Raw genomic sequence first — 72,089 nt, 5'->3', positions numbered from 1 at the left:
AGTGTGGCGGTGCTCTGGCATGAGGGTGGCGGTGCTCTGACATGAGGGTGGCCAACTGAAAATGTTCGTGGTCGAACTCTCTTGATTTTTTGCAAGGTGGTTGTCAACGGAGAGCACTCCGTAAAACTAGTAGTCTTGTGATCCTTTAGATATTGTTGTATTCTGTCTTGAACTGTATGGAGTAATTAAAGGTTGTGTGCAACCAAAAGTTTTAATAGTTAACCTTAAGACATGCAGCTAACTCAGCAGCAGATTGAAGGTTGTCCTAAAGGGAATGTTCAGTTGTTTTGAAGGGTGCATCCAATGGTCTTGAAGGCGGGCCCACACTCAGAAGCAACTCATTAGTGAAGCAACCTGATACCCATTGTCTGTGCCAGTATGTCGTTAAAATGATTTGTTTACATAAAATATTTTTATTGATTCTTGAAGACTTGTCCTCCACCCAATCCCATATAAAAATAAATTAAATATGTTTTTGTATCTGAAGTTGTACCTTGAACTGACCAACATGAGGCCTTTTTTTTCCTTTTCTTTTTTTGTCTGCCATGGTTGACTGGTCTACTATAACAGATAACCTTGTAGATGTTTAGTTTAATTACTAACGTATTTATTATGCTCTCTTGTCATCAATTCACGTTTTTCAAGCAGACGACATTCTTATGGCGTTATTTTAATTTTTTAAATCAAGTCTATCTTAGTGGGTCATCACTATGGAAATATCTCACTTTTTATTATAATATCACGTCATCCAAAGACGTACGTACATGCTGTTTATGACGTCATTAGCTCTCACATAAAGATGTATTTCATTTATTTACTACTGCGGTTGTCTCAACAGGTCTTCAGTTCGGTTTCCTATAACGATATCACTTCGTCTTAAACGTTGTAATACCTCAGACGTCTTTAGGGGGGATGGGGGAGAGACCACGTCAGCCGGTCATCAGTTGAAATATATCTTTACTTCGCAGACGAGTCTGTAGATGGATCCGGTGATTTTTACGCGCGCAGTTCATGAGCCGCAGACGACTCGTCTGATTTAGGAGTTGATCATATTTGCACACGTTTTCCCACACAGTCCATAATCGATGAGAAGATTTAGCGTGGACATTTATTACATATCAGCAGGAATGCCTCGTTCAATATGCGACCAAGAGTTCAGATAGTATCTCTATCAAACGAAATACACCATATCCCCCGTCTTTCAATACTCCCGTGTAATTGTTTACACAGACCATCCTGGGTAAACAAGATGATATTTATTAGAAAGACGCGGCTTGCTGACCAACAATACTTCAGGCTCCCCCGGACCAATGCTGGGCCAATGCATCTCCTACAGTCTGGGGTCAAGCGGGGGAAAAACAAAGATGACAGAGTGACAGCAGCTATGGCAAATTTAATCACTTTCTAAACTCCGATTAAGTCCAGGAGATCCACAATTGAATATTGTACGACTGGTCAGTACCTGGTTCTCTCTTTTGACTTATCTAAACAGACAGCTGGTCCGTTTGCTTGATCGTCATTGGGTCCACCATGATGGTCAAAAGAAGCAGACGTTGGTCCGGAGATGCAGCGTGACAAAAGGCATTATTACGGGTCTTTCTTTTGACCAAGATAATGGAGCACCTAGATTGATGCCCCCTTGTACACTATGCTTTTTCCCCCTCCCGCTCGCTGTTTGCCACAGCCTCCGGTCCTGATGTATTCAGAGACATGTTTATTTACCACTGAAAACCGTTCAATGTTTATCTTGATCCTTCAACCTAATGATTGTTTCATTCATTTTTGTGGCGTTCCAGAATCGTTTAGTTTGCTTCCTATAACCTTTGCACGGTCTGGGTTATGAATCAAACTCGGTCCCGACAGGTAATGACCGATGGGTTGTAGCCACCGTGGTCGGTTGCAAAAGAGCGACCCATTTAGTATTTATGGTTGAAAATAAACACCTTGTGACTTAAATCTGTTCAAACATGTAAATCGAGGGACACAAATATTGGCGTAGATTCAGCATTGTCGTGAAAACTACTTTAGGCATGTCAAACACCAATTGGCCAAAACTGTTATCTGGACTAGTTTCGAGCGCATGAGCGTAATTAAAATGGGGGAAGATGAGGCCATTGGCAAACACCGCAAACCCCACCTCGACCAATAAGTAAATCTATTTTTTTAATTTACACCTGTGTTTAGTTTACAGGTATACTTTGTGTCCAGCTGAACAAAACTTCATATTATTCTGCTCTTTTTCTTCTTCTTCTTCTTCTTCGTTTTCTTTTGCTACCCCCCCCCCCCCCCGTCTTCTTAATTATGTTATACTAAGTACGTCTTTGGAGCTAAAAGTAACTGGAGATAAGCGACATGTATCATATATATCAGAATGAATGAATGAATGTATGCAATGAATTTAACGACACCCCAGCACAAAAATTCACATCTGTACTGATTATGAGTTGAACTGGTATAACTGCACCTGGTTTTCAATACAGTAATGTCTTCCTGTATTGAAACATTAATCTGGGTACTGTTTTTAATTAATCCTTCGCTATTCCCGTGCAAGGGTTCATGCTTATAAAGCTTTAAAGTCAGGGCGTAATGCTTCAACGTAAGACTGAACACACGCACTGCACGCATTATGTATGCCATATTAATCTCAAATCTTAAAGTGTCAAGTCCAGACTGTATGTACTCGTTTTATAAACACGGGTCAAAAATAACACCACGGAAATATGTTTGTAAAATTCTAAAATTAGTTCAACTTTTATAACAGAATAAAAAAAAATTCTTAACACTGCAATCGTTACACCCTATAACATGTTTACTAATACAACACGAAAATGTCTATAGGTTTAATAAATCCGTGTTATCGCCGTCAACCAATATCTCCAACTGCCTTCATGCGATATAAAGTCGCCATTTGCAGTACATTGTACAATTAAACAGCCCGGAATCGACCGTTCTCTATACTTAGAAATTTGGCTGAGAGCGTGCTTTCATGTGACCCAGACTGAACACAGGAGGCAACGCAAAACGAAGAATGGCGCATCAAGCGGTAGGGGTCAAGACCTGGATGGTGTATTCTAAGGTTTTAAATATTAAAAATGTGCTCTATATTGTAGCTTCAATGAGACGATTTTAAAGAATACACGCTCTTGTTTATCCTCTTCACCCCCCCCCCCCCCTCTCTCCCTCTCTCTCTCTCTCTCTCTCTCTCTCTCTCTCTCTCTCTCTGATCTTACATATATACTGAACAACAGCACAAACGCGTATTTTAATTTAATGTTCTACAATTTATTTAAAAGTATTCAGTTTGAATCTTATTTGTTTTTGTCTGTATAAAGTATACATGTTTGTGAACATTGTAGGTCCATTTTAACAGTATTTACTGAATTAATTTTTATCACGAAAATAAATGACATATTACGATATTCGCGTTTCTTTTATATTTCAGTATACATGTATGTACCAAATGATTGGGTTCAAGTTTTTCAATTTACCAGGCCTTCCCTTGTGTACTGGTATTACAAGAAGCCAAAGAAAACATTTTAGCAAATAAAATAAATAATAATCAACAAAGTTCCGAATTAAATTACAGTTGTTGCGTCGATTTCAGAACTACGTGTGATAACGGTACATTCAGTTCGATATTTCACACTCTGTGATTAGTGGCGAATCGGAATCACGCTTCTTCCCCGCATGTAGGACTGGAGAGAAATGCAATAATGTATGCAAATGAGCGACATGGAACATTCATTGTGAATGGGCGATGTTTAGTGTTTGTTTGATTGGAATCGACAATAACGTTACGCGGCTGAATAGAAGAAAAAAATCCCGAGTTGTCGGAAGTTTTTCTGCACGATTACATTTAATACTTTCATGCGCCCTGCTCGTGTAATAAATGTATTTATTATTGTAAAACGAATTAGGTTTTCTAATAATGTTATAATTGACTTCCCTTCTATAGGTCTGTGGCCCCTAGAACAGGTACGCGTATTCACAGAGCGTGTAAAAGCAGTTTTAAAAGCGATTAGAAATGAAAGACATTTTATCATTGCGTTCTGTGTTTAGCATACAATAAAACAAAATTTATTTCATTTGAATTTTTATAACAATGATCATAAATGTAGAATCAAAAATGTGCAAATCCACTGTTCTATGTGAAAATAATTTAACGTTTCTTCCATATATACAACAAAAGAAAGGAAAATATTAATTTAGGGTGGGGTTTTTTTTAATTTAGTTAAAACTATTCAGTTTGATTCTCATTAGAATTTGTGTGTGTGTTAAATTTGTCAATCTCATGTGAACATTTTAGGCCCATCTTGACAGTCTATTTTCCGAATTAATTAAATCATAAAAATATGTATTAAAATATTCGCGTTTTTATTGTTGGTCAGTATATATATATATATATATATTATTGGTGGAAGCAGTAGTAATAATAATAGTAGTAGTACTTTTGTTAAACAGTTGAACGATTTTGTGTCTAAACTTTAGTATTTTAGGAAGATAATTCTCTGGTATATTGTTATATTATTTTGATGCTTATTTTAAAATATCATATTAATTTCCATACACTAACTCATTTTGAATTAGAGGGGCAAAATAATAATTGTAGTAGTAGTAGTAGTAGTAGTAGTAGTAGTAGTAGTAGTAGTAGTAGTAGTAGTAGTAGTAGTAGTAGTAGTAGTAGTGGTAGTAGCAGTAGTAGTAGTAGTAGAAGTGGTAGTAGAAGTACTAGTAGTATAAGTGGTAGTAGTAGTAGTAGTAGTAGTAGTAGTAGACGTGGTAGTAGTAGTAGTAGTAGTAGCAGTAGTAGAAGTGGTAGTAGTAGTAGTAGTAGTAGTAGTAGTAGTAGTAGTAGTAGTAGTAGTAGTAGTAGTAGTAGTAGTAGTAGTAGTAGTAGTAGTAGTAGTAGTAGTAGTAGTAGAAGTGGTAGTAGTAGTAGTAGTAGTAGTAGTAGTAGTAGTAGTAGTAGTAGTAGTAGTAGTAGTAGTAGTAGTAGTAGTAGTAGTAGTAGTAGTAGTAGTAGTAGTAGAAGTAGAAGTGGTAATAGTAGTAGTAATAGTAGAAGTGGCAGTAGTAGTAGCAGCAGTAATATTTCCTTTTGTTTTGGCTGTCTCAAGTATTATAAAGAAATCATTTTAATATCACATTAGATTTTATTTGGGAGTGGGGATTTTTCATTTGTTTTATTTGTTGTTGATGATGTCTTTGAGAGGGAGAGGTTTGCTTGTTGTTGTTTTTAATGGGGTGGGGGTTGGCTCCTTTGAGTTATTGTTTGTTTTGTTTTTTTAATTTAAAAGAATAGTAAACTTTTCAGCAAATATCTTCTAAACGTATTTCCAGTATAATACACGTAACTGGTCCATTTTTACATAATTGTAATAAATAAAAGAAAGAAAATAGAATAAGAAAGAAAACAAAACAAAACAAAAAGAAAAAAGATTTAAAAAAAAATTGTGATGACTGCGGTCTACTTTTATCAATATGAAATTCATTCATCAATACATTGATGTACTTATTTATTCAATGGATTTAGTTTAATGTCATTTCTGTCATTAGGGTTGCCAATGGAAACTGGAGCTAGTGTGTTTTCGGTAACTGTTCTATAGTGTACACACATTATAAATGATTATTGTGAAAGAAACGCCGTGTTTGCGCATGTCACACAGCTCACTCTGTGTACAGTATTTGTATTTGTTCATTATATTGTAAAGTCAGGGATCGAAATATTCAAAGACTATCAAAAATGACATTGTTTCCCCATATCCTTTAATGGATAATCTAGACAGTTTTGGAGTCTTTTATGACTTGGGTATATAATTTACAATATTTACAATTACAGAGTAGCAAAGAAAGAAAGAAATTCAGTTACTTGTTTTTGATTGTAAACATATTTTATTGTACAAAGAACAAAACAATTGGGCACAAGTTTAAAAACTTACGAGGCCCTCTTCTATATACATACCATATACATGGCGACTATAACATAGCTGTATATTTAAAATACATTTAAACAGTCAAAGATAATGTCTTGTTAAAATGCATTAAAGTGTTATTGGTATGGTGAAACCAGAGTTTGTCTTAGATGTATACACAATAAGGAACTTTAAAATACATAAGAGGAAACATCAGAGATAAAATATTGGTAAATATATGATTGTAGAAAGAATAAGAAAGGGCAGATATCGAAAGTGACTTCTAATTTGGGAAATGTCATCAGTGAAAAAAGAAAAGAAAGAACGAACAAGGAATAAATGAGATTTTTATGCAATCTTAATATAGATGGGCGCTAAAATTAAAACAAAAATTAAAAAGTAGTAAACAAAAAATGTTTTGAAATTTCTTAATATAGATGGGCGCTAAAATTTAAAAAAAAATTAAAAAGGGGTAAAAAAAAAAATGTTTTGAAATCTGTAACATCTCGCTAGAAGAAACCTGCATACGCACGTGTATTACATGTGTTTTTCCCTGCTTCCACTTCCTTTTCGAACGTGCGACCTTCGAGGTACAAAGTTAGTTTGTTCTTAGCGTCATCACCATGGCAACGGCGCTCGCGGTAAATAACCAGCGACCTCCCATTGTCGGAGCTCGTGTCACGTTACTATAGAGCAGAAAACTCGAGCTCGTCACGAGATTCGATTAGTTCTATGTTCTTGATAAATTACAACATGAGGTGGGCTTAAAAAAAAAAACACCTCTAGTTTCGAGTGGTTCATGGTCTGAATGCTCGAACTGACCAACTGTTTCAAAACGAATAGCTTGTCCATATAAACTTGTCTTTTAAAACAAAATATATATATAAAAAATTCATAAAAACTAAACAAGAAACACATTGTTCAAAACATTACATTTATTAAAACGAACAACGTAGACCATTACATATAGTGAACTGTTTTATATCACACACATGACATATATATACACACACAGTATAGTCAGTGCTCAATACAACAGACGTTTTGTTAATAATAATTTGAAATTTAGTCAAACACACCAGCAGAAAAGAAAGAAAATATCACAAGTATTATACTGTAAAGACACACCAAGTTTAGAACGTTCACTTCCGTTTTTAAGTTAATATGGTCCAGGGATATTTGGCGAATCTTTCCAGATTGAAAACCAGGTCAAAATATACAAAAGATGATTAAAAACTGTCATGAGATACATCAGATGATTAATAGCTAGGTCTTTGTATGTATCAGATGATTAAAAACTAAGTCAGGATATACACAGGATGATTAAAAACTATGTCAGGATATACGTCAGATGATTACAAACTATGTCAGGATATACATCAGATAAGGGCCTAATTAAAAACTGTCAGGAATTACATAGGCTGATTAAAACCTATTTTAGGATATACATCAGATGATTGAAAACTATTTAAGGATATACATCAAATGATTAGAAACTATTTAAGGATATACACCAGATGATTGGAAACTGTTTAAGAAGTCTCCCATTTGATCATTTCTGGAAACGTTCATAGTCGATTTGCTTTAGCTATTATTTATTTTTAATCTTATTTATTAAACAAATTTGCTAAAATGATACACATTTGCTTTTGACCAGATACCTTTGATAACATTATTATTATATTGACATTCGTGTCTGATGATTTATTTTAAGTGTATTGGGGTTAATCCCACAGACATGCCTACACTTCATGTCTGAGTAAAGATACGGATCTCGTCAATCGTTCAACTTCACAAGCAAACATCATTTTTATTATTAATTTTGTTTATGTTTGATGGCTGGCTTCACACGGCATGTCTTGTGCGATCACTCTCAAAATAACGACCGACAAACTAATGTTAAAACAAACATTAAAGCCACAGCCATCTAGGCCGTATTGACAACAAAAAAACCCACACAAGATTTTTATAGTTCGCGCCTCAGTACGCACAAGTCCCTTTACTCGACGCGAACCTGGTGTTAATTAAAATGGGCCACAATTTCCGTTGCCAGGCAAAAAGCTCCGACGAAGTTGTGTCCTGTCGTACGAAGTAGCTGTGTGTCACCTGTCGTTTTGTATCGATCTGTATCGATTAGAAAACAAATAAAAAGAGTTCGTTTCGTCCTGTGTGCAACCGTAAGAAGTGGCCGTAATTACATTCACAACCTGTGGATAGTGGTTTATTTTATTCATTTGGGTTTTTTGCTGTTTCTTCTTTATATTGGTTATTGTTTTGTTTTAATGTTAAAGTCATATGAGAAATTTTGTAAATGTGTTTTGAGGGTGTGTGTGTTTGTGTAGGCTTCGGGGGGGGGGGGGGTGTTAAAGGCTATAGCTAGTATGTGTTCATGTTAAATTATTAAAAGATTAAATAAGATGTAGAATATTTTAGTATAGTTTTCATGTGCAAAACTTTCTAAGATTGGTTTGTATATTTTAGATGTTAATTTTACATTTCTAAAAGTTTAAATATAAACATATTAACATTCAATCTCCTTTTGTGTTTTAATTTAGCAAATATACGTTTAGAAGATTTGTTTTCTCGTTTAAACTATAAAAAAAAATAATAATAAAGGTGTAAAGTTTAATCTGTCTAAGTATGAATTTCTTGCAAAATATTTTTTTTAACAATTTGATTCGGAAGTGATTTATTACTTCAGTTTAATGCTTCCAGGCTTTTGAAAAAAAGAGTATTCTCCCTTGGTTCATTTCTTCAAACAACAACGTGTTATTAGCTGTTTGTTCTACAATTTAAAAAAATGTCAACAACATAATCAACACAGGAACGTGTATTTTATTTGAATCCATATAATATAAATGTTTTGGTATATACTATATGGTATCTAGTATACTTGTAACTATGAAAGTGTTAGTGGAACTATATTTATAATTTTAATACACCGATACTCATCATATATAGTATTCTGATTTAAGTACATAACGTGTTGTATTTCAGTTATATTTATTTACCTATACTATTTGGATATTCATTATAAAAACAATATTGTCTAAAATTATAACGATCGTCTATAAAGGTTTTACTTCTTTATCTTTAAAGGAACAAAAATGTTAATGTCTTTAAAATGTATATCACTTTATAATGTCTAGTGTAGTAATAAAAATCAAATATATATTTTATTTTATTTTATTTTCGTGTGTGTAAAGAAAATAAAGGAATAAGCAGTGTTAAATATCGTTTATGTTGTCTGTAGTCTATACTGAACGAACCTTAGAATACCTATATATCAAATGAAATGGCAGAACTTCATATATTTTTTGAAAATGCACATTCATGTATATTCAGAATTTATATTTAAATTCCATAATATTCATATGCATTTTTATGTGTTAAATTTCGACAAACTTGCAATGTGTACATCGCAGTCCTAGTCACAATAATAATATTTATATTTGAATAGTAAAACCACGACAAATATTATCAAGCAATAATCGAGCTTACATGGGCGTATTATTTGGATTTTGATATCCAGTGTTTGACAAAGACCCTTGGACAGATTTCGTCTGTGACCTTTGTGTACAAGATAAATATTGATACAGAGATCATCCTGATCGGGTTACTAATCTCGGCGACAAATCTCGCCCGACTCACGGTAAACCGCCTTCATTCTGACTACGTAACTCATGAATATTAATTTTATATTCGTGTCATTTTGTATGTGATACCCAAGTTGGAATTTTTTTTCAGATGATAACGTATAACTATATAATGCGTAGGTGTGTGTGTGTGCGCGCGCGCGTGAGCGTGTGTATATATATATGTGTGTGTGTGTGTGTGTGTGTGTGTGTGTGTGTGTACACGTGTGTATGCGTGAGTGTAACAGCGTGAATACTAACAGGACAATGTTGCCACAATATTAAAATGTACTAAATGATAGTGTCAGTATAATACTATTAATAGTAACTACACTGTTTGTATTTTATAACAGGCTTTTGAGGTTTGGTTCGGCTATCTAATATGTAATCATTTATGATCAGCAATGTGAATATTAGTTCTTCCTTTAAAAAATATTTAAAATATAGAAATGCCTAAAAGTAGTTTTAAGAATCCTTTTTTAATTAAGTTTTACATCATTTTTAACTTTGTTGTGTTTTTTTATTTTTAAAATGGATAGTTTTAAGTCAAAGTCTTGTTTGGATTTCATCTTTCATAATGATATGTAGGTTGCTGCATGTGGTATGCTATTACTTGAAAATAGGTATATAAAAGCAACAATCTGTTAGCCTGCGTTGATTTTCATGCATGGCATATTCAGAAATTTTGTACAAAGACGGATATAATAAATGCATTAAAATGCATGCAAAGGTGAATGGTAGTATGTTTTCTCAACGCATTGTAAGCTATTTATTGTAATATCATATTTAAACCGAAATTTTCGGATATCAAAACCTTAAATGTCATTTAAATAATTGCACTATTTTTGTTAATATATCTGAACGACAAAATCGCTATCCGTGATCAAGACCCTATCTCGGAACTGTTTTTGTTATTCATATTTTTGGTGTCTTAGCTAAAACTCAGCCAGGAAGTGACTGATGATATAAAGCAACCCGTATCTATGGGCCTCAGCCAGGAAGTGACTGATGATATAAAGCAACCCGTATCTATGGGCCTCTTGCTAATGTCTATTTATCAAATTAAATCTCAAACTATCAGCGAGGTTTTTTAATCTTCGAGATAGCGTAGAATAATGGGACGACCGTGACCTTGGAGTGTTTGATAAAACTGGGGGTTCACTGGCCAGTCTTTGCGTGGGATTACACAACGTCTTATCCGAAATGGGTGTTTGAAGTCTTGACTCTGCACCTCCAACCTTCAGCGAGATAAATTCACAAACAACGCCCCCTGGGACACCAAGTGCTGTTGACATTTTACCCACTGACAACTGTAGGCTATTTTAAAAAAAATTGTGAGTCTGGATTCTCAAATGCGAAGTCTCGGTGCATTTTTAGATCTTCCTAGAAAACTGTATGGGTTACTCACCAGTCGGTTTTTTACCGACCAAACGGTTGTGGAAATGTCACGTTTTTGATGTTGATTTCAGTTGTGGTTGCGTTTTTTCTTCTTTCTTTGTCGTGTGGGCGTGGCCTAAATATGGCACTGACGTGTCATGGCATCTGTCTTATGACCGAGAAACTAAAAAAAAACCCGGATGTTCAGTATGTTTAGGTTCATGTTTTCCACCAATTAGCTCGTGACTAATTTGTAAACAGAATTTCGTTGTTCATCTCCCATTTCTTACATATATAATTGTTTTAATAATATTCATCATCTGCGACATCACAGCCATCATCATTGTTATCATCACCAGCATCATCATCATCATCATCATCATCATCATCATCATCATCATTATTATTAAAATAATAATAAGAATAACAATAATCATTTTGGGTTATAATACTTCCTAATGATGATGATGATGATGATGATGATGATAGCATATAATAGTAATAATAGTTATTATTATTATTATCATCATCATCATCATCATCATCATTATAATTTTTTTAATTATTATTATTATTATTATTATTATTTGGGGTTAACAGTGGAAAATATAATACTTCATAATAATGATGATAATAATAATGCATAATAATAATAATAATAATAATAGGCCTATTAGTAGTAATAATATTCAAAATATAAATAAACTATTATTACACTGATTGTGCATAGTAGTAGCAACAATAACAACAATAACTACAATAACAACAATAATTACAATAACAACAATAACTACAATAACAACAATAACAACAATAACAACAATAACTACAGCACTAGTAATAACAGTACATGTTGTAGTGATAATGATCAACATTAAATGTTTTCAACTGTAGCTCAGTATTTCTGTATTTTACAAATACAGTATAAACAGGAGTTGACTATATATCGTATCTTCTCATACAGTTTACCTTAAACAATAGAGGGTTTTTTCCTACTTTATTGCATGCAATACATTCGCAGTATAATAGATACGTGTGTTTCGTGTGTTACGAGCACGTGTTCATAAAATACTACACAGACTTTCTAGTGTTATTTAACTTGTGTAAATTGTTGGTAAAGTCCATAGACACTAATCATGTGCATAATAGCATTGACCACATAATGTGCAAACACGGGTTTGTTTGCAGGGGTATTTACAACACGTTTTCTTCTAATTACTGCAAAATGTCCTCATGTATGGCTACGTCATGTGCGTTCGTTTGTAAATATTTCCCACATGTAAACAAGTAATGGAAGCTTTGTGTGTATATGTTGACATGCTTCACGTTCGGTAATTGCTCAATGGTTGCGAAGTAAATATGATTATATCATGGGGTTTTTTTTTATATAGAGCATAAATGAACTGTTTCTTTTATTTTCTTTCATGTTATTAAGAAAGAGTCAATATTATAGTGTAACTGGGTTATTTTATTATTAAGGTTTATTGACATAACAAATCATTTTAAAAAACCTAAAAAGGATTAGATTTTTAAAAACTATTTATTTTATTTTATTTTATTTTATTTTATTTTATTTTATTTTATTTTATTTTTGTTTTTGTTTTATTTTGTTTTATTTATTTATTACTTTTTTTGTTTGTTTGTTTATTTATTTAATATTTATTTATTTATTTTATTTATTTTATTTATTTATTTATTTATTTATTTATTTATTTATTTATTTATTTATTTATTTTCAAAATGTATCTGTGTGAGAGTAATTTGTTTCTTAACATAGTTTATTTTAGTAATATTTTTGGCAATAAAATATATTGTTGTGTTAATTTACTAAATAAAAGGAGACTTTTTAATAATTTAAGTCATTAAGAAACGAATGTATTAATTAAAGTAAAATCGTAAGCCTTTATATTTGCTGTACGAATATTCTTATATGACGAACTCTAGTTTAAATAGTATTGAAGCAGAATTATTGTAATAATAGTAATAATTTGTTTATGAACAACAAAACAAAGAAACACACACACACAAAATTGCTAAATAAAAAATATATTCATTAATTTGTTTAGAATGTGCAAATAAAACATTTAACTTTATTTTTAACATAACCGTGTGGTAATTCCCAGCAGCCTATAATTATTCCTTCAGAACAGAGGAAAAACATCAAGCTTAAAACCGATTTTAACGATATAATTTAAACTTAGCACATCAAAAATAGATAGTTTTAAAAGTTAACTCTCAGTATAAAGTGCATGTATTTAGCTATATTGTAACTTTATATTATAACCACCAGCTAAATCCCAACAAACTGACCTAAAACAAAACTCTTCTCAACAGAGGCAAACTCAAAGACTAAATTTGAAGTAAACGCAACTTCTAATCCTCAAAATATACACATGTATACTTGTAGATACTTTTAATATTTAACTTCAGATATAAAATATTTAAACTTCATTGCAGCGCAATCACCTAAAATATACAAGCAGTATAAAATATAAATTTTCAGTGATTATGAGTTATGTTTTCATTAGATTAAGCCGTCAAAATCTCAACGCTCGACTCATTCAGGTGGCGGAGTTTTGTTCAAATATGTTTTAACCGACTTGTTTATATTATAGTGGTTTACATCTTAAGATAACCTTTCAGACGATTGTGAGATAACAACCTCGATGAACTGACTGAAAACAATGTCTACGATCTCTCTGTGTTTTATTACGCTGCTATGTCACTAGTTTTCTACATTTCAACAGTCGTAGTGCGCGGAGGGATTTTTCGTGGCACACTTATCGTTGTGTGTTTTGTTATTTCCTAAATGCTGCTTGTTTCATTTGCTTAGCACTTTTTACCCCTGTGGAGGCACGCTTCGATGGGTCGTTATTAAGTGTCGCGATATAGCCTTGTAAATATTTATTTTTGATAATACTGTTTAATGAACTAACAAATACCATCTCTCTATTGACAGACTACCGCCACTTCGCTAGTTTTTGGCAGCCGCCATCAGCACACTGGCTCTACTCAACCTGAGTCGGCCTGGTTCAGGGTGAGACGACTCTGCAACACTCTACCTGGAGACAAGGGCACTCGTCATCAAAGGATGCCCTTTCCTCGCCCCGGATTCATCTGCGCACTCTCAAAGGAAGCTCAGCCAAGGTAACGTCTAAACCGCGGACGGAAGCTCTCGACAACGCCCAGTCGCTCATCTCTTTCGATTTCTAATGTACTTTTAACAATGATATTAAAATTATAATTTAAAATATGTCTTTATTATTATTATTATTATTATTATTATTATTATTATTATTATTATTATTTAATCCGATTATATTTGATGTGTATAGCACATTGCATACCTGTCACCTGTCTAAGGTCTAAAGGTCTAAAATTAATGAGCTACTCTCGATTCACTAATATCAAAACCTATATTAGCTCGGCCATTTACCTTTCGACCGACCGTTCAAAATTGCGCCAAATTCCCTCAATCAAAATTGCGCACCCTTTTCTCTTTGGCATTTAACTGCTCCATTCAAATTCCATAGCACCACCACCACCCCAACCCGCCTGCTACCGATTTGATCGGGCTGCTGGTGCTCCCTTGCACCTGCCAGTGCAGGCGGTCCCTCCTCTCCCCTCCCCCAACCTTTCCTGTCATGGACGGAGGAGCCGGCCAAGGCCGGCTCTTGTGCCCACGACAGGCGTGCGCTACAACAGCTTGTTCTGAATGTGCACGTAAAAACCCTATGACATGACATGACATGTCACCTGTCTGCCAGATAAGGGTATATTTATTTACACCCATATACGTAGATGCAGCATTTTAAATTTAAAAAATGTTTAGTTTGTAGCCATTTTAAAAAGCATTCAGCGAATAAATTATTTTTTACAATTTACTTGCTTAGACCATCTTTATAATCAATGTAATATCTCAGTATCGATTTTTATCTAAAATAATTTCATATGTTCGAATTTAAACGACATTTGAAATAATTCGGTCAAAGATTATTCCAAATGTATCTGTGCAATGCTTTATATTTAAAGAATGTTCAGGTATGGTATATATTTTTTCAAAAACAACAGAAAAAGGCAGAACGTGTTAATTTTGTTGGGGTTTGTGTGAACAAACAGGACGTCTTGCTTGGGCTGAAAACTCAGGATTGTCTTTTTTAATTGATGAACTTTCAATTTATGTTTGGCTTTACCTTTCAAAACTGTTTTAGAAATGATGCTTTTACTATCAATTTACAGTAAACATTAACTGAAATAATACGGTAGAATTATGTTAATGTGATTTATTAATTTAACATCAGAATCGTACGGTTGTTGACCGATCGGTTTATTGCTTGAAAAACCCCCACCGTAGGACAAAAGAGATGCGAATACTAATTTCGTTCTATTTAATTTATTTAAAATTATTCAGTTAGATAAAATCCCATTATTTTATTTTTCCTTCTATTAAAATTATCAATATCTTATAATTAAATTTCCGTTACATTCATTACAATATAACGCCATCCCATTGGTCCAGACGTAGCAACGTGAGTTTGTTCAATTCTCGATGAACGTAACAATTATGTCGTCAGTGAACGACATATCTGATGACGTCATTTTATATGGGCAAGTTGTCTTATTGAGCGTTATTGTTTATGGACCAAAAATAATTCAAAATAAAGTATGAAGTTTTAGTGTTATTATTGGCAAGTATGTTTCAAATTTAATTATAAGTATTGTCTGTTATTTTTTTAACGTTAATCTGGATATGAACAAAACAAAATCATCCGCAAACTTATGTGAGAACGGCTTCGCCGATTCACACAGTTTGCGGATGATTTTTTTTTATATTAATACCCCGATGAACATAAAAGAAATAACAGACAATCTTTAATTTAACATTTTACAGTGTATATAGCAAAAGAAATGTATAGTAAAATAATCGCTTTTCTTTTGTTCAGTATAGTATATAGTTTTGACGGTGATAATGAAATATTTCTGTACTTTATGCTCAAAATGTTGACTATTTACTTCACCACTGAATGTATTTACTAAAATAAGCCTCTGTCATTTGCATAAAAAAAAAGCAATATTATGTATATTCAGACTGAATATGAAGAACACGTGGTGTTTTATGTGCATGTCATATTTACATGTACTATATTAACGTCATAAATAAATGCAAAAGACCATCCTACGGCAAGTTCAGTATTGGCATCTGTGATGTAAGACCACAAATCTATATGTGTAGGTAGTCCTATAATTGGATGTTTTTACCAGATGGTCAAGGTGAATGCTAAGGTGAACGTTTCATGGGACATGCATCACGTTTACCGGTGAGGCACAATCAGTGTCATGGGAACCGGCGGGCCGAAGAAGCTTGATCCCCCAAAAATATAGTTTTTCGTTCTATATAGACCGCCCCACATCACACATTGTTCATATGGGCCTGATAATGATTCAAAGACAGTTACTGTACAAAAAAACCCACATATTTAAATATGCCTTCGTTTTCTAAGAGGGGTGAGACGTAGCCCAGTGGTAAAGCGCTCACTTGATGCGCGGTCGGTTTGGGATCGATCCCCGTCGATGGGCCCATTGAGCTATTTTTCGTTCCAGCCAGTGCACCACGACTGGTATATTAAAGGCCGTGGTATGTACTACCCTGTCTGTGGGATGGTGCATATAAAAGATCCCTTGCTGCTAATCGAAAAGAGTAGCCCATGAAGAGGCGACAGCGGATTTCCTCTCTCAATATCTGTGTGGTCCTTAACCATATGTCTGAGACGCCATATAACCACAAATAAAATGCGTTGAGTGCGTCGTTAAATAAAATATTTCCTTCCTTCCTTCGTTTCCTAAGAAGATTTTTTTTTAATAATAAAACAAAACTAAAACACAGTCTTTATTATTATATTATATTATTGTTAAATATTTGAAGTTATTTGGGGAAAATATTTTTTTAAGAATGAGAATGAGAAACCATCTTTATTCAGTAATTTTCCAGTTCATTTTATATAGCGCACAACAAGCATCTCTTAATAATGGTAGCAAGACTGCGAAATACAGTTTTCAATATTCTATAGTGTATGTTATAACTATACACTTTAGACGCCTATCAACTATGTGCTGATACTTTTGTAAACTAATGGGGGGGGGGGGGAGACAGGTATGCACACAGACAGACAGGCAGTCAGGTGGGTGAGAAGACGGGTGGGCGGCTGGGTGGATGGTGCGTGTTAGTTTACTTGGCGCTGACAGGTGAATTGGGATTGGATGGTGGAATGCTAAGCTGGCGTGGTGGCGGGCTGGGCGACAGGTACCTCTAGCCTATACAACAACCTCGTAGGCAGTGCAGTGGTTACACAGGCGCGTGTGCAGGAATTTCAGCAGAGTGGGGTATAAACTGGCGACCGAACTTTATAGGGGAAGGGGGGGTCCAGTCATGTTCTCCCGAAAAGTATATTGAAAAAAAGACAATCTGCTAGAAAAGACTGGGATTTCGACCGCCAAAATCATCTGCCTGCACACGTGCATGTTACATATAAAACAAAAAGATTAGTCTTATATATACTGAACAACAAAAGAAGAGCGAAACATCTAATATACAGTTGAATCCCGTTGGTTCGAACCCCGTCCGTGCTCCAGAAAGTGGTCGACCCATCGAATAGTTCGACCTAACCATTTCCGTCAATATCGTGTAAGTGTAACTCAGGACTTCGTTTTGGTTCGAGCGTTGCGATGTATTCGACCCTTCTGAGTTTGACTCAACGAGATTCTACTCGTACAAATGTATATATATTTTATTTTTCATAATGAAATGTTTTCGGTAAACAGATATCCAAAATGGGTATAAACTGTTCACAAGATAGTGATCATATTAATAGACATAAAACTAAAGGGATTGAAAATGAATATATATATAAGGAAACCGTATTAATATTTGCGTTTATTTTGTTGTTCAGTATATAAATATGGCATTGCCCACGATGTTGTTGTTGGTTGGGGTACCTGCGGACAGAACTTGAGGGTGGGCAAACGGGCAGGTAGACAGACAGGATGGCAGCCAGACACACAGACAGACAGACATAGACTAAAAGAAACGGGCCGAGTTGGCGAGGATGGAGAAAATAAAGAGGGGGACATTGAAGTTGGAGAGATGTTACAGTGAGAGATAGAAAGACAGACGAACTCCAAGAAAAACAGCAAGAAGAAGAAGAAGAGAAAAAGGAAACGACAACGAAAATAAATACCCAATGTTTCTAGTACCCTATTTCAGCCAAAACACCCGGCAGTACTAGTATCAGATGCCAGGAGTAGAGAGATGAATCAAATTTTCTATTTGATATATTATTATCATTTTTATTTATTTCTGAACAAGTTTCTTATACCCTAAAATACTACAAATTGGTCTATTTCAACCACACAACGTGACTGTAGCATAAAATAGGCGTAGTCCTATGCGAGTAGTACCTACTAACATATGTAAATATACGTGTAATTATGTACGTAGTGTGAGGGGGGCGGAATAAGCGAATGCACGTCGCCCGTTCGCTTCGTCCCTCGCCAGTAGTGTGGGTAATCAGATGATGTGGCGCGGGATTAAATGAGAAACGTGACTTTTTTCCTGCTCTCGTGTTTACATACACTGGTGGCTAAAGGTGATATTCGGTACCGGACAGTATTAGACGAGAAATGTCTTCTAGCCGGAAGGTGTGTGCTACATACAAAAATGTCACATGGACCCTGTTAATTGTTCGTCGGGTACATGTATACGGGTAGAATTGTTCTTAGATTGTTGGTAATTGTAACAGACCCCCAGAAACGAAATCTTGCGTTCGTGGGGGGCGGGGGCGGTGGTGCACAATCTCTAGTGCGTGGACCTCAGTCTCCAGTGGGGGAGGCTGAAGCCAGATGTTTATCTTTATATATATATATATCTTTGACCTGGGGCGGGTCTGTATAATCAAAATATAGAGTGATAAATTATAATGACAAAAGAAAGATTTGCGAAATTTGTAAGTAAATGTGTGAGTAACTGAATAAATAAATATATATAAATAACGAACGAACGAACGAACGAACGAACGAACGAACGAACGAATTAATTAATTAATTAATTAATTAATTAATTATATAATTTAAAAATAGTAACTAAATCAATAATTGATTAAAGGTAATTAACATTATGAACTATTTTGTAAAACAGACAACTCTTGTAAAGACAGACAACGCTTGTATAAAAGACAACTCTTATAAAAAGATTTGTTTTACAAAACAAACCTTTAAAACCCCACTTGTATATTAAAAACAATTACAACAACAACAAAACATATTGTAGGGTGGGAGAGGAGGCTCAATGGGTAGGTGTAAGGCCACTACACCCTCTTCTCTCCCACTAACCAACTAACAACTAATCCACTGTGCTGGACAACCACCCAAGATAGCTGATGTGTGTGCCCAGTACAGCGTGCTTGAACCTTAATTGGATATTAGCACGAAAATAAGTCGGACTGAAAGTATAAGCAGATTACAAGCACGAAAATAAGTCGAAATGAAAGTATAAGCATATAACTCTTTGAATAAAGAGACAACTCTTGTAAAGACATCTTGGAGAAAATGTGTGTGTGCCTGTGTCTCTGTGTGTGCGTGCGTGTGCGCGCGCGCGCGTGTGTGTGTGTGTGTGTGTATATTAAGCTACCAGGAGTATTTTTTGCCTGCAGAGTTTCAGCACCATCTCTTTTCTTTTTCATCTCATTTCCTTTTTTATCAATATTAAACTATTCTGATGTCATGTAGAATGTTTTACTTATTTTCTCTCAGTAAAATGACAGCAAGCCTTTTGAACTTATGTAAATAAACCAGTTAAATCAAAAATCACCAGAATGATTAGTTTTTCTGTTAAAAGAGGAAAGAGTCTCACAAGCTACTCCATTTCATTAAGATTACTCCGCCCAATTACCGCCAGTATGTGTCTGAAGAATATCTACCGCATGGTAATCAAAGATGGTGAGCCAGTAAATGGAGGGATTTGCGAGCGCAGCACCAACACGTCATTGTTGTAAGGCACATTTTAATCATAAAATCATTATGGGGGAAAAACCCTCTTCTTTTGTCTTCGTAATGTCAGTTTGTTTTGCTGCTGAGCTAAATCGGGATTTACGACAATCGCATTGAGAAGAGGAACGAGCCCCGATTAGTTCATATTAAAACGCGGACGAGTATCGAATCCTCGGAATGATTTCCTCGGATTAGGTATGACTATGTCGGACTATGTCGGCTCCTAAAATCCAGTCATTTCTAATTGGCTTTGATTTTAGCTCAATGTCGGATACGCGAGGTCGCCATCTTGCAAGCGATCGTCTGCCCGAGCCGTGGGAGTTCGATCTCCCACTCAATTACCCGCGCTCTTTTCTCCTCGCTAGGCGCAAATTATTTCAATGAGACTATTTCATTTTCGGTCCATTCCATAAGTTGGTTTCTGCGAGGATAATGGATAGTGATTTTATTGCCAGGACAATGTGTTTTTCAAACGTTCGCATTGTCGGCGCTGCACGTTCCGCGCGTGTCGAGCCGGGACGCAGTGAAAGCTAGCAGCTCGTGACACGTGCGTGGTTTTGTACTGGGCGGAAGTCCAGACTCGCTCAGTGACATGTTCCGGAGTGTCCAGCTCGATCCATGCAGAACGGCCGTGTAGCTCTCTGTATACAGACGGAGACGTCACCAGGAATCGTGCATTTGTCTCTCTTTTTTCATCTTTTTATAAAAAAATTGTATTTGTTGAAAAAAAAAAAATTAGCATTATTGTAGAAAGAAAAAGCTTGTTAATCCAGTATTCATTGAATCTGAACAACAAAACTGTAAATACATGGTCAGGGCCGTATCTCTGCACAGTGCAGCGTCGAATGGGTATTTGGCACAATAGTGGTTGATTCTATGAATCTCAATCTAGTGCCTCGTCTCATCTATAGGAATAAAGCCACACCCGATGAGATCCTTTACTGGAGATTTCATCCCGCTTGCACCGCGAAAATGGGATTGCCACTACCAGACTAGTTTACTAAATCAAAACTACCACAGCGGTTTTGAAGGTGTCAGTATATGTTGTTTTGCTGGTATCTTTCCACAACAATGTCATTAAATATGATTGGATAACTATTATGCCAGAATATTTAAAAAGCAACAAGTAACAGTTCTAACTACAAACGTTATTTATTTTATAACTGAGGTTTGGACTTGGGTCTAAATTTAGTCATGTTCCAGATTTGATCCCATGGGGAGGGGATGGCACTATAATTATTAATCAATGTCTGGACCTGTTCATTCTTTTTTTGGATAAAATTTCATTTTATATATTTAAAAAGCAACAAGTAACAGTTCTAACTAGTACTGTTCCAGATTTGTTCTTATGGAGATGGGAGGCACTATAATGATTAATTAATGTCTGGATCTATTCGGGGTATTTCTTTGGATAAAATTTCATTTTGATTAGTACCCCCCACCACCACCACCACCCCGGACTCCCCCACCAATTTCATCAATTTTGGAAATCGTTTGAAGTAAAAAAAGAAACTTCAAAGATTACTGTATTTCGCTTCGTATAGGTGTTTTTGTGCGTTTTACACATGTCATTTCATGCAGTACGGATTTCAAGAATTCTTAAGATGCAAATGATCGCCTTAAAACAATCTTTTGATCAAATAAGCTGATATCAAGATCATAAAGACTTGAGTTATGATTGAGATATTTTAGATACACGCCACTGAATGTATGTATTAACTGGTCTATTGAATTGCAACTTGGACGCCAGCAGTCTAGTTTTTCAAATGAATATTGGGTTCTTTATTCACCTGAAGTTAAGCATTTCAGACATCAGTTCGCATTCCAGAATTGGTTAAGATTACAACGGTGTGTGTCTTTGCCATGGTAAAAAGGTGAAAACCTTTCACTTTACAAACCCCGATTTGCGCACATTTTAGCATTCCGTATATCTGTATCAGACATCTGGTTTGAAAGCGTGAATTGGATTTTGACTTGACCTTACTGACCTGCAATAGGCTATTGGTGAAACAGTAATACTGGTATGTCATCGAAATGGAATGCTAAGACGAGAAAGTGTTTCAGTTATACAAGTAACAGAGGTGGGTCACACTCGTCCTCGGGTTTCAGTCATACAAGAAATGGAATGCTAAGACGAGAAAGTGTTTCAGTTATACAAGTAACAGAGGTGGGTCACACTCGTCCTCGGGTTTCAGTCATACAAGTAACAGAGGTGGGTCACACTCGTCCTCGGGTTTCAGTCATACAAGTAACTGAGGTGGGTCACACTCGTCCTCGGGTTTCAGTCATACAAGTAACAGAGGTGGGTCACACTCGTCCTCGGGTTTCAGTCATACAAGTAACAGAGGTGGGTCACACTCGTCCTCGGGTTTCAGTCATACAAGTAACAGAGGTGGGTCACACTCGTCCTCGGGTTTCAGTCATACAAGTAACAGAGGTGGGTCACACTCGTCCTCGGGTTTCAGTCATACAAGTAACAGAGGTGGGTCACACTCGTCCTCGGGTTTCAGTCATACAAGTAACAGAGGTGGGTCACACTCGTCCTCGGGTTTCAGTCATACAAGTAACAGAGGTGGGTCACACTCGTCCTCGGGTTTCAGTCATACAAGTAACAGAGGTGGGTCACACTCGTCCTCGGGTTTCAGTCATACAAGTAACAGAGGTGGGTCACACTCGTCCTCGGGTTTCAGTCATACAAGTAACAGAGGTGGGTCACACTCGTCCTCGGGTTTCAGTCATACAAGTAACAGTCAGGTGGGTCACACTCGTCCTCGGGTTTCAGTCATACAAGTAACTGAGGTGGGTCACACTCGTCCTCGGGTTTCAGTCATACAAGTAACAGAGGTGGGTCACACTCGTCCTCGGGTTTCAGTCATACAAGTAACAGAGGTGGGTCACACTCGTCCTCGGGTTTCAGTCATACAAGTAACAGAGGTGGGTCACACTCGTCCTCGGGTTTCAGTCATACAAGTAACAGAGGTGGGTCACACTCGTCCTCGGGTTTCAGTCATACAAGTAACAGAGGTGGGTCACACTCGTCCTCGGGTTTCAGTCATACAAGTAACAGAGGTGGGTCACACTCGTCCTCGGGTTTCAGTCATACAAGTAACAGAGGTGGGTCACACTCGTCCTCGGGTTTCAGTCATACAAGTAACAGAGGTGGGTCACACTCGTCCTCGGGTTTCAGTCATACAAGTAACAGAGGTGGGTCACACTCGTCCTCGGGTTTCAGTCATACAAGTAACAGAGGTGGGTCACACTCGTCCTCGGGTTTCAGTCATACAAGTAACAGAGGTGGGTCACACTCGTCCTCGGGTTTCAGTCATACAAGTAACAGAGGTGGGTCACACTCGAGGTGGGTCACACTCGTCCTCGGGTTTCAGTCATACAAGTAACAGAGGTGGGTCACACTCGTCCTCGGGTTTCAGTCATACAAGTAACAGAGGTGGGTCACACTCGTCCTCGGGTTTCAGTCATACAAGTAACAGAGGTGGGTCACACTCGTCCTCGGGTTTCAGTCATACAAGTAACAGAGGTGGGTCACACTCGTCCTCGGGTTTCAGTCATACAAGTAACAGAGGTGGGTCACACTCGTCCTCGGGTTTCAGTCATACAAGTAACAGAGGTGGGTCACACTCGTCCTCGGGTTTCAGTCATACAAGTAACAGAGGTGGGTCACACTCGTCCTCGGGTTTCAGTCATACAAGTAACAGAGGTGGGTCACACTCGTCCTCGGGTTTCAGTCATACAAGTAACAGAGGTGGGTCACACTCGTCCTCGGGTTTCAGTCATACAAGTAACAGAGGTGGGTCACACTCGTCCTCGGGTTTCAGTCATACAAGTAACAGAGGTGGGTCACACTCGTCCTCGGGTTTCAGTCATACAAGTAACAGAGGTGGGTCACACTCGTCCTCGGGTTTCAGTCATACAAGTAACAGAGGTGGGTCACACTCGTCCTCGGGTTTCAGTCATACAAGTAACAGAGGTGGGTCACACTCGTCCTCGGGTTTCAGTCATACAAGTAACAGAGGTGGGTCACACTCGTCCTCGGGTTTCAGTCATACAAGTAACAGAGGTGGGTCACACTCGTCCTCGGGTTTCAGTCATACAAGTAACAGAGGTGGGTCACACTCGTCCTCGGGTTTCAGTCATACAAGTAACATAGGTGGGTCACACTCGTCCTCGGGTTTCAGTCATACAAGTAACATAGGTGGGTCACACTCGTCCTCGGGTTTCAGTCATACAAGTAACAGAGGTGGGTCACACTCGTCCTCGGGTTTCAGTCATACAAGTAACAGAGGTGGGTCACACTCGTCCTCGGGTTTCAGTCATACAAGTAACAGAGGTGGGTCACACTCGTCCTCGGGTTTCAGTCATACAAGTAACAGAGGTGGGTCACACTCGTCCTCGGGTTTCAGTCATACAAGTAACAGAGGTGGGTCACACTCGTCCTCGGGTTTCAGTCATACAAGTAACAGAGGTGGGTCACACTCGTCCTCGGGTTTCAGTCATACAAGTAACAGAGGTGGGTCACACTCGTCCTCGGGTTTCAGTCATACAAGTAACAGAGGTGGGTCACACTCGTCCTCGGGTTTCAGTCATACAAGTAACAGAGGTGGGTCACACTCGGCCTCGGGTTTCAGTCATACAAGTAACAGAGGTGGGTCACACTCGGCCTCGGGTTTCAGTGATACAAGTAACAGAGGTGGGTCACACTCGGCCTCGGGTTTCAGTGATACAAGTAACTGAGGTGGGTCACACTCGTCCTCGGGTTTCAGTCATACAAGTAACTGAGGTGGGTCACACTCGTCCTCGGGTTTCAGTCATACAAGTAACAGAGGTGGGTCACACTCGTCCTCGGGTTTCAGTCATACAAGTAACATAGGTGGGTCACACTCGTCCTCGGGTTTCAGTCATACAAGTAATAGAGGTGGGTCACACTCGTCCTCGGGTTTCAGTCATACAAGTAATAGAGGTGGGTCACACTCGTCCTCGGGTTTCAGTCATACAAGTAACTGAGGTGGGTCACACTCGTCCTCGGGTTTCAGTCATACAAGTAACTGAGGTGGGTCACACTCGTCCTCGGGTTTCAGTTATACAAGTAACAGAGGTGGGTCACACTCGTCCTCGGGTTTCAGTCATACAAGTAACAGAGGTGGGTCACACTCGTCCTCGGGTTTCAGTCATACAAGTAACAGAGGTGGGTCACACTCGTCCTCGGGTTTCAGTCATACAAGTAACAGAGGTGGGTCACACTCGTCCTCGGGTTTCAGTCATACAAGTAACAGAGGTGGGTCACACTCGTCCTCGGGTTTCAGTCATACAAGTAACTGAGGTGGGTCACACTCGTCCTCGGGTTTCAGTCATACAAGTAACAGAGGTGGGTCACACTCGTCCTCGGGTTTCAGTCATACAAGTAACAGAGGTGGGTCACACTCGTCCTCGGGTTTCAGTCATACAAGTAACTGAGGTGGGTCACACTCGTCCTCGGGTTTCAGTCATACAAGTAACAGAGGTGGGTCACACTCGTCCTCGGGTTTCAGTTATACAAGTAACAGAGGTGGGTCACACTCGTCCTCGGGTTTCAGTTATACAAGTAACTGAGGTGGGTCACACTCGTCCTCGGGTTTCAGTCATACAAGTAACAGAGGTGGGTCACACTCGTCCTCGGGTTTCAGTTATACAAGTAACAGAGGTGGGTCACACTCGTCCTCGGGTTTCAGTCATACAAGTAACTGAGGTGGGTCACACTCGTCCTCGGGTTTCAGTCATACAAGTAACAGAGGTGGGTCACACTCGTCCTCGGGTTTCAGTTATACAAGTAACTGAGGTGGGTCACACTCGTCCTCGGGTTTCAGTTATACAAGTAACAGAGGTGGGTCACACTCGTCCTCGGGTTTCAGTTATACAAGTAACTGAGGTGGGTCACACTCGTCCTCGGGTTTCAGTCATACAAGTAACAGAGGTGGGTCACACTCGTCCTCGGGTTTCAGTTATACAAGTAACAGAGGTGGGTCACACTCGTCCTCGGGTTTCAGTCATACAAGTAACTGAGGTGGGTCACACTCGTCCTCGGGTTTCAGTCATACAAGTAACAGAGGTGGGTCACACTCGTCCTCGGGTTTCAGTTATACAAGTAACTGAGGTGGGTCACACTCGTCCTCGGGTGTAGGGAAATGCCAATATTCTCAGATACTGTTAATGTGTTTTTCTTGTCCTCGCCTTTAATGAGAAATATAAAATGACATATTCCGATTAGAAATGACAGAATGGCAAGCGAGTTTCATAACATAACTTGAATGTCTAATGTGCAAATCCTGTAGAGAAAATGCGTCAAACACTTAAAACACGTTTCTTTAAGAGGTCGTGACTCCATCGGCGATGCTGACATATGCTTTTGTTTTGGTGTGACCGTCAGTACGAAAAGGTGCTGCATGTCAATGATACGAATGTATGTAATTAAAAAATACACCTGTGTAATAACTAAACAAGGTATGATTTAACCAGATTCACACTTACCGTGGTATGTGCTGTTCTTTCTGTGGGAAAGTTAATTTAAAAGATATCTTGCTGCTATTGAAAAAAGATACATCGGCTATTGGGGTGTCAAACTATGGTAAATGCAAAACATTAAATGAAAAATAAATGTATTACGTTTCCTCTTAAGACAGTATCACAATTTTAAAATGCCTGACATTCAGTGATCGATGATTAACGAAGCTACATTCGGGAATGAAAGGTACCGAGTTCGATTCAAACTCGGAGTGAAAATGGAAGTGTTCCATGTCTGGTAATGGCACTGTGTTGTCCAATTTGCCTGAGAGTTCATATACAATCTCCATTGATAAAAACAAATCGTTAGACGTATCCCATGCACATCATTTAAATGTGGTACAGTCATTGGCTACTGTGAAGAGAGTCATCATGGATCTTAAAGTTCCGTTGAGCATTAAAATGCATATTAAAGTCAACACAAAATAATGCCTTGAGCCCAATTCACTAAACATCGTAAAATTTACTTTAACTGTTAGCGGTAGTACGTTTACAAGTATGTGGTATCTATTTCAAGCAGAAAATTACGAAAAGGGGGGAATAAAGTAATTTATTTGTAAATTTCGAACTGTATTATTTGTAATTAAAGTTTTTAGCCATAAAATTACGTGCATGTCCAAACCTAGGCTACTAAATCCACGATTATAACCAACTGTTATAATTATTATTATAGTGTTTTTCCTTTGTCATTACCTTGATACATATTCCGTTATTACGTAAATTTTCTGCGTACATATGTACGTACGACTGTTATTAACCGCAAACGTAAAGTTATGTTCTTTTGTGACGTTTGGCCCATGGCCTTTTAAGTGTAGAGTCCCGGACACCTGTGATATGTCTCTGACGTAAGACCATCACTGTTGGGGGAAAAACATTACGTTTAATGCCATTCAAATATAAAGCTTTTTTACGTTTTAAGGAGTAATAGCATATAATAAATCTAAAACTACATGGTGGTAGGTGAAAAGTAAAAATGACCACACTTAGATTGTAAAACAGTTTTCAACTTTCAAAACAACCAGAAGATTTAGAAAATACAATATAAACCTACTAACATATCCCAAATATTTTATCCCCATAAAACACCGCTACATCCTGCAAAAATAAAACAATTTCTGAATGATTTAGTGTACAGAAGTATAAAGAACAATATGACTTGGATACAATCTCAAATAGTGGAATGGTTTCTAGAACTGCTCTGATGTCTCTTGGATTAAATGCATATTTCGTGACACCGGCCACGTGTTCCGCTCTATGCTCATGTCTGAAAAAGTAAATGCAAAATATACTTTGCAATCACTCTATCCAGAGAACCTACCAATTAAAATATACTTTGCAATCACTCTATCCAGAGAACCTACCAGTTAAAATATACTTTGCAATCACTCTATCCAGAGAACCTACCAGTTAAAATATACTTTGCAATCACTCTATCCAGAGAACCTACCAGTTAAAATATACTTTGCAATCACTCTATCCAGAGAACCTACCAGTTAAAATATAGCTCATTCCTCTATTACTAGAAGTGATTATGTGAACTACAACACGTGTCACAATTAGGAACTATTGTTGACCGCGATGACTGAACTTTGACCCGGAAGTGAACAATTTAGTGAGACCTCGGACAAACTTCCGCTTTTGCTGATTCTCTTAACAAATGCTTATTCGTGCCAAACCAATAAAGTAAGAAACAAAATGCTTCATCTTGCGGCTTTTACATCTTTAACACACAAAGTAATTGCTGCCTCTTAATATTTTAGGGGGTCTTCTAAATGTGTTATTGGATAAAACATTAATATGGGTTTTAACTACTGTAAAAACGACTTCATCTTGTCATCAGATTGAAATCTCTATTTCAAAGAGCCACAAGAATCCGAACACCACACCATGCAGAATGAAGACATTTAATTACTAATAAATGTGCTTGGAACTTATATTTTAGTGAAGCAAATATTTAAGACATCTGTTAGAATTTTCCTTTCTGGATAATAAATGGATTTTCAGGTGGTACGCAGACTTTTTCAGCGATGGAATAAAACATAGAGCATACACGCATTTACATCATATATTTTAATATAAAAAATATTTGTAATCTCGGGTGGTACGCAGTTGCGAACTTGCGTATATGGAATGAATGAATGCATGTTTAACGACACCCCAGCACGAAAAATACATCGGCTACTGGGTGTCAAACTATGGCAATGCAAACAAATAAGGTGATGATCAACATCAATATAAAAATTCAAGATTCAAACAAAATCAGTGTACAGAACTGTGCAAACATACAAATATCACAGATAGACACTGACTTTTACTCAAAATTTCAATTTGTGCTGTATTGGCCATTCTCAAAGAGAATGTTACACCCCTGCACCACGGTGAGGTTACAGCACGCGCATATGGAAGCTGGCCCCTGGACGTGTAAAAATGTATCATTTATAATCAAAGGCAGTAGTATGAATTATGTTTTCTAAATTGGATTTTAAGTATACCTCGCTGTTTGAAAATGTCACAGGTGGTGTATGGCTTTTAGTAGTCTTTGTTGTCCTTAAATATTGATTATGTTCTTTTCATTTTCCTACTAGCATGAATTGTAATACAAAACCGTGGGTCAAGTGTGATTTATTACCACACAGACTAAGAAGGGTAAATCCGTTCACGGATATAAACTATACTAATGGGAGATCAACAATAAATAAGTTAAGATAGACTCAGTAATTTAATGTGTCTGGGGTTTTTGGAATTCCAAACAGTGCTGTAGAAGTCCAACATTACTAGATTTGTATAGTCTTATGAATTTGTGACGATGTCATATGAAAACGAGTAACAGTTGGCCTAAACGTTGATCAAACAATTTTATACTTATTGACAGCATAAATTATTCACTTGTTTATAGGAATTATTTTACTTCATAAACGATTCAAGATTCTGGATAAAATATTTTCAATATCTAATATTTTCTTGAAAAAACGTTTGGATCCGATTTTTCTTGAAAGAAAGAAAGAAAAAAAATGTTTTATTTAACGACGCACTCAACACATTTTATTTACGATTATATGGCGTCAGATATATGGTTAAGGACCACACATATTTTGAGAGGAAACCCGCTGTCGCCATTACATGGGCTACTCTTCCGATTAGCAGCAAGGGATCTTTTATTTGCGCTTCCCACAGGCAGGATAGCACAAACCATGGCCTTTGTTGAACCAGTTATGGATCACTGATCGGTGCAAGTGGTTTACACCTACCCACTGAGCCTTGCGGAGCACTCACTCAGGGTTTGGAGTCGGTATCTGGATTAAAAATCCCATGCCTCGACTGGGATCCGAACCCAGTACCTACCAGCCTGTAGACCGATGGCCTGCCACGACGCCACCGAGGCTGGTAAATTTTTCTTGAAATACAATGGAAATAAAGTTACGGATTTTTTATTTTATTACATTCATTAAAAAAACTATAGCATTTTGGTCTGTCAGTTCCATTAGGTTATAATCTTTGGTTTTTACTAGACAAGAAAAAAACACGTAATTTGTATTATTTTAATTTTCGTGGACGTTCTGTTTTGGCATCGTATCATTTTAACTTAATCAATTGGTAGTCAACGATGTGATGCAAATGTATCATCAGATTGGTGTAGCTGACAACCAGCATGTGACAGACATTCTGCAAAATATTTCACAGGTGGTACTGGCAACAACAGCTGGCTCAGGAGCAAGAACAGTAGCAGTAGCAGCAGCAAGAGACGCAGCAAGCGCAATCGTAGCTGTAGAAACAGTAATAGAAATAGCAATTGTGGCAGTGCCAACAGTAACAGGAACTGCAGCAGCAAACGTAGCATTAGCAACAGTAGCAGTACCATCAGTAACAGGAACTGCAGCAGCAGCAATAGTAGCAGTAGCAACAGTAATAGAAACAGCTGCAATAGTAGTAGTAGCAACTGTAATGGCAAGCAACAGCAATAGCACCAATACTAGTAGAAACATTAATAGCAGTAGAAATATCAACAGCACTAGCAGCGGTAGCAACAACTGCAGTAGAAGTAGCTGTAGTAGCATTAGCAAAGGCAGTTGTTGAACAAGTAGTTGTAGTAGTAGTTGTTGTTGTTGGTGGTGGTGGTGTAGCTGCTGCTGTTCTTATCGAAGTATTGTTATCTACAAATGCAGTAGCAGTGGTTGTAGTAACCTGACATCAAACTTCACTGTATTCCAATAAGGCCATTTTTGGAGACGCGCTGGGTTCTGTAATAGAAAACAAAATTAAAATATATCAATATCCAAATATTTACGACATGCGGTTTCTCTCCAAATTGCTTTTCGTTCTGCAAAAAAAATCTCACATCAGAAGTGAACCCGTCTGACTACTTTCTAACAACTCATGGGTGTGAAGTGCATGCCGGTCGTATATCTGCTCCACCCGTCATCGTCATTGGTTGTATATCACGTGTGGGTTGACGTCAGACTCTCGGGAAATCTGGCATCAAAGGATATACACTCCTCATAAAGAGGGTAATACAATTCAACTCCACTGATTTATTGATGGGGATATTCTGGGTGTTTCCTATTGTCGAGAAATTGAACCAAATTAATTTGATGTATTATACTGAAAATATTTTAAATACCTCGAGGTCATTCTATTGCATATTATGTAGGTTTGGTCGATGTGTGTATATTTTGTGTCGATATGAATAATTGTGATTGACATTTGTAATTTGTATTATTAAAATTAAAATATATATATATAATTATATAAAAATTGATGATTTTTATAATTTTGGTTGACGTGTTTTGTTGCTGTTGTTGTTGTTGATGATGATGATGATGATGATGATGATGATGATGATGATGATGCGAAAATTATGGTGAAGTATATAAACAATTGTTTTCTTTTATAAACTGTTGAGAACAGAACAGAACAGAAAAGGAACTTTAATTCACTATCTTGTTATTAGTTTCGAGAAAATGTCGTGGGCTTGGCGATGCATATGTACAGTGATAATAACATTTTAAAGTGATTGATAACACTTATTTCAATTACAAGCTCTGATATTTTATCAAAATGAAATACCCTAGTTTTAAAACACTACGACGAATATCGCACATACCTTTGAGAAGTAACTATTACCGAGCCAAATTGTATTTCTCGTTTAAACATCATATATTTTTAGTTTCACTCTATTATAATGTTATCCCGATGTGTTACAGGTTTGTATAGTAACCAAATTTTAATTCCCATTTTTCACGGTCTAAAACTAGGGTCTGCACCTTTAAACGTTATACATAGAGAATACGAGACGAGTGGCTGTTAGATACCATTTATCTTACAACGAGTTGTTTTAAAATGTATCTAACGAGCGAAAACCAGTTTGATACGTTTTTAAGCAACAAGATGTAAGATAAATCTTTTTCAATTGAAAGTTATTTATAGCCCTTGTACTTGTAGCTAACTTACGCGTCAATAACAAATGATTGTCAGGTTAACTATATGTCAACTATAAAAATAAAAATAAAATAATAATAATAATAATAATAATAATAATAATAATAATAAAACAATATGTCACAGTGTAATCTAATTCGTTCGAGCTGGTTTTTCATTGGATGTATGACACTGGAGATCTGGCCATCACATAGGAGCAGCCAGTCGTATGTCTTGAAATTGTTAACACACGTACATGTGTTAACAAGTATGTGTTATCAAAAATAGCGCATGATGTTCTCACCAACGGGTAAGTAAGAAAGAGGAATAATGGCACAGTAGTACATTAACTTTTTCAGGTTCATTATTGGACGCTGATTAATGGTAAAATAGTACATTTCGGGTTCAATAATAGTAAAATAGTAATACATTATATGTTCTTTTAATGGTAAAATGGTAAAATTTCACAATTTTACTTATATGTACTCTTTTGTTCACTCGTTGGGTTTTAACCCTCCCAGTAATCGAAAACTCCATTTCACAATTGATTTGCGCTTTCATCTTCGACATCAGAGAGGCGAATGAAACTAAATCAATATGTTTGAGTTCCAACCGGTAAGACGCGTCGTATTTGTAGATGTGCGCCGTCAAGCTTTGATCACTGGAATCGGAAGCGTTTCTCCTGCCATTCCAATATCCACAAAAGTGCACACAAGAGACGCATGCTGGGAGATAAAAGAAAAAGACAGCACGCGCGCACGCGCGAAGGCACCACATACACACACACACACACACACACACACACACACACACACACATACAGACATATGTACATATGGACATATTTCAAAAGTGGTCAACACCAGGCCCAAAAATTCAAATTAGCAGCTCAAAGTGGATTTGCCTTCAATACGTTTGTACATGTAAAAACAAATCCTGTTTAAGCTATTACAAACATTAGAAATCCCCAAAACACATGGTGTACAAACATTAATATTATAAGCAAGAAAATATAATTAATATCCAGTTTTATTCATTAAAAGCCTTGCTAGCATGGAACATGTTTAATTGTCTGTAAAGTCAGGGATGCCCCTTTAAGAGCCATGACTGTCATTTCTTAATGAGCTATGATGATGAAGAAAGCATTTTAAAATATATATCTATGTGTGGTATAACGTGTTCATTAAAATTATACTGATGAAAAGTATTAAATTTTATTTCCATCCGACACCAAAACTAAAGTGCCTATAGAAGACAAAAGGTTAATCAGAGAAGTAAGTCTGTTAATCTAGCTTTTAGACATATTTCTTGGTTATGAAAAAAACATTAGTTAATCAAAGTTCCCTCATACAGTTTTGAATGATGCATTAATTTTGTTAAGTTGGCATCTTTGATTTCTATCAATGTCTGATACCAAAACTATCACTCAAAATGGGTTAATTAAGGAATTTGTTATGCCTGGTATTCATGCCTCCTACAAAACTATATTATTTTACTTCCTAATGTGGATGACTTAAAAGGAATACACGGGTATTTTGAATATGCACATATACACACACGCAAACATACGTGCGTGCGTATGTGCATACATATGTTCATACATTTGTGCTTGCTTGTGTGCGTGCGTGCGTGCGTGCGTGCCTGCCTGCCTGCCTGCCTGCCTGCCTGTCTGCATACATACATACATACATACTGAAGTAGTATTTAATTTAGACGTGTGTACTACTTAACTTTATACCATTAAATAAAATATTTTAAATAAATAAATAAAACAAGAATAGAAGAAAAAAGCCACAAGGTTTTTTTTAAATGGAATTGTCTCCCTGGGTAATCATCTGCCGTCTTTACAATTTAGCTTCTAACCCGACGTTTCGTGTTTTTAATAACATAAGTTAATGCACATATTGTCATACTGCATGCGTCATTGACGTTTTCTAATGACGGAAAGGCTTTGGTCTGGAAAATGTGTTTTTACTTGCATCGGCGCTGTCGTATTAGATAAATAAATTATTTCTTCATTTGCATTGACAGTCTATTTTAGTTTACAATCATGCTCCAAAACAATGCACCACGTTACACCAAAAAAAATAATAATAAAAAATAAAAATAAAAACATTTGTTGGGGAAAAGAAAGTTCACTTTTGAAACAACAAAGACAAAAATCATTTAAAATCTTGCCTTATGACTAGTAGTAGTTATAATGAGTGGAGGTGAATATTATGCTGTAGATTATTTATGACCCTGTTAATAGGGCTTTTAGTGGAGGATTCAGATATGTCAGGGTTGGGGACACTACTACTATAATGGTATCAGTATGTTGCTCAAATGTGTTCATTTAAAGCGATTATCCCGAGTTTGCAGCCATTGAAAGATGTTTCCCATTAACCAAGAGCTGTTTTCGCGACTAAAATTAAATATTAAAAACATTTGGGGTTTTTCAAATACCAATATTTGTATATCCAATGTGTTTGCCGTCGTGTGCTAATGTCTGGAGCAATCAGTGCTTATTTCACTTCGTAATTGTACTTCTTTTTTTTTGGTACGTACAAAATTATTGGAAGGTGAAATCTGGTTTAAGCTACTACAAATATTAAGACGACAACAAGCACCTTGTTTATTAAGATATTGATATTCTAAATAAGAAAATATCGTTAATATGTCATTTTAGTCATCAAAAAGGATCTGTTAATCGTAAATATATTACAATAGCAGCAAACTCAGGATAGTCCCTTTCAGAATTTCAGAAATGACATATGTACATTTTATTTGTACATTTTCTCACAGAACATTATACTGTGTGGGTTGTTTTTTCCTTTTTTAACATAATGATATAAGTTATATTTTTGATTTAATTATATTCATGTTCTTACCTTTGTTAATATGGGGTTTTTTGCTGGGGTTTCGTTACGCATTCATTCGTTTATTCGTTCATCGATTCTTTCATTTATTCATTCATTCATTCATTTCTTTGTACACGGGATTAAGTCATCCATTTTGAAAACAAAAAATGACTAAACGAGGGAATAGTGGTTTTTGGGCCCTCGTTTAGTTCTGCCAAAATGCTATCTATGGTCCGTCAAAGTGATTGTCCTGAAAATAAGCCTCTCGGTGAGGTGCATTTATGTATGACAAAGCTAGGTTTGCGCTAGGTACGGGTTGTTTTGGAGCCGACATTTCAATCGCTATTCAAATTTCTTTCTAACTTTCATTTACTGCCTCTCAGTGATCCTTCCCCAGTGTCCGTTATTCCACATCACCCGGAACTGTGTCACTGAACAAGGAAGATAAGAGTCCTAAAAAATTGAGCCGTTGTTTGGGTTTAATGATTCGAGGCGTTAATCAAATATATTGTGTCCACAACAAAAAAACACAGAAATATCATTTCGCAGTATTTTTATAGCAGCATGAAATAAGAATTCCGCCTTTTGTGTACATTTAATTGCTTTGCCAGCGCAGGTAGTCAAAGCACATTTGCTAACTGAAGCTTTATATAGTCGTGCTGACGTTAATTCAGTTTCATTTCCCCGGGGGCAAGGAACGACACCGAACCTCACCGTTATAAAATAAAAAAATAAAAAACAAAATATAACACAATAAGAGTTTGCTGCTGGATACGCTGTCAGAATAATGTCATGCATTATATTTATTATGTTTCTTCTCTCTCTCTCTCTCTCTCTCTCTCTCTCTCTCTCTCTCTCTCTCTCTCTCTCTCTCTCTCTCTCTCTCTCTCTCTCTCTCTCTCTCTCTCTCTCTCTCTCTCTCTCTCTCTCTCTCTATTAGTGAATAATAATAAAGCATAAATTATTTTGTGTAACTTAAAATTATAATAGTATGATATTTGTGTTATAGAAAACCGAGTGGTCAAAGTACAAAATACACAATGTTTTTATCTTTAACGCAAATGTGTTTGTAGATAGGAATAGGAAATGTTTTATTTACCACGGCCTTTGATACACCAGTTGTGGTGCACTGGCTGGAGGGATAAATAGCCTAATGGGCCCACTAACGGTGATCGATCTTAGACCGACCGCGCATCGAGCGAGCGCTGTACAACTCGATATTTGCTTTCTTTGGATCTTTGAATTATATGTTTTCATATAAAAATTAATATAAAAGAATTACAATAATTCATATCTTTTTCATTATATATTAGAGTTACTGTAATAACTAAAAATGACTAAAAAATAACTTCAGCAATAACCATCGACAAAAAGACTTTAAGACAATTACTCTGGGGCTATCAAAATCCGTCCTGAGTTGATGAACAAATGATCAAAAACATAATTTTCTAAATATAACAGACATTACGCAATTTAGTCTGTGGTAAAAAGGCGTCTGTCCACTTGAAAAACAAAATCTCGTGTCTTGAACTAAATTGGTAATCTTGCGTGCGTAATAATTTCCCGGTCTAAACGGCGTGGTGGCTATCAATAGCTTGCCAAAATTAACAGCTTTGAAATATTTGAAAACTTGCTAAAAGGGAAATTACCTCCCTTGACCCCAATGAACCGCGTCAAGACATATTGTTCTTCATTTCATTTTCAACTAATTCATTATCCCCCGTAGCCCCGGGGAGAGGTCTTTATTAAACGTGTTACTCCGTGTAGCAAAGTAGCTCATAAAGGGTTTAATTTCAGAGAACAATTAGATATCTTAACGGAATGAAAATATACAGCATTAACGGGACGCGTCCACTTTGACTGCTAGGAGAGGTTTTTGTTCCAGTGTCGTCATTCCCCACCCTCTTACCCTTTCACCTTTGCGTTTGTGCTGGACACTACAAAACAAAATGAGCCTTTCAATAAATCCAATATGATCACACTTTAAAAAATTATTTTTATTGTGCACCAGTCGACGGCAAGAAAATTATTCGTCTTCCTGATTCGCTTGTAGTGTTGAAGTAGCGAGTCTTTAAAAAGTGAAGAGGAAAACGGCACGCTCTCTTCTTATGGGAGATTACTAAAGCCAAAAGTTCGGCGATGCGATTTAATCATCTCCGACTGAAATGAAACAAAGGGAACATGAAGCACCACTCTGTAGGCCGCTGTGTGCAATAGACCTTATCCTACCTGGCATCAAATTGGACCGCTCGGCCCATATAGGTTCTGGGTTCGCAGCCCGGTACCGGCTCCCATCCAGGGTATGTTTTAACGACTCAGTGGGTAGGTGTAAGGCCACTACACAGACTTCTCTCTCACTAACCACTAGCCACTGACCCTCGGTCCTGAACAGGCAGCCCAGGACAGCATGTTTGAACCTTAATTGGATATAAGTACGAAAATAAGTATAAATGAAATTAAATCATGTATGCACACTAAAGTTAACGTTTTTTTGTTTTTTTTAAAGGGACATTCCTGAGTTTGCTGCAATTTGTAAGATGTTATCGACTAACAGATATTTTTTAACGATTGTAATTACATATCAAATATATTTTCTTGCATAATGTATTAGTGGCTGTATATTAAACGTGTTTCTGATTGTTCTAATATTTGTACTAGGTTAAATTTCATAGTAGAAATATTTTATTAGTCGGGAACGTCTTACAATGCAACAAACTCGGGAATGTCCCTTTAACGACACGACAGGCACTAGAGCATATTAATTTATTAATCATTGGCTATTGAATGTGAAAAATGTGGTAATTTTTACGTATAATTTTAGAGAGGAAACTCGGTACATTTTTTTTCATTAGTAGCAAGGGATCTTTTATATTCACCACAGACATGATAGCACATACCACGGTCTTTGATATACCAGTCGTGGTGCACTGACTCACTTTGCTAGAAGAAACACAAATGCCTTGTTTCCGTAGACATTTTTGTTTACACAATATTAGTTAATTATTAAACTTCATCCCCGTGAAAAATATATGAATCCAAATAAAACTACAAAACTTTAATCAAATGTTGTAATACACTAAGTGTACCAATAATCGGCTTACATATAATAGTTTTAAAAGTTTATTTTGTTCAACGCCAACATTAATAGCAAGAGATATTTTACATGCACCATTCAACAGACAGGACAGCAACTACCACGATATTTGATATACCAGTCGTGGTGCACTGACTCACTTTGCTAGAAAAAACACAAGTGCCTGGTTTCAGTAGACGTTTTTTTTACTTAACAGTTAATTAAACGTTATCCCCATAAAAAAAATATTAATCGAAATAAAACTACAAAACTTTAAGTAAATGTTATGATACGCCAAGTGTACCAGTGATCGTTTTACATATAATAAACGCAGCATAAAAAGTATGCTAGAATATTAAGAAACATAGCATTCCTTTTCAAGAGTTCCTATTTCCATGTGGTGATGAAGGTTCTTGGATTTCGAGCTGCCGAACATGTAGCTATATATCTGCCTGGGCTGTCTATCCAGAGACAAGAATTTCCTGGCTACTCTTAAAATGTTTCATTCATTTACTAGTACTTTTATTTTTGTGGTGATGTTGAACTTAGACTCTTATCAGGATGTCCTTGGCAGACACCTCAGTTGTGTGGATTTTCTGTGTAGGACATGGAATTAGCCTTGAACTGTTGGGGGGGGGGGGGGGGGGTTGTTTGAGTGAGACTGAAGCGCGGACCGACTGTGGCGGCCATTGGCATGTACACGTTCCCACTGATACTGTTAAAAATTTTAGCCATGTGGGAAAGAGAATCCAGACTATATCAGTATAAAAACTGAATCACTAAACCACCAATTAGCTAAACGCATTCAACTCTTTTATAGATAGGGCAGCGGGATCAGTCGGTAGAGCGATTGTCTGAGGTGATTGTGTCGTAGGATTGAGGACCCTCTGTAGGCCCAATCTTGACTGTTTTGCTCATGATAACCAGTGCTCCACAATTTCTATATAAAAGGCCGCGGTATGTACTCTTTCGTTTTGTGGGAAAGTATTTATAAAAAAAATATCCTTTGCTGCTAATGGAAGACAGTAGCTGGTTTCTACTAATACTATATGTCAGAATTATCAAATGTTTTATTAATATCCAATAGTCAATAATTAATAAATATAATGATGTCCAAAAGAAACTATACCAATACGCTGAGAAGCTACTGAAGAAAAAAATAAAATATCTGTCCAATAGATATGACAGCATATACCATATAGTTCATATACCAGTTAAGCAGTATCGGTTTTTTAAAGATTACAATAACTCAGCAAGTCCGGACAGAATGGTTAATCTTACGACTTTCATTCATTTCAACTTATTTTCGTGCTTATATCCAATCAAGGTTCAAGCACGCTGTCCTGAGCACATACACCTCAGCTATCTGGGCTGTTCTGTCCAGGACAGTGTGTTAGTTGTCAGTGGTTAGTGAGAGAGAAGAGGGTGTAGTGATTTTACATCTACCCACTGAGTCGTTAAAACTCGCTCTGGGTGGGAGCCGGTACCGGGCTGCGAACCCTGTACCTACCAGCCTCATATACGATGGCTTAACCACGACACCATCGAGGCCGGTTACGACTTAATGTTCGTACTTCAAGCGGACGTCCACCACTGAACTACATCCCCATCTTGGTCCTGTACGGCATCATCATTATACAAGTCATCGAAACCTAGACTGTTGGTTACGTGGATGAGCCGGGGTCATTATACCAACTGCTGTCACGGTGGTATTAGTGGATGGTGTTTCCTCACAAGAGAATGTCGATGGTGTAAGGTAACGGCGAGTTTTCGTCGGAACCGACACGGAAGACAATGCAAACACGGAATAAGCGGCTCCGTGGAACAGATTTAAGCTAAAGTTACAGGGCCAATATAATTGTTTTGATATCGCGCAACGTTCGCCAAGCGAGAGAGAATCTCGACCGAATAATCAATTTACAAAATGATGCCGCAGCTTCATTGAATGCAGGAAAAGTTCTTTTTTATTATTATTTCCGTTCATCATTTATTGGTGTTGTAGTGAGTAAAAAATGTGTTATCATGTGAAAATAAATACCAGTTTGTATTTTGCTTATTTACATACTTACTACTTACTACTTACTTACTACTTACTTATTTACTTACTCACTCACTCACTCACTCACTCACTCACTCACTACTTACTTACTTACTTACTACTTACTTACTACTTACTTACTTACTACTTACTTACTATTTACTATTTACTACTTACTACTTACTTACTACTTACATACTTACTACTTACTTACGCACTTATTTACTACTTACGTACTTAATACTTACTTACTAACTTACTACTTACTTACGTAATCACTACTTACTTACTACTTACATAATTACTTGCTACTTACGTACTTACTTGTTACTTACTTACTTACTTACTTACGTACTTACTACTTACGTACTTACTATTTACTTACTTTCTAACTAACTTCTTACTACTTACTTACTTACGTACTTAGTACTTATTACTTACTTACTTACTTACTTACTTATTATAACTTACTTACACCGGTATACTACAATGCCTGATACATCGATGAGTGCTCCACGTCCGGTACTTGTATTATACTAACGGTATATACCACCTTTCATGTAACCACAGGTGTTAGCAATGTCGTCTGTGGGGTTGGATTTGGTTGTGTGCATTCAACTGGCTGTGAGCGGGGCGGGACGTAGCCCAGTGCTAAAGCGCTCGCTTGATGCGCGGTCGGTTTGGGATCGGTCCCCGTCGGTGGGCCCATTGGGCTATTTCTCGTTCAAGCCAGTGCATCACGACTGGTATATCATGGCCGTGGTATGTGATGTCCTGTCTGACGGATGGTGCATATAAAAGGTCCCTTGCTACCGATAGAACAAATGTAGCAGGTTTCCTCTCTAAGACTATATATCAAAATTACCAAATGTTTGACATCCAATAGCCGATGATTAGTAAATGAATGTGCTCTAGTGGTGTCGTTAAACAAAACAGACTTTTTTCAATGGGCTGTGTACTCACTCTCATTTGAAGCCTGTGCTGGGGTACTAAGCGTAAAGACGATGGCCTAACCACTACGACACCGAATAATAGTGCGGTCAAGTAATAGTAGACCATATTGGCATTATTACCGGCCATCGGCTTTAAGGTTCCAATCTACCAAATCAATTCCTATTGCCGATAATGTTAACGTAAAATTGATATAAGCAGCGCATCAACATCCAGGCACTACAATGAAAGAAAACGTGTGGCACAGCACATTTAATCTACCTGCAAGAAAATGTGGGATCACGTACCACTTAAGAGATTTAATTAATGTTTTTATTAGCAACCCTCAACTCGCAGTTCCATTTTTGGGATACCCTGCACTCGTTTCAACCTCTAGTGTATACTGCATAACAACTGACTAACAAATAAAAGTGTATTTATTTATTGACAATGGACAATAGTATTTGCACAAATAATCAATGTCACATATTACTACCTATCAGAGCTGCAGGTGTTTTTACTCCAAAAATATTTGATTGTGCTCCTCGAACTTTGACACGGAACTTTCTTCTTTGTTACCATGCAACCTTAAGGCTGCTAGGTACATGGTTTGCGCCCCTTGATACCAATCAAATAATGTTATCCAAATAGGCACAATGACTATATATATATATTACAATAAAATAAATGATGTACATTGGTCTATGTTCAACAAATTAACCACATAAATTAGGAATCAACGTTTTTATGATATATTGTATAACAAATCACAGACACTCGCCGATCGATGTAGATGACGACGCACTCAACACATTTTATTTACGGTTATATGGCGTCGGACATATGGTTAAGGACCACACAGATAGAGAGAGAGGAAAGCCGCTGTCGCCACTTCATGGGCTACTCTTTTCGAATAGCAGCAAGGGATCTTTTATATGCGCCATCCCAGTAATAAGTAAGTAAGTAAGTAAGTAAATAATAAGTACTAAGTACATACCACGGCCTTTGGTGTACCAGTCGTGGTGCACTGGCTGAAGCGAGAAATAACCCAATGGGCCCACTAACGGGGATCGATCCCAACCCGACCACGCAACAAGCGAGCGCTTTTCCACTGGGATACGTCTTGCCCTCGATATAGATGAAAACCATGATCCTTTAAATACATACCATGGCCTTTAGAGTACCAGTCGAGGGGCAGTGGTTGGGTTGGACACACACAAAAATGAGTCCATCGAGGACGATCGATCCCGCGATCCATCGCACCTTTGAAAAGCGATATTTTGCTATTACTAGCAAAATCCTGCATCCGCCCGAGACATTTTGTGACAATGAAATGACGTTCGTGCGTATGATTTTGTCTGGAATCTTATATTTTTACTTCTGTTTTGTTTGCTGTAATCTTTTACCACAAATCTTATGTAAATTGATATATATCTAAGGTTGTCCTCTATCTTGCAAGTTGTAACATGATAGTGATCTTATTCCACGTTAATTTCATTTCATTTCAACTTTTTTTCGTGCTTATATCCAATTAAGGTTCAAGCACGCTGTCATGAGCACACATCTCAGCTATCTGGGCTGTCTGTCCAGGACAGTCGTTTAGTTGTTAGTGGTTAGTGGTTAGTGTGAGAGAAGAGGGTTACAATAGTGGTCTTACACCTACCTATTGAGTCGTTAAATTTCACTCTGGTTGGGAGACGGTACCGGGGTGGGAGACGGTACCGGGATGCGAACCCTGTACCTACCAACATTATGCCCGATGGCTTAACAACGACACCACCGAGGCCGGTTTATTCCACGTGTACGTACTAGGTCACCCAGGTACACTATCTGTATTTCAACATTTTCCGTTAAGTTACGAAAATTGCCGGAAACGTTACCATAAAAAAAAACATCAACATTTCTTTGACGTGACGTCAACATTTCTTTGACGTGACGTCAATAATGCTTTGACATTTTAATATGGTTATTGATGTCAACGCGATACTACGTACATTCTTCTGAATATAGTTTAACTTCAGAAATGTGTAAAAAGAATCGCTGTTTGACATTTATAATCATATTTGTGTTGTATATAAATGTAAAATGTGCATGAATCTAATACTTCCTAATGACGACTGTTCACCAATGTGCTATTTCGACAAGTGTTGAGTGGATATATAGGAGGTAAGTGTTTGTGTTATTGTTCGTTCGTTTGTTTGTGTGGTTGTTTGTTTATCAGGTCCGTTGATTTTGTTTTGTTTGTTTTGTTTAACGACACTACTAGAGCACATTGATTTATTAATCATCGGCTATTGGATGTCAAACATACGGTCATTTTTGACACAGTCATAGAGGAAACCCACTATATTTTTTATATGTACCATCCCACAGACAGGATAGCACGTACCACGGCTTTAATATACCAATCGTGGTGCACTGGCTGGAACGAGAAATAGCCCAATGGTCACACCAACAGGTATTAGGTCCGCTGAAGTCAGAGGTGGGATGCGCAGGCATGGGCGGAGCCAAGATTTTATATGGGGGCCTCTCACACTGTCAGTGAGTCGTGTTACGTAAAGTCTATCACATTAATTGTTTTAACTTTAGGCTGTTTAAAAAATGAAATTTTGCCGGCTCAGATGATACCTATTACAGCTCTGGCCCAAGCACTAACAGGGCGGCAGCAGCGGCGTGTATAGAAAATTATGTTAGGTAGGTCTAGACACTGGCGAACGAAGTTTCTAGGAGGTTCGGGTCAAGCTTCTTTGAAAAATATATTGCAAAAAAAAGGGGAGTAGTTTTGAATACTGTAGGTGCAAACTCTCCCTAGAAAACTCCTGCATCCGCCCTCTGCCTGATGTAACAATAATAAAAATAATAAAATAAAATAAACACTCCCTTCACCATCCGCCAGCTCCTCGGTCTCGTTGTGACCCCTGCTCGGTGTCACGCTGGACCCGCCACTGGGCTCCCTCCCAGAACGATTTCTCCCTCACTAACCACCAACAACTAACCATTAACTCCCGTCTCCTGTACAGACCAATGAAATAGTTTAGATGTGTGCCCTGGACAGCGTGCTTGAACGTTAGTTGGATATAGTTTAGATGTGTGCCCTGGACAGCGTGCTTGAACGTTAGTTGGATATAGTTTAGATGTGTGCCCTGGACAGCGTGCTTGAATGTTAGTTGGATATATATTAGCACAAAGGTTAGACTGAAATACCGGCCTTGGTGGTGTCGTGGTTAAGCCATCGAAGGACATAAGGCTTGTAGGTACTGGGCTCGCAGCCCGGCACCGGCTCTCTCACCCAGAGCGAATTTTAACGATTCATTGGGTAGGTGTAAGACCACTACACCCTCTTCTCTCACACTTACCACTAACAACTAACCCACTGTCCTGGGCAGACAGCCCAGATAGCTGAGGTGCGTGTGCCCAGGACAGCGTGCATGAATCTTAATTGGATATAAGCACGAAAATAAGTTGAAATGAAATGAATGAAAATAGACTGAAATGACCGAATCGTGTGTGATGACGAATGAACCGAAAACCCGGTCAATCAAGGGTAAAACTCTACATGATAAAAATGGTCTCACTTTGGGAGTGGATCCGCCGATCCTCACTTTGTTATCCCAGCAACACGAGAGTGTTCTGACAATGACGGAGTGTTTGTTCGTGACACTCACTCGAACACGCTCGCCTCAATACTGAGATATTAGGAGTTTCACGAACGCCGGATCCACCCGATTCTACCATGGTGGTCTTGAGGTCTTGGTGTGCGTTTTTTTTTCTTTTTCTTTTTCTTTCCTTAACCAACTGTTCTTGTTTTTTCATTGCCCGTATACCCATTAGACTTCTTTATTCGAACGTCCTTCGTACAAATGATACCATTGGCGTCAGCTAAAACGCGTGTTATTTCTAAACAAAACCGTTAAAAAATGTCGCACCACGCCATTAATTGAAAACATTCTTCGTCTGAGAGTGCCGGGGTAGGCAATTAGACCACGGCCAGGTTTTTCAAATGAAAACTCTTGAGATAAGTAAGTTTCCCAACCAGGGACATTATCAGTTCCATTAAAACACTTGTGAGTGGTACATGATCAATTGGTTTGAATGACTGCTCTATGAATAATATCACACGAGGGCTGTTTGTAACGTCGGGCAACAATGTCATCATTCTGAGCATGTTCCAAATAGTGATTTCTCTAGGTAAATTAATTGATCAGTTAATTAGCTCATTTTGTTGGTAGTTTACTTAATCATATTTTATTATATTACCATCTAAAAATAAGCGGTTTTTGTGCTTGGCCAAAAGGTTAAATAAAGTCTATATTATATTAAGACATCTCTCAGCATTTTGCAACAACCAATTATACTGTCACATGACATACACATAATCGCTTAAGAATTGTAATATTCTTATAAAAAGAAGAAGAAAAAAGGAAGTAACGAAAGAAACTCTACTATTAATATATTTTGTGTTTTAATTTTTAGTTATTAATTAAATTAATTAGAAAGAAGGAACTGTTTTATATAACGACGCATTTATTACATTTTATTTACGGTTATATGGCGTCAGACGTGTGGTTAAGGACCACAAAGACACCGAGAGAGGAAACCCGCTGTCGCCACTTCATGGGCTACTCTTTTCGATTAGCAGCAAGGGATATTTTATATGCATCATTCCAAAGACAACATAGTACATACCACAGCCTTTGTTACACCTGTTGTGGAGCACTGGCTGGAACAAGAAATAGCCCTATGGGTCCACTGACTGGGGGGGGGGGGGGTCGATCCTAGATCGATCGCGCATCAAGCGAACGCTTTATCACTGGGCTACGTCTCGCCCCTAAATTAATTAGAAATCCAACTTTTATTAGTGTAAATAAAACAAAAATTCATATGCACATCGTAACTGAATAGTAACAAAATCCAAACATTTTTCAAAAGAAAACATCAAAAAACAGTTTAACGGTAACTAGTAACTAATAATACTTGCTTGAGTATAATATTTTAATTTTTACACATTCATTTATGTCCATTAATTTCGCACACACAGTACAGTACATGTATACATATAATTAATTTTAAATATTGATAATTTGGGCTTCTTACGCTAAAATAAAGTTAACTGAATGTTGGTTCATTTTTTATGTTGTTTTTATGTTTGTTTATTTATTTATTTTGTTTGGTGGGTTTTTGGGGTTCCCTCCCATTCTGCCTACAACCCACTTTGCCTACAACCATTTTGCCTACAACCCAGTATGCCTACACTCAGTTTGCCTACAGTGTGAATAAGTGACATCCCCAGTTCATAGTGGGACAATCCCTATTATTTTGTGTCTCAAACCAAAATAAGAATATTGTATTACATAAACAATTAAGATTATAATGAACATAAGTAATGTAATTGGGGCTTAGTTGCACAAAGGTGATTTCGTGCTCTTTATGGTGATTAGTATTAGTCCAGTGATCCCATACTGTGATCTTTAATATGTGATCAAAGTGAAATGGCCTTCATGATTCTTTGATATAGGATTAAAGTTCAACTTTGTACAAAATATTTGTTCAATATTTGTGAGGTTATTTTATAGTTTAATTGTTTTTGTTGTGTAATGTTAATCGTTTTTATAATAAAATATGTGTTTGTCATATTATTTTGTCATGTTATTTTTATACATAGGGACCATACATGGAATGCTCCACTTTTAACTGGGGATGGCATCTTTTCATACTGAGTGTAGGCAAAGTGGGTTGTAGGCAAACTGAGTGTAAGCAAAGTGGGTTGTAGGCAAACTGAGTGTAGGCAAAGTGGGTTGTAGGCAAAATGGGAGGACACCGTTTTTTGTGTGTGCTTTTTTTTCATTTCTTTATCTTTTTTTTAAAACTTTAAATGGGTAGCTGTAGCTTCAATTGCACCTGATTGCTAGAGTGTGTATGTTCGTTCTTCAGATCAGGCACGAAATCAGTCTAGTATCGATTGACCTCCGGTCTTAATTGGATGTGAGGTGCGTAAATTAAATAGCATGCTGTATTTGCTAACCAATTAAGTGACTGGCTATGCAATTGCATAATAATGTACCTGTTGTGATGTACAGACTACACTTAATAACCTTCATTCTTTCCGTGCTTGGAGTGGAACGTAGTTGAGCATGGGCCATAGGATCCACCGTCAAAGCTAGGCCCGTCGGGTTCTTTTCCCGTCCCAATCAGTGCCTCACGACTGGCATATCAAAGACCATGGTATGTTCTGTCCTGCCTGTACAAATTGCATATAAAAGGTCCGAGGGGGGGGTGTGGGGGGGGGGGGTTGGGGGGTTTGTTTTGGGGTTGGTTTTGTTTGTTGTTGTTGTTGGGTTTTTTTTTTGCTATTTGGTACCAGAAGCTGGTTTCCTATCTCTCTACTATTCTAGAGTAAGTGTAGAAATTAAATTGTTCGAGGTATCGTTAAGCATTACTTTATTTATTTTAATTAAACTATTAGAGCAAACGTATAAAGATAAAACCCAAAGAGTCAGTCGGTGTCACCCATCATCTTTCATTGATCAAACCGGCCTCGATGGCGTCGTGGTTAGGCCATCGATCTACAGGCTGGTAGGTACTGGGTTCGGATCCCAGTCGAGGCATGGGATTTTTAATCCAGATACATGGATGGATGGATGGATTCACGGACGGACGGACGGACGGATGGATGGATTGATTAATGCGTGGATGAGCGGATGAGTGGATGGACAGATGGATGAATGAATGGATGAATGGATGGATGGATGGATGAGTAGTTGGATGGATGGATGGATGAACGGATGGATGAGCGGATGGATGATTGGATGGACGGACGGACGGGTGGGTGGGTGAATAAAGGATGGATGGATGGGTGGATGGATGGATGGATGGATGAGCGGATGGATGGCTGGATGGATGGATGGACGGATGAGCAGATGGCTGGATGAACGGATGGATAGATGGATGGATGATGGGTGGCTGGACGAACATTTATTCTCATTTCATCCTTGAATACACAACACAGAAGTCATCTACACATTGAATCATTAAGATTAAATTGTGTGTAGTATATATTTGCCATGTGTGCCGATCCTATCTGCGATGTTGGTTAAAGCTGTATGAACTGTAACCCTTACCCCGACAGACAGAGAGTGGACAAAACGTACATTTCTACACACGTGTGTACTCTTCGTTGCTGTGATTCAACATACCAAGTTTCATTTGTATTACGAAATAAAACAGTATGAATTTGAAACCTCGGCATGTGTATTTACATGTCATGCGGTGGTGTGGCCGACGTCCCATGTTACAGACCTATTTACTGTGGCAACACACAAATATGTACAGCTACACTGATTCAATAGACCTAGATCATAATATATTTGTTGAGACTTGATCGTTGCAACACCTGTAAATATGAACAGTGGACAACATGAAACACTTACCAACTGGCAAACATAGCGCGTCGGTTAACTTACTGTTCTTATAAAATAGACATATGTACAATAAAAGAAAGATATGTAACATTTAAATTGACATTATGAAAACAGTGGATTTGAGTTTCAAGCAGGTAGCTATTTGGGAGATGGGGCGTATGAAGTTTTCAAGGAAATGCCCTACGCGCTCTGTAAGATATGTATACTACATACAATAAAATATAAAAATAGACATATGTACAATAAAACAAATATATATGTGCAACATTTAAACTGACATTACGAAAACAGTGGAACTGAGTTTGAAGCAGGCGGCTATTTGGGAGATGGGGCGTATGAAATTTTTAACGAAATGCCCATCCGTTGAATCTATCGCTTTGTAAAACCTTGCTGTAAGGTGTACTATATTAATATGTGAAATTTGCATAAGCCCGTGGTATGTGCTGCCCTGTCTGTATGAAAGTGCATATAAAAATTCTTTGCTGTTAATGGGGAAAATGTAGCGGGTTTTCTCTGAGGACTACGGGTTAAAATTACAAAATGTTTTGTCACACAGTTGCCGATGATTAATTAATCAATTAATCTAGTGGTGTCGTTAAACAAAACAAACTTTAATTTTAACTGTAGCAAACTCGGATGAAGCAAATAAACTCGAAAGTCGGACATCTATGGCTGACACAATAAGAATCTTGTGTGAGGACATAATGATTCGTTCAAGAAACTTGAATAAAAATGGGGGGGAAATGTTCCTTGACTGTTGGGGAAGGTGGATTAAAGTTCCATCCCTCTTTAAGAAAGTATATTATTCTTGTGGCTATATTAATCCACCAATTTTTCCAGTTTCATGTTTTAATAACCATCGTATAATTGTGTTGTTTTAACATTTCTGTATGGGCTCATTTCATTTCGTTATACTTATTTTCGTGGTTCTATGGCATAAGTCATGTTTTTAGCATTTGAAAAATCTGAATGTAGGTGAAAATAAAACGAAGTGTTGCTTGCCTAGATTAGAACATATAATAGTTTAATGATGCTGTGACAATATAATTAGACAGGTAGAATCAGTTGTCGACGTCATAGTTCATTTTGGCTCCAATCCCCAGCTAAAACGAATACCTATTACCGGGTAGGTAGCCGAGAATTTTGATACAATACAGTTTCTAATTAATGACGTCACGAGACCCGGTCACGAACTTGGATGACCTTTTTGGGCGGGTCGCCAACAACAAATTGATCTGAAATTCCGGGGAAGTGAAATTTTCATTGGGCAACTCGTGTCCACCCTGTTCTGCACGGTTCTCTCCACGTTTCGTCTCTGCTCGGGGTACTTGGCGCAAAACAACACGTGCGGGTTCGTGACACGCCGAGTACTCGGCTCCTAATTAACGTTACGCCGGATACCGGCACACACCTAGTTTAATAATTCCGGGTCCTACAGAATTGTTGATCACGCTCCGATCGCTCGGCAACAGTCGAGTACCTGGACACTCAACAAAACTCTGAGTGGGAGCAATAGATGTACTATTCTGTTCTGGACATACTTAGTTCTAAACAGGCTATAGGTTACTGACTGCTTTGCCCTTTTCTCTTCGTAGTTTTCTTCTTATCGTCTCTCTCTCTCTCTCTCTCTCTCTCTCTCTCTCTCTCTCTCTCTCTCTCTCTCTCTCTCTCTCTCTCTCTCTCTCTCTCTCTCTCTCTCTATCTCTGTGTATATCTTTCTCTTCCTCCCTTCCCTCTCTCTCCCTGCCCCTTCTACATATCTTTCTCTGTATATCTATCCTTTTTCTGTTCTCTGTCTTTGTTTCTCTGTGTCTGTCTGTCTGTATGTATGTCTCTCTCTCTCTCTCTCACTCTCTCTCTCTCTCTCTCTCTCTCTCTCTCTCTCTCTCTCTCTCTCTCTCTCTCTCTCTCTCTCTCTCTCTCTCTCTCTCTCTCTCTGTGTGTGTGTGTGTGTGTGTGTGTGTGTGTGTGTGTGTATTAACCCTTTTTTCTTCTTTCAACTATATTTATCCAGGAGCGGGGGTCAGCAAACGTTATCTTTTTTTCAATATATTTTCCACCCCCACCCCTCCAAACGTCGCGCGCCACAGTCTGGACCCTCCCTGCTAAATTTCCTGCACCCGCGCCTGTGTTTGTTTATATGCAGAAGCAGGAGAATAGTTGTGGCATGTTTTTATTGTTTTTGTTTAGTTTGTTTGTGTGTTTCTTCGGTTTTTTGGTGGTGGTGTTGGGTTTTTTTGTTTTGGTGGATTTTCTTCTTTTTGTGGAGGTGTCATATTTTATTTTAATTTTATTATTTAAACAATAACAAACACCACGAAAACACCCCCGAAATAACGCATTTAATAGTTTGTATTTACTTTTAAAATATATTTTGCTATCTTCTTTATTTTCCCATATCATTAAACATTAGCATTCAGCAAACAAAACAAAAAACATTCAGTGCTATAAAACTGTTTTCGTTATCCATCAAATCTACAGTAACACTTTGCTGCAATTGATTTTACAAATACCTAGTAGTTTTGTGTTGTTTACCATTTTGTTTGTTGATAAACATTTAGAAGACAACAACAATACAGCGAGCCGTCGCTGGTTTTAGATTTCGTCTGACACAAGTAAAAATCTTGTGTTCAACTGACACTGTCTTCTCAAATTTGTTTTTTACTGTCTCGAATATTTCTCCACTCGAATTCTGTTTTCTTTGAACTGATTTGGTTTGATGTCTGCATTTGATAGCAGGTGTTACGTTGATTCTTCATTATTTCGTGGGTTAGATATTTAATGCTTCGTCTAGAATAAAACGACACTGAAATAGAAGCGAGTGCTGTTTGGTGTTTGAAAACATTGTGCGATACTGGCATGTTACTTTATTTTTAGGTTTTCGGTATGGTACAGGGAGGGTCTGGCTGATAAAACATTAGTAAACGTAACCAAAGCTTATGATAAAATTTCAAAACCAACGTTGAACTCAATGTGCATGTAAATAGTAAATAAAAAAAATTTGATGGGTCTTATTTAACAGCTATTTCTTGTTTTTTGTAAGTCAAATACATGTATTTAATTTAGAGTAAATATTGCATTATGGGCATCTATTTAAACATGTTAATATATTGTTTGTTGCAACTAGATTACATTTTTAAAAGAAGGTAACCGTAAACCATACTTTTAATGACCACCTACCCAATGGTTTGTTTAACCATGATGGAAACTTTAAATACAACTGGACGTTTCCATTTAAAAAATAAAGTCAATATATTTTGTGATAGTTATATAAAAGAAAAACACGTGGTTTGCTTTAAATACTCGATTTGCACTTATTGCATTATTTCAGTTATTTTAGTAATTAAATATTGTATCTGGGCTGTAATATAAAATATTTTTTGTCATGGGATAATTTTAAAATTTCCATATTACAGTGTATAATAATATGTAGCCACATTAAACATAACAGCATAAAAAGACATTGCAAAATATTCTTCTCAATCATTATCACATACATTTAAATAAAGACAACTTTAAAGGGACATTCCTGAGTTTGCTGCATTGTAAGATGTTTCCGACTAATAAAATATCTCTACGATCAAACTTACATATCAAATATATTTTCTTGTTTAGAATATCAATGTCTATATATTCAATGTGTTTCTATTCGTCTTAATATTTGTAAGAAGCCCAAACTGGATTTTGTCTTCATATAATTTCACACGAACAAAAAAATATATTTTAGAAAATAAAAAGAAATTTAACCTAATACATATATTAGAACGATCAGAAACACGTTTAATATACAGCCACTAATATTTTATGCAGAAAAATATATTTAATATGTAATTACAATCGTTAAAAAGTCTCTGTTAGTCAATACTATCTGAAAGATTGCAGCAAACTCAGGAATATCCATTTAAGTTGTAGCTAGTGTATCCGTAAAACACTTTATAGATCTGCCCAGTGTGTCGGTGAAGGACAAAATCAGTTTTCTACGGCTAAGGTCTGTTTTCTGTGCGGTCTGTTTTCTGTGCGGTCTGTTTTCTGTTCGGTCTGTTTTTCGTAAATAAACACGTTGCGGTTGACTGTACGGATTTTCTCGGAGCAAACACCACCGAGTTAAGTGAACTTTTTGCTTAGGTACAATGTATATTAGTGTTGTCACCGTCTCCTGTTTGAAAATTTACCAAACTGATCCGAGAATAAATATATATATTTGCTGTTCTCGGGTGAGCCCGCGAACCACAAGTTGATGTAAGTAAGCGAACAAGAATTGATTGGCACCGCAATGTAGGGAGTGTGAGAAGAACATATTTCTTGGCGGGAAATGGTGCGTGTGGCCCGAAAACACGTAACTGTACTAGCTTTGTTTTAGGAGTTTGGGATTTTGGTGAGGTTCTTTTGAGGTTTTCTTTCTTATTTAAAAAAAAAAGAATAAGAAAAGTGACAGATAGAGTCGGTTAAAGTTTTGGTGGGGTTAGAATTTCAAAAAGTGAAAGAGTTTTTGGAGAGCTTTCGACAGCAGACCTTGGTGCGTACGCTCGGAATTCCGTTTTCAAACAAGATTGTTTGTGGAGGAAATCACGTACAAACACGAGAGTCGACGAAAAGCAAGGTTAAATAGTTTTATGCTTGTATTAGACGACTATGTCAATGTCGTCTTATTCCCAAAACCCAGTCGTGGTTCCGTCCACAGAGGGAATGTTTATCACGCTGGGACCACGTTACAACAATGCTGCCGTTGTCCGAGTTGATTTTGTCCCTTTGTTGATTTGTAACACCTTCGAAAGAAATCTCAATTCTTTTTTACTAAACATTCAAACTTTTACAAAGATTTACAAAAATCGACAAAATAAAAGAAGAAAAGATTTACAAAACTCATTGGTTCGACATATCAATACCATTAAGCTCCTCCTCTCATTTGGCGCCAAACTAAAAAACAAAAATCGAGATAAACGGCAACTTTAGGTCGTACAGTTAAATATTTTCACGCAAGCTACATAATTGATTTATTCATGGGCACGTATAATTTTCTGTAATAACTGTTAATGGTGTAAAGAAATGTCCAAACATTTGCGTAAAATACTCTGTCAGGGAACTAAGCGTTGTTCAGATAGGACGAAGTCTTCTACAAACATATCTGCTCGTTTGCACACTGTTAACGGAACATCCGTCGAAACACATTTCATGAAATGTACTCAAAACAAAGCCAAGCCCCGCGCCTAGGAGCTTGTCACTCGACGATCATTAGGTTCGCATTTCACATTGTACATGTCTTTATCAATACGAAACTGGTCGTTCAAATAATATGCATATTTACCTTATGGATTGTCCATTGCCTTTTCATTTCATAATTTACTCGCTTTTTAGGCCCGTGTTTTGTGTGCACCGGGGGTTGAGTTTTTTGTACTGCAAGGCACGTGCGTGCCGTGATCGGTTTTTAAAGGCAACTCACACGGTGAAATAACTCCAACGATCATTTCCGAGACTAAAGTTCAATTATCAATAGCATAATAATACTTTTTTCTCGAAAATTTGCACTTAGAATTACTAATTTAACACGATCAATCTATATAACAAAATAAACGTATTATATATCACACATGAGGTTTTGTGTTTTAGCAGAACAGAAATATCAAAACAATACGATGTATTCCCAAGAATATTTAGTTCACATACTGTATCTAATAAATCGACATGTCATTTATCATGATATATATGTATGAAAATTGTTTACACTGACAGCCAAATATCTATACAATGTATAAGATTTCACTTACTTCTGTAAAAATATGCATGGTACTTTGACTTAATCAAGATTGTATGTACCTCAAGAGTGTGGCATTGTTCTGCTACTAACTACACTAATTTAACCAGCTTAACAACTTCATAAAGTGGATGTTTTCTATCTAAGCTGCCTGAATCTCTGTAATTATGTTCACTTCTCAAAACAAAACGGATATTTAAATAGACATGATTTTAAACATACAGACCCGACAATGAAAAAAAACCCTGGTTAGTATAGCAAAATGTGATTTGAGTGTACCTTAAGCATCGGACATGGTAAACAAAAAAATCTATGCTACGAAATTTTAAAAAGTTGAGCAGCAGGGCTCTAGACTACACTTTACACGCGCGGACCCAAGACGTGTAACGTAATTCAATATCTACCCGTACGTTATACTAACAATCACGTGGATGTTTTTCATTATATTACTAAGACCGTTATAGAGAATACGACCGTATTGACTAATTAAATGATTATATTCCCGTAGTTTGCCCAGGTGTTACTCGGACAAATATGTGACATTACACACTGGTCGATCACACGGTCCGCCATACGTCGACTTGATTGCACGCGCGCTTATTTGCAACAGATAGATAGCGACAAATTCGATTTTCCGTCTTTGATTTCTAATTATTATGCGTGAATTTTTCTCCCGGTTTTTACGTTGCTGAGATCTAATCGCGCTCGTTATCTTCGTTCCAGACCTGTCGTCACGGTAACCGGTAACCGTCTGTCACCTGCTGCGACGTCAAATTATTAACACGACAATCGAAGGGAAACCACATCGGCGGAGCACGTCACCAGACACCAGTCGAATCGTTCAGCCAATAGCAATTTAACGTCACCTGAAATCAAGTAAAGTCACATAAACGTAAGATATATATTAAAAAAAATTGGTAGTTTTTACTTTGACTGTAATAAGCCATTAGATAAATAAATATATTATAATAAATGTAAAAAACAAAAAACAAAAACAAAACATAAGTGGCACTGATATATATCTAAATGATGTAAGCTACTGATATGACCAGAGTCACGAGACTAAATCTCATTTACATAAATTATAATATAATGCTGTGTTTAGTCCATCTACAAAGATCACTATTCGTCTGTTCCTTTCGTACAAACACCAATATTATATTATAGTTGACAAACTTTCGTTGGGTTTAGTGAAAATATACTACCGTATTGGTGTCTACAGATTTACACTGAACACCCTATTCAGAAGTAAACAAAGGCCGTGGTATGTACTATCCTGTCTGTGGGGTGGTGCATATAAAAGATACTTTCTGCTGATCGAAAAGAGTAGCCCATGAAGTGGCGACAGCGGGTTTCCTCTCTCAATTTCTGTGTGGTCCTTAATCATATGTCTGATGCCATATAACCGTAAATAAAATGTGTTGAGTGCGTCGTTAAATAAAACATTTCCTTCCTTCCTATTCAGAAGTAAGAGCTTGGTTATAAATCATGACTTAAAACATGAAAGACATCAGGGGCGGGACGTAGCCTTGTCTTAAAAACACTTGCTTCATGCGCGGTCGATCTAGGATCGATCCTCGTCGGTGGATCCATTTGGGCTATTTCTAGTTCCAGCCAGTGCACCATGGCTACTATATCAAAGACCGTGGTATGTATTATCTTGTCTGCGTGAAGTTGTATATAAAAGATCCCTTGTTATTAATGGCAAAATGTAGCGGGTTTTCTCTCTTAAGTCTAGACGGCACAAATTACCAAATGATTGACATTCAATGATAATAAATCTGTATGTTCTAGTAGTTTTGTTAAACTTTTTTCTGTGACGCAAGGCACAAAACTTTTCTGATCCGAATCCTCCAGGGCAAATAATTAAAAAAATATAGTAATATTATTAGATTAAATGTTTTAAAAAAATTTCTTTGGAATGCCTTATTCTGCGTCTAAATAAATAATATTTTATAATTGCCATAAAATTTTCTTTTGAATAGTTGCTTCAAAATCCCCCCCCCCCCCCCCCCAATTTTGCTTAATTATCACACTGGGCTTGTGATGGACGTGCCTGAACCTAAGTAGAATATGGGCACGTAAATTGTGTCGTTAAACAAAACAAACTTTAACTTTTTCAAGGAGGGGCGGGACGTAGCCCAGTGGTAAAGCATTCGCTTGATGCGCGGTCGGTCTAAGATCGATCCCCGTCGCTGGACCCATTGGGCTATTTCTCATTCCAGCCTGTGCTCCACAACTGATGTAACAAAGGCCGTGGTATGTACTATCATGTCTGTGGGATGGTGCATATAAAAGATCCCTTGCTGCTAATCGAAAAGAGTAGCCCATGAAGTGGCGACAGTGGGTTTCCTTTCTCAGTATCTGTGTGGTCCTTAACCATATGTCTGACGCCATATAACCGTAAATACAATGTGTCGAGTGCGTCGTTAAATAAAACCATTTCCTTCCTTCCTTTTTGAAGGACACCATTAAACGTATAGTCAGACGTGTGTGATCCTTTGCCTTTCGACCCTTCAAGACATCCTTTAAAGAATTAATATAATTTAAATAATAGCACTGACTTTGCAGGCATACTGGTAGGCGTATGCGACGGCACTGCACGTAATGGGGTTGGGGAAGAATGAGGGAATTTGCCGCGATATTTGTAAAAGTAAAATTTAGCCTGCCAGGAAAACAATTTCTGACAATCCTCCGTTTTCCTAGGTCTTGGAAAGAAAGAAAGAAATGTTTTATTTAACGACGCACTCAACACATTTTATTTACGGTTATATGGCGTCAGACATATGGTTAAGGACCACACAGATTTTGAGAGGAAACCCGCTGTCGCCACTACATGGGCTACTCTTCCGATTAGCAGCAAGGGATCTTTTATTTGCGCTTCCCACAGGCACGATAGCACAAACCATGGCCTTTGTTGAACCAGTTATGGATCACTGGTCGGTGCAAGTGGTTTACACCTACCCACTGAGCCTTGCGGAGCACTCACTCAGGGTTTGGAGTCGGTATCTAGATTAAAAATCCCATGCCTCGACTGGGATCCGAACCCAGTACCTACCAGCCTGTAGACCGATGACCTACCACGACGCCACCGAGGCCGGTCCTAGGTCTTGGAGACTGACCCTTCCCAGATCCCCTGTCTTATAAAGCCAATGATTGCAAGTACCATTGATAAATATTTTAAATCGTCAAACTTTGTCCATCTTCATCTTTTCATTGATAATTTTACATGGTTATCGCAGTTTGAGATTGATTGAAACATATTTTATTGCATACAATGTAGCCCTCTCCTAACAACATACAATAATGACAATATGACAATAGTTTGAGATAGTCGTGACCAATACGCCAAGTCCTTCTCAAAGTATAGTTACTCAATACTCGAAGGTATAATACTAGATACCATAATGATGTTGTCGCAGAAGAAAAAAAAGTTAATTGGCATAAAGGGGCAATGAATACTTCATGATAAAGGAACTCTGGAATAATAAAATTGGGAAATTAAACTCCGATCTTTTGCGAAAGTGCGATGAACACTTTATGCACTAAGGAAGAGGTGTAATGACAGTTGTTCTCGTTAAACAGTCTGTCTTGCCCAAACATGCGCGTGTTCATTATTAATACCAAACTGATCGTATTAAGTGCCATCAGGCCAGCAGAACATTCTGTGCAATTTTCCTCTTTCTTCAGAAAGAGAACCTCGGCATTTTTTTTTCAAGTTGTTTGGTTTTCCAAATGAGCTGTAACATATGAATCTCATTATTAAAAAAAAAAAATGTCCTCAGATCAGAGTTCAGGGTTTTGTTTAAAAGCACAGGCGTTAGCATTTCGGCCACGTTTCGTGTTTTGTCGGATTAATTGGTAGTGAGCGAGTTATTAAACGGGTTGACTCGGCGTGTAAACAGACGTCGCTGGATACGCACACGAGAAGACTTGAGGCTGAAAGGACGAGTTCGGGTGCACAATGCTTCATACGCCAGAACGTTATCCATCGAATCCTTCTCTCGCGTTCCACTTATTTGGCGGATAATCGCGTACTACAGCTCAAAACCAAATGCATCTCTCTCTCTCTCTCTCTCTCTCTCTCTCTCTCTCTCTCTCTCTCTCTCTCTCTCTCTCTCTCTCTCTCTCTCTCTCTCTCTCTCTCTCTCTCTCCACAGCAATAACTCGTAATAATTGTATAGCATTCAGAAGTACTCATGCTCTTTCTTTCTCTGTGAGTAAAACAATCATCGAATGAGTTCTGAATGAGAGAAGAAGATGAGGAGACGAGAAAAAAAAGTGTCCATCAATATAAGCCATTACATGTCTGCATCTGTCATCAGTTTGAAAAGTCCATCCCCCGGGGACGTTTGCCCGATGTCTTGAAGAAACTCGAGTGGTTTGTACACACACATAATATAATATGGAACATCCAAAAAATAACATGGACCGTTTCTATGTCCAAGAAAATTGTTTCGCAAACACTGTTTCGTTGTGTTTGAAGAGCTGTGAGTGAATTCCTCATAATGAAGCTGTGGAGGATCACTCTGAGTCGGAAAAAAAGAGAGAAATATCTAACACTTCATATTTCTGTCAAAGTTCACTAACTAATCGTACTCAATTATTTTTCTTCGTTCTTGAATCCGTTCTTTGTACAGTCAGCTTTTGTACTTATGTAAACAGTTTGTCTAGCATAAGAGAATAATTAAAAACTGGGTTCTATGATTCCTTGTATAAATCCGTTCTATAGTCCGTAACACAGGGAACGCCTTTTTTCATACTACATGTATAACATTTACTATAAGTTATTTATTTCTGAGCAGATTGGTTTCTAAATTACACACAAAAATAGTTTGGGTTGTTTTGGGTTTGTTTTGTTTTTTTGTTTGTTTGGGGGGGTTTTTGCGGGGGGGGGGGTGTTATTTCAAAAAAACTTTTACTTTTCACAAAAAATAAAAAATTGTGTAGGAGAATGGGACGGACTATAGATTATTGTTTATTATTTCACAATTCACAATTTATTTTATTTTTATTTTTTTCTTTGTTATATATTTCTCTGAACAACTAATATTTGTGAAACCCTGCTTAGTCATAAAAGTATAGCTCTACGTTGTCAGTGTGATTTTTCGTATATAGCAAATAACGAAATTCTTAACACGCCCACCTTTATAAAAAGAACGACACAAGAAAAAAAATAACGATCTTCAGAAAATATAAGAATGAAACTGTAGGTTATTTCCAGAAGTATATACGGTATACCGTACTTAGAAAGGAATAGGTTCCTTGGGGAAATAATGAGATTTGTATTAGTTTTAAACTAAGTAGCAAAGGGAATACGAGTTAGATAATTAATTAATGCAGCTACGTGGACAATCATGGATAAGACTGGAAGATTCCAGTTATGACAACAAACAAGTAAATAAAAAAAAAAATAAAAAAAAATAACTAACTAAAACACAAAAAAACACCATATCTCTATATTTGTTAATTTTGGAACCTTTGGTTTCTTTTCTTTTCATAGATGTTAAAACCAAACAAAAATGCCATTTCGCTTAGTTTTGTTATTTATTTCGGATGTTAGGGGTTTTGTTTGTTTGTTTGTTGTTGTGGTTTTGTTTTTGTGGTTTTGTTGGGGGGGAGGGGTTTCAGGAGGTTTTCATGAGTTCTAAAAATATATACATATATATTTTTAAATCATTATTATTAATATGTAGGTGAAAGGAAAACATACACAACATTTGATCTGGACCCGTCGTGTGAGTGTACAGAGACGTGTGTGTTTTAGGGTAGAAATCACCGCTCACCGCTGCTCAATGCGAGTGTGTTTTAGGGTAGAGGCGAGTGTGTTTTAGGGTACAGGCGTGCATGTTTTAGGGTAGAAATCACCGCTCACCGCTGCTCAATGCGAGTGTGTTTTAGGATAGAGGCGTGTGTGTTTTAGGGTAGAAATCACCGCTCACCGCTGCTCAATGCGAGTGTGTTTTAGGGTAGAGGCGTGTGTGTTTTAGGGTAGAGGCGTGTGTGTTTTAGGGTAGAGGCGTGTATGTTTTAGGGTAGAAATCACCGCTCACCGCTGCTCAATGCGAGTGTGTTTTAGGGTAGAGGCGTGTGTGTTTTAGGGTAGAGGCGTGTATGTTTTAGGGTAGAAATCACCGCTCACCGCTGCTCAATGCGAGTGTGTTTTAGGGTAGAGGCGTGTGTGTTTTAGGGTAGAAATCACCGCTCACCGCTGGTCAATGCGAGTATGTTTTAGGGTAGAGGCGTGTGTGTTTTAGGGTAGAGGCGTGTGTGTTTTAGGGTAGAAATCACCGCTCACCGCTGCTCAATGCGAGTGTGTTTTAGGGTAGAGGCGTGTGTGTTTTAGGGTAGAAATCACCGCTCACCGCTGCTCAATACGAGTGTGTTTTAGGGTAGAGGCGTGTGTGTTTTAGGGTAGAGGCGTGTATGTTTTAGGGTAGAAATCACCGCTCACCGCTGCTCAATGCGAGTGTGTTTTAGGGTAGAGGCGTGTGTGTTTTAGGGTAGAAATCACCGCTCACCGCTGGTCAATGCGAGTGTGTTTTAGGGTAGAGGCGTGTGTGTTTTAGGGTAGAGGCGTGTGTGTTTTAGGGTAGAAATCACCGCTCACCGCTGCTCAATGCGAGTGTGTTTTAGGGTAGAGGCGAGTGTGTTTTAGGGTAGAAATCACCGCTCACCGCTGCTCAATGCGAGTGTGTTTTAGGGTAGAGGCGTGTGTGTTTTAGGGTAGAAATCACCGCTCACCGCTGCTCAATGCGAGTGTGTTTTAGGGTAGAAATCACCGCTCACCGCCGCTCAATGCGAGTGTGTTTTAGGGTAGAGGCGTGTGTGTTTTAGGGTAGAAATCACCGCTCACCGCTGCTCAATGCGAGTGTGTTTTAGGGTAGAGGCGTGTGTGTTTTAGGGTAGAAATCACCGCTCACCGCTGCTCAAAGAGTGTGTTTTAGGGTAGAGGCGTGTGTGTTTAAGGGTAGAAATCACCGCTCACCGCTGCTCAATGCGAGTGTGTTTTAGGGTAGAAATCACCGCTCACCGCTGCTCAATGCGAGTGTGTTTTAGGGTAGAGGCGTGTGTGTTTTAGGGTAGAAATCACCGCTCACCGCTGCTCAATGCGAGTGTGTTTTAGGGTAGAAATCACCGCTCACCGCTGCTCAATGCGAGTGTGTTTTAGGGTAGAGGCGAGTGTGTTTTAGGGTAGAAATCACCGCTCACCGCTGCTCAATGCGAAACAGTTCTGGGAAATCATGACTCAAAACTCTCTAAAAACGTCGTTCGCCCCCTGAACACGCGCCTTCCCGGAGAGGTGAATGTAGTAACATGAATGAATGAATGAAAGAATGAATGAATGAATGAATGAATGATGAATGAATGAAAATAAAATAATATTTAAAAAAGAGAAGAAAAAAAGCCGACCTTCTTACGTTCTGTGAATCAAACAATGTTTCGGCTTGATTGAAAAAATTATAATAATAACATTATTTATAACTTATTAACTTACGTATTAAATATTTCAATTACCTCACGGGTCAAAATACCGATTTTTCTATTACGTAAATTAAAATTGTTAAATCTAAAAAATGTTCTTTACCATTGTTTATTTTAATTGATTTTTTAAAAAAACCGAGAGCTTTTATCGTTTATAATAAGTTTCTTATTGTTATTCTTCAATGATATTCTTTTCTTTTGGGGGTGGGGGGTCTTCGTTTTTCTTTTCCTCTTGGATGTGTAGTTTTGTGGGGTTGAGGGGGTTATATATGTACACTAAAATTAATCATGAAAACTGATTGAGAAAAATGGTTTTCCTTTTCGTTTTCTTTTTAAAACGTATTTTTTTAAATTATTTTATTTCAGTTATATTAGATAAAACAAAGTATTAATGAAAATAACATTCATAACGAAAATGCCTGGTTCTGATCTCTCTAATGTCTATAAGCATCGTACACGATGATGGATATATATATCCATAAAAATAAAATAAGCATTCTGACTCATGTACCTAAGTCAAAGGCCGTAGTATCTGATTTCCTGTCTGTGGGGAAAATGCATATAAAAGATCCCTTGCTGAATTACGAAAAATGTAGCAGAACAGAACAGACCTTTATTGCTCCCAGGCCGTTACACAACAGCGGGTTTCCTCTTATGACTACGTGTCAGAATTACGACATGTTTGACATCCAATAGCCGATGATTAATTAATCAATGTGCTCTAGTGGTGTTAAACAAAACAAACTTTAACATTTATCAAAGTATATTATTATAATATTATGTATATATAATAACATCCAGAGAATTAAAATACGTTACCATTCCATAAAAGTTCTAAAATAGTTTAAGCATAAAGGTGGTGCTTTGATTGGCGAGCTGTAGATCATCCCAACGAACAAACTGCCCGTTTTGAACCTAGAATTCCAGTTATTAAGAGGTACGGGCGTCGTATATCATTCCACTAGGTTTATTAAGCCGTCCTTTAGACAGATCTTACAAGGTGTCTTCTTGGGTAAACAATAACAGCTTTCTCGCCACACACACACCCTAGAAAACACACACATCGGGGAAACTGCGATGGTTTAATTAAATCTCGTACAACAGGATTTCATTATTTTCATATAGTAGATTTGAGGAAAGACAAAATTAGATTTTTCGTATGGTAAAATAATATAATTCCACATATTAAAATGTAGGTGATGTGCGCGCTTTGTGTCTTATAGTTAGGCTTGCTTGTTGCGTCTCTCTCTCTCTCTCTCTCTCTCTCTCTCTCTCTCTCTCTCTCTCTCTCTCTCTCTCTCTCTCTCTCTCTTTGTCTGTATCTCTACATATGTATCTCTCTTTCTCTTCCTCTTTCTTTGCCCCTTCTCTATATCTCTTTCTCTGTCTCTCTCCCCCAATGGATAGTTGTACTTAATAAGGAAAGAAGTTCTTTCATCGACATGATTAACTTTTAGATTTGTGTGCGATTGCAATTACGTTGTTGCTCTCAATCTTTATCAACGCATAGTTATTTGTTTCTTTCGATACAACCAAAATTCACACTCTCTCGACACATTTACACTTGTGTAACGACCACATTAAGCATGCAAACTCAAAAAAGCGTCATTAGGCCAACGAGGGACAGTTTAAAAAAAAATGCATTTTATGATGTCTCGTTTAATCTCTGTGTCCACATCCGGTCCAGAGCGGCCATGCGTGAACTCCGAGCAGACGTCTCGACAGCACGTTCCTCCGTCGCTCTAGAGTTATCTGCCCCTAGTCCTAACTGTAACAACTTCGCACCACATGCAAACGCAAACCTGCTCCTGTGAGCACTAATGTGTTGATTTTGGGAGCCTTTTCTCTCCCGTGTTTGTCTCAAATCAAATTTAAAATGTTTACCCGACGAAAATAAAGCAACGACGGGCGACCCGCTACATTATGAGCTCCAGATAATTTGATGGTACACAAATTAAATCCAAGTTATCTCGTTTTGTTGGTAGGCAAATATTTTTCTTACCTAGGTATATTGGTTTGGTGAACTCTAGCTGTGGAAAAGGCACACCTAAAGTGCGAATTGGGCGCTTTGTTTATCAACTGTTTCTTGTTCGTTTGTTTGGTGTATGCCGATATGGCATTTGTGTCAAGTTTACCGAAAGATTTCACATCTTTCAATTCGTACGTTCGTTATAAACTGGTGAGTTCGCGGCGAGAAGTGCATTGACAATCATTGTTTAGAAGAAATCTTTATCTAATGATGCATTATTCTGTTTAAGACTGGGTTTGAAACGCTGTGCAGTTGGTAATCCTAATGGCTGAAAATCTAGTTCTGCTCGTTTGTTTGAATATTTGTTTACTTTTCAACAAATACGTAATGCGATTTACAGCACATAAAAAGAAAATTTCATCCTATTAAGATGTTTCCTTGTAAACAAACGTAGAATAGAAGAGTAACAAAACATGTTAGAATTTGAGGAAACGAGTGGAGACAAGACACACACGCACATAAGCGTGCGAGACAGGCTGGGAACAGCAACCTAGTGCTGGAGCAAATCCTCAAATTGGGGCAAAAACAATAGAGATATTCGGGCAAAATGAGCTGTCCTGAAACCTTCTCACTATGTTTTTCCATCGTTCTACCCATAATAATAGTGCATGTAAATATGCATAATGTTTTGTTTTCAACCCTATATAGCTGTTTGACAGTAATGTTAATATTAAAGCTGCGGTGTCTGGAATATTTTTTATTATTTAAGCATTTAGAATAGATGATCCAGTTCTGTTTGGTACATAAAAGGCCCACCACATCGCTATAGTTTCGCAATGCTCGCTTATCTACATTACCTAGGTCAACTGCAAACCCAATGGCCAGCTTGTTTTTCTTCAATTAGTGGGACGCCATTAGAACTGGGAATTTACCCGATTTGCGCAGGCGCTGAGCTTCTCACGTGATTTTGAACACATTTAACTGTCTTGACTGAGGGGTCGTCTCATACCTCCAAAATATATTTATATTCATAGATGTATGGTACAATACTTTTCCAGGGGTCGGTGGGGGATTTGCCTTGAAATTTTGACAGTGACCAGCGGTTGGCATACGCGTTACATGTAAGGGGGTGTTAATAATTACGTAACGCTCTAGGGGTAGAGGAAGAGGGCGGTATGTTCGATATACGTAACATTTATGAAGACTATATGTTATTTCTATTCATTACTTAGACCTAAAAATTTGGTGGGTTTTTTAAATGCGCGGTCGGTCTAGGATCGATCCCCATCGGCGGGATTGTTCCAGCCAGTGCGCCATGACTGGTATATAAAAGGCCATGGTATGTGATATCCTGTCTGTGGGATGGTACATATAAAAGATCCCTGTTAAAAAATAATAATAATATAAAAAAATTGTTTAAATGTAGCGGGTTTCCAAGGCGCGTGTGCAGGGATTTCAGCGGGGTTGGGGGTTATAGACTGCGTTGAGCGAAGTTTATATGGGGCCATGTTCCCTCAGAAAATATATTTCTATTTTTTTTATTTTGGTCAGCGATGTGTTTCGACCCCAGTGCCCTCTTCCCTGCACATGCGCCCGTTTCCTCTCTTAGATTATATGATAAAATTACCAAACGTTTGACATCCAAAAGCAGATGATTATTAAATCAATATGCTCTAACACTGATGTCGTTAAACAAAACAAACTAACTTTACCCTTTCCAAACGAAATAATCTTTATTTGAATTTGTCGATTTTACCATACGTAAAATAAAAAAGTGAAAATGGTCATTTTCTACTTTAGTATATTTTATTAAAAATATTTACATGATCAATGTGTTATACAAACTAAACTTTGAAAGTTCTACTAACACTTTATAAAAGATTAATTCTTAAATAGGAAGGTACGATTGTCGATAGTACGTTGTCAAGATCAAAACCGGTTTTAACGAAAGAATAGTACGTATCCTCAACCGAACGTTCTTTGTACAGCGCAAGAATTCTCATCCGCAGACTCACCTGTTAACTGAAATTGACAACAGGCTGTCGTTTGTGGTTTGCCAAGCAATGGCCGCACAGGCGACGAATCGAGCGTATACTTTTGACGTTCTCCGTTCATAGTGAACACACACGAATTTTTTAAAACTGCAGTTGGACTTGTATTTCATATTTGTGCATGATATTATTATATAGTAACCAGACACTGTAACTTTAAATTTTCTTATTCAGATTCAGGCATTTTTGTTTAATTCGTGCAAAAAGCAGTCTGCCCCCCCCCCACCACCCCCACCCCATACACACACTAATATGGGAGCCCGTATGCCTATTCACATGTACATACACATATAAGACCTATACGCACGTACGCACACACACGTGTATATATCTATATTTAAACTTCTCGGCTTGTTGTTTAAAATATGGATTCAAGGTGGGGTTGGGATTTTTATTAAGTTTTATTGGGTTTTGCTGTTTTTGCTCAAATATTTTAATATAAAAAGCCTTTTTTTTTTTTTTTTCATATTAGAAAGAAATAGTTTATTTATAATTAATCAATTATAAAAAGACCATAAACAGTAGAGAAGCTAAAGTAATAAAATGTTTTAGGGATTTAATTTTTGTTTCTATTTATTATAAAACGTTCACTTAACCAAATTGTCAGTGGAGTAGTCCTAACTTGAACCCATTTAATATTTACCGAAGAGAAGCCATCAGAATTCGAAAAAAGACTTTCATGTTTGCTATTACAGTGCATTCTTTTATGTTTTCACAGGTGCATGTTATCTGCAGTTCAAGAACAGGTTGTTTTAAATCCCGCTGACGACTTTTTCAAATCCAGTGCGCTATACCGGGTTCGATTTATATCCCATTAAGCAGGGCCCTGGCATAAAAACGAAGTTAAACTTGGACCACGTAGCCATCTTGTAATCCTGCACAAACACGCGGCTTACACCGGACGTTGGCGTGTTCAAGGCTACCGTGGCCGGAAGTGTCGAAACAGAACAACGCTTAGGACTGTCGACAAAACTGACCGAAGTTGGTGAAATCGGGTCTTAAAAGCAAGGCGTACACTGTACGCAACCACTTAGCGGCACGCATGCTCTGACAAAGATTTATGTTTGTTTTGTTGTCCTTCACCAAAGGTTCTAGATCTCTTTGAGCAATGAATATAGCGTTTCAGTATATCTTCCGCGTTATATAGATCATTGCTATACGAACGTGGGAATCGTGTATACCAATATATACTAAAACAAAAAAGTTTAGCAATTTGGTATTACTGTATTGTACTTTAAAATACAAACTACATTCAGTGACATGACAGATGTGCATTTCATTTTGTATTGAAAACCTATGATGCGTAACTGGGTCTGATTTCACTTTGAAAGTCACGGTGGCGCAGTGGTTAAGCCATCGGACTAAAGGCTGCTAGGTACAGGGTGCGCAACCCGGTACCGGCTCCCACCCAGAGCGAGTTTTAACAACTTCGTGGGTAGGTGAAAGTCCACTACACCCTCTTCTCTCTCACTAACCACCAACCAACTAACAACTAACCCACTGTCCTGGACAAACATACCAGATAGCTGAGGTGTGTGCCAGCGTGCTTGAACCTTAATTGAAAATAAACATGAAAATAAGTTGAAATGAAATGAAATTCACGAGTTTTTATTTTATTATTATTAGTAGTAGTATTATTAGTATTATTATTAGTATTATTATTATTATTAAGAACCTTTACAAAATTGCTGAACTTTTTTGTCTTAATATATATGTAACGACACTTAACAATGTGATTCACAGTTGTCTTGTTTTCTACAAATACATTAGTTATACGTACATGTGCATTTGGTGTTAGTGGAACGTTGTGATCGATCATTCACACGTTTTTGTTTCCATTATCCAACCACTCCACTACGTATTGTAAAACCATATGTGTCATGTAAACATGTTTTTTAACATTTGATGTAGAGGTTGATCTATATTTTGCAGATAACTTGTTTTATTAATTTTAATTTAATTTATAAAAACAAATTGTAACAAAATATTTCGATGCCTATTAGTTCCCTTTATGTGAGACATATCGATGCCTATTCCATGTAAGACCTGTGCGCGCGTGCGCGCGTCTGATTAGCACATTTGGTAGTAATTACAATAATGTGACATTACATTACTTTATTCCATTCGTATTATATTATGGACTTCATTATTTTATTGTATTTGTATTATACTATTGTCTCTATTACGTTATTGCATTTGTATTAATACTGTTGTACTATTCTCTCCTGTAAACTCTATCTTGTCACTATAGTTTATATATCATGTTCCTCATATGCCGTCTGTTCCTGTTCGAAAATGACCCTAATTACGAGAGTAGTTTTATCCGATACCAGTCACCCATTAAATCACATTTAATCATTTGACTCCATTTTATATACAATGTAATGGTCTCCCTTTTGTCCAAAATGTTTGTTTCAAAGTTTGTTTTGTTTAACAACACCACTGGAGCACATTGATTACTTGATCATCGGCTGTTGGATGTCAAACATTTGGTAATTCTGACATGTAGTCATCAGAGGAAAGCCGCTACATTTTTCATAATGCAGAAAGGGATCTTTTATATGCACTTTGCCACAGACAGGAAAGCACATACCACGAAAATTCGAAATAAAACTAAAACAATATTTCCTTGGCCCAGTGCTGTACATAATTAGCGTTTTGTCTGTAGCACTACTCAGATGATGGAAACCCTTATACGAAATGGCCTTTTGTCATTTTTTTCAAAACTAAAAACCCCTAAAACAAACACATTTCATTAAATCGCGTATCGCATGTCCTCCCCTGTACCCCCTTTTTTTGGTGGGATGGGGGAAGAGGGCTTTGTTTGTTTTGTTTGTGTATTTGTTTGTTGTTGTTTTTTTGGGGGGGTTGTGGCTTTTGTTTCTTGGGGGTGTTGTTATGTTATGATTTGGGGGGATTTTTTGCTCTTTTTTGGGGGGGTTGGGGTTTTTTTTGGGGGGGGGGTGTTTTTATTGTTGGAATTCTTGTTGTTTTGGTGGTTCTTGGTGTTTTTTTATTCTTGTTTTTTTTATAAGTTTCTTTTTTCAGTCTGTTTTTGTTTTTGTGTTGAATTTTTTTTTTTGTGGGGGGGGTTATGAGTTGGTTTTTGGTTTGGTTTTGTTAGAGGTTTTTTGGTGGGTGTGTGTGTGTGTGTGTGTGTGTGTGTGTGTGTGTGTGTGTGTGTGTTCTTTTTTTTAACATCATTATTATTTCTTGAACCTCTTACAATACCGTGTCAACGCGGTCTGGTCATATGTCACCCGTCAACGCGGTGTTATATATTTTATTCATAAAAATTAGTATTGAGTGTTTTGTTATCTCATTTGATAAGATATCTCGAATACTCTGCCATTCAAAACAGACAATGGAGTCTTAAATTTCAAATTCATCGTTTTGCTTTGTGCATTGACATCATCGTTACGGGCAGTTTTTGGCTTCAAGAGGGTGATAAGCGATATGCTATATTTGTTAATCCGACACCCTGTCACCAGACCTGAAGTGTACGGGTTAGATCCCCGTCCCGGGGGAACGTCTTCCCGACAGACCCCGTGTGGGTCATTTTACATTCAAACGTATGAGAATTTCGATTATTTGGACAATTAATATGGCACGGCTTGGAAATATCGCTAATATATTATTATCACAATCCGACTGAAATAGGATTAGGCGTTGGCCTTCTTATCTTAATATCAATATCAGATTGCTGCATTTGTTTAATGTGTTGAATAGTAGTTATATATAGCCAACAGGTACTGTCTATATAGTAAAAAAGAAAGAAATGTTTTATTTAACGACGTACTCAACACATTGTATTTACGGTTATATAGCGTCAGACTTATGGTTAAGGACCACACAAATATTGAGAGAGGAAACCCGCTGTCGCCACTTCATGGGCTACTCTTTTCGATTAGCAGCAAGAGATCTTTTATATGCATCATCCCACAGACAGGGTAGTACATACCACGGCCTTTGATATACCAGTCGTGGTGCACTGGCTGGTACGAGAAATGGCCCAATGGGCCCACCGACGGGGATCGAGCGAGCGCATCGAGCGAGCGCTGTACCACTGGGCTACGTCTCGCCCCTGCCTATATAGTATGATAGACAGTTATACATTATCATCGTTATATTACACGTTTAGCTTGAAACTTTACGTTTTCGCGTGTAGCTCCATTTGGTAAAAACATCACGTCCTAGACAAAAGAAACTTCGTTTGTAACTGCTAAATGTTTTAAATTTTAATTTTGAATTAAAATACTCGAGCGTTCAGCATAAACGTACGAGACGGGGGGGTGGGGCAGATGGGCAGCATCCCACACAGTGCTGGAGAAAACTTCAAATTCGGGCAAAAATTATAGAAATATTCAGGAAGAATGTGCTAACCTGAGACCTTTATACGATGTATTTTTTATTATTCTACCAGCAAAATTCGTTGTAATTCATGTAAAAATGCGTAGTGATTAGTTTGCAACCCTATATAGCTGTTTGGTAGTAATCCTAATATGAAAATAAATCTTATTCAGATCCGGGTATTTTCGTTTTATTCGGGGAAAAACAGTCTACACACACACACACACACCACCACCACCACCCCACCCACCCCCCCACCCCCCCCTACAAAAATGGGAGCCCATGCGTTTATGGCGTTCAGCACAATGTTAGAGATATTTCTGAGTTTGCTGCATTGTAAGATGTTTCCGACTAATAAAATATTTCTACGATTAAACTTACATATTAAATATATTTTCTTGTTTAAAATACCAGTGTCTGTATATGCAATGTGTTTCTGGTTGTTTTAATATTTGTAAGAATCCCAAAATGGATTTTGTCTTCAAATAATTTCGTACGTACGAAAAAAAAATATTTTAGGAAATAAAATGAAATTTAACCTAGTACAAATATTAGAACGATCAGAAATACGTTTATTATACAGCCACTAATATTTTAAGCAGAAAAAAATATATTTGATGTGTAATTACAATCGTTAAAAGGTATCTGTTAGTCGGTAGAATCTTTAAAAGTGCAGCAAACTCAGGAATGTCCCTTTAAGTTTTCACATTTCTTACAAACTTGAGATGAACAGCTATGTATGAACCTTTGAGAGACACCGAATCAGTTTTATGGAACACGAGATGTTTAGTTCCGCGGCATGTTTCTGCTTTATGTAAATTTATTATCGTCTTTGTTCTTTACCTGAATAGGTATTGTTCATTCATCGATTCCTTATCCATTTGGTAAAACAAATTAACGCCCTGATTATCCTCATAAAAAAAAAAAAAAAAATCCAAAAATAATTTTATAAAAAATAAACCATATTAGCTTCTAGCTAGCTGTTATATTACATCAACAAATATTTAAATTCTAGTAAATTAGTGTTTAATATGGGTTTTTTTTTATCAATAACATATTTGATGTTTACGGCCTTTTTAATTTTTTCATTCATTCAAAAAATTGTCAAATGGCATGGGTGGGCCACTGACGTTTTATGTCTATACATTTTTTTTTACTACAATTACTGTCATTAAAAAGCATGTTCGTAGAATTCAAACAAATTTGTTTTAATACATTTATATAAATTATATAATACATGCATATGAAATCCGTACATCAATTATTGAGTATAGAAGAAAACTGTATTTACTCTTTTCCTATTTAATTATAACGATGAATTGAAGTAACATCTCTATTCATATATGAAAAAAATATAAGAAGAGAATTCCCGTTACTTTAAAAACTAATTATTTCAAAGTTTTATTCAAGTCCTACGGAAATGTTTTATGTTTCAGAAAGCAAAATTATGGGCGTTTTTCTTTACTTGTCTATTAATTGTGAGGGTAATAAAAAGCAAACAGCACATATGCCAATGGGCGACTCTCTAATTCTTATATCTGTTTATTTTCCCATATCTTCCCACTCGCATTTGAATCACAACTCAGTCACCCCTAACCGCAGTCTATACCCACTTTGTGATTTTTCAAGTGAATTGCGGAGCCGGTTACACCCAATAACGTGTTCATAACGGGATTTATTAAAACAGGTTCATCTTTAAATACCCCCATTCTTAATAGATACAAAAAAGGGAGTCTGGAGTATGATTTTGCTTGTTGTACAGAAAATATAACACAAAGAGAGTTGTATATATTGTCACTAAAGAGTTCAGTGTTCGTTTTCTAAAAACCGCAATAAATGTAGGTACGTGTACAGATTTATAAATTACTTAAGCACTGTAGTAGCTTATAAAAAATATCTGTAAAATAATTAATGTATTTAAAAGAAAATATTCATTATTATACCAACATTTTATATTTAAACACGTTTATTACTTTTACAATGTTTTGTAGCAAATCAATATATTTTAGAAAAAGATACTGAATAGTATATTTTATTTGCATTGTTTTTCCTTTTGTTCTTTTTATGACTTATAACATTTTACTGTCGGTTTTTTTTTTTTAGGAATTTGTATTCTTAAGTTATGCTAGGCAGATACTGGCGACTAATTTTCTATTTTCTGTCGAGTTTCTTGAAAGTCTTAACTTAAGATTTGTTAAGATCTGACAAGGCTGGGATCTAGTCACAATCGGAAGACTTATTTGATTTCAC

At 37.3% G+C, this 72,089-nt stretch overlaps 1 protein-coding gene and 1 long non-coding RNA gene across 6 annotated transcripts in view; both read left to right on the top strand.

Annotated features, from left to right (window-relative positions):
• Positions 1 to 14,175, top strand: part of LOC121370961 (hepatocyte nuclear factor 3-beta-like) — a 56,510-nt gene extending 42,335 nt beyond the window's left edge. For 4 of the 5 annotated variants that reach the window (XR_005957755.1, XR_005957756.1, XR_005957757.1 and 1 more), the window contains exon 2: positions 13,884 to 14,175. Coding sequence is in view for 1 of the 5 variants with exons in the window: in XM_041496520.1 (XP_041352454.1) it covers positions 13,884 to 13,945 (62 nt within the window). In the remaining 4 variants the exon portion in view is untranslated. Of the gene's footprint in view, positions 1 to 10,819; positions 10,882 to 13,883 lie in introns of those variants that run through there. The other variant, XR_005957758.1, reaches the window with a different exon arrangement.
• A 28,644-nt stretch (positions 14,176 to 42,819) lies between these two features.
• LOC121370962 lies at positions 42,820 to 55,602 on the top strand. Its single transcript, XR_005957759.1, has 3 exons — positions 42,820 to 42,980; positions 54,708 to 54,876; positions 55,450 to 55,602. It is a non-coding gene; the product is annotated as an uncharacterized LOC121370962 (long non-coding RNA).
• Positions 55,603 to 72,089: the final 16,487 nt, after the last annotated feature.

This window comes from Gigantopelta aegis, chromosome 4 (assembly GCF_016097555.1).
Source record: "Gigantopelta aegis isolate Gae_Host chromosome 4, Gae_host_genome, whole genome shotgun sequence".
Classification (NCBI taxonomy): domain Eukaryota; kingdom Metazoa; phylum Mollusca; class Gastropoda; order Neomphalida; family Peltospiridae; genus Gigantopelta; species Gigantopelta aegis.
This window is presented reverse-complemented; position numbering and strand designations above follow the sequence as displayed.